General features: G+C 40.5%; 4 protein-coding genes across 7 annotated transcripts; 3 read left to right on the top strand and 1 right to left on the bottom strand.

Annotated features, from left to right (window-relative positions):
• The first annotated feature begins 4,812 nt into the window (after positions 1-4,812).
• On the top strand, positions 4,813-7,416 carry ier5l (immediate early response 5-like). The gene has a single exon (XM_051413552.1). The coding sequence runs from the start codon at positions 4,990-4,992 to the stop codon at positions 5,872-5,874; it is 885 nt and encodes a 294-aa protein (XP_051269512.1). The 5' UTR covers positions 4,813-4,989; the 3' UTR covers positions 5,875-7,416.
• Positions 7,417-16,357: 8,941 nt separating this feature from the next.
• Positions 16,358-42,999, bottom strand: ptpa (protein phosphatase 2 phosphatase activator). Its single transcript, XM_051413548.1, has 10 exons — positions 42,872-42,999; positions 41,671-41,780; positions 39,379-39,465; positions 38,049-38,174; positions 36,933-37,050; positions 33,932-34,031; positions 33,388-33,512; positions 29,923-30,023; positions 22,625-22,732; positions 16,358-17,568 (listed from the first exon to the last, which is right to left on the bottom strand). The coding sequence occupies exons 1-10, from the start codon at positions 42,894-42,896 to the stop codon at positions 17,494-17,496; spliced, it is 975 nt and encodes a 324-aa protein (XP_051269508.1). The 5' UTR covers positions 42,897-42,999; the 3' UTR covers positions 16,358-17,493.
• A 528-nt stretch (positions 43,000-43,527) lies between these two features.
• Positions 43,528-54,548, top strand: crata (carnitine O-acetyltransferase a). 2 transcript variants are annotated; one of them, XM_051413519.1, is made up of 14 exons: positions 43,528-43,726; positions 45,018-45,314; positions 45,488-45,606; positions 45,757-45,810; positions 45,937-46,102; positions 46,972-47,146; positions 47,336-47,514; positions 48,525-48,625; positions 48,839-48,958; positions 49,071-49,193; positions 51,066-51,201; positions 51,922-51,984; positions 52,612-52,749; positions 52,931-53,248. In XM_051413519.1, the coding sequence occupies exons 1-14, from the start codon at positions 43,700-43,702 to the stop codon at positions 52,937-52,939; spliced, it is 1,707 nt and encodes a 568-aa protein (XP_051269479.1). In that variant the 5' UTR covers positions 43,528-43,699; the 3' UTR covers positions 52,940-53,248. The 2 variants fall into 2 exon arrangements, with proteins under 2 accessions (XP_051269479.1, XP_051269478.1); XM_051413518.1 differs by having other exon boundaries at positions 43,529-43,726; positions 53,175-54,548.
• A 373-nt stretch (positions 54,549-54,921) lies between these two features.
• Positions 54,922-68,749, top strand: LOC127370969 (leukemia inhibitory factor receptor). 3 transcript variants are annotated; one of them, XR_007886324.1, is made up of 19 exons: positions 57,937-58,150; positions 58,256-58,459; positions 59,297-59,442; positions 59,551-59,713; positions 59,845-60,114; positions 60,238-60,364; positions 61,135-61,271; positions 61,362-61,507; positions 61,593-61,752; positions 61,865-61,926; positions 62,787-63,003; positions 63,539-63,715; positions 63,812-63,913; positions 64,003-64,161; positions 64,562-64,690; positions 65,783-65,876; positions 66,009-66,078; positions 67,186-68,184; positions 68,261-68,749. XR_007886324.1 is itself a non-coding variant. In XM_051413512.1 (18 exons), exons 2-18 carry the CDS (start codon positions 58,390-58,392, stop codon positions 67,624-67,626), a joined length of 2,670 nt encoding a protein of 889 aa, XP_051269472.1. In that variant the 5' UTR covers positions 54,922-55,985; positions 58,256-58,389; the 3' UTR covers positions 67,627-68,749. The 3 variants fall into 3 exon arrangements, 2 of the variants coding, with proteins under 2 accessions (XP_051269472.1, XP_051269471.1); XM_051413512.1 differs by lacking the exon at positions 57,937-58,150 and adding an exon at positions 54,922-55,985 and having other exon boundaries at positions 67,186-68,749; XM_051413511.1 differs by having other exon boundaries at positions 67,186-68,749.
• Positions 68,750-72,089: the final 3,340 nt, after the last annotated feature.

Genomic DNA, 72,089 nt, shown 5'->3' with positions numbered 1-72,089 from the left:
TATACTAAACTTAATGCTAAGCTAGGCTAAACACATCCTGACTCCAGCTCTGTACTGAACATGAGCTCTTCTCACCTCACTCGAGGAAAGAAAGCATATAAGCGAATTTCTCAAAATGTTTAACTATTGCTTGTAATATTGTACATGTGTTTGATTCAAAAGACAATGTATACATGTATTTAAAATGATTATTAACATACAGAGAGTGACAAAAAAACACCTTTTCTCAATTACAGATAACTAAGTTGCCTGAACAGATACAGATAATGGTGAACTCACTCATCTGTTGTATCTGTAGCTCAGTCATTCTGCCATGCAGATAGTTTGGGTTTTATTTATGTTATCTACAGAGGGAGTGGGTCCTCTTCTGGCGGAGTCCGCCATGTTGAACCACAATGTTTCTAAAGTAGGTCAGAATGGACAAACCAAACACTGGCCCTTGATAGGGCTATTCACATTTTTTGCACATTTCCTGGCCACCGTAGTTTCTCCCTCGTGCTTTGAAGGGGAGGGTGAGTGTGAGTTGTGACCTGCGACTACACTATTACATACCACACAATCCCACACACTGGTCCTTTAAGCCTGAAATTGAACAGTTCTGAGCTTCAGAGCAATGTTTTTGATCACAAGACTACAATAACTATTTACAGAACAATCTTTTTAACATAAATTTCTATATTTATTGTTCATTAGAAGAACACATATTGAGATATTTTACTCTGATGATAAAAGTACATCTGTACTGGGTGCTTGTTTCAGCTGAGTACTCGCTCAACCCTAGTTTAGATTTGGATTATCCAGAGTAACAGGGACACTGTATCTGGAATGACATGTTTTCAGTTGATTTATTTTTTACTTTGCCATGAGTAGCACACACCAAATTCCATTCATCTATATTGTACTGGGATGGAGGCAGACATCTCAGAGACCAAACCTCAAAACCTTAACAAATGAAACTGAAACTACCTTGTGCGTGGCTAGATAAGCACACTAGTGAGAAAGTGAGAAACTATGTTTGTTTGTCATTTGGGTGAGCAGACCAAGAGACCAGAGTCTCCACACAGAGAGATCCAGTTGTCATCTCTCACACTGCTGGTAGAGTCATTACTGTGGATTCTTATGGTACTCTTTGTCATAATGTGGACACACATGTATTATAACCATGCATTACTGTACTTTTGATACATCTTGTGTATTTGGTTTCTTTTGTCTGTAGCTGAATGTGTTGTCATGTGTTCTTTTTAATAAAACACTCACTGCAGCTGTCATTCAAAGGTTGAAGAAGATTCCTCACTGAAAGCTTTCCTCAATAAATCAATAAAGCACAGATTGCAGTGTGGGGATGCTCTTCTGTATATGTTGAATGTGAGCTCCAGCACCTCCAACAAGCTAGTGAACGGTGATCTTTCTATATTAAACCGAAGGAAACCTCTTCATTGCGGGGACCCTCCGGGGGCTGGCTCCCCTTTGCAAACAGCTACCTCCTCTGGAAGAAAAGATGAGTGTGTGTGTGTCCTGCTCTGTATCATGCATTCATCATTCATAGAGAACATTACAAGCAGGCGTCCTTCAGCCACCCCTCAGCGTGCTCTCATCCAGAGGGACTTCCACCTCTAGTTCATCCTGCATGAAAATAAATATCTTGTTGCACTCTGGAGGCTGTGGAAGCGCTGTCCCACCTCAGAAGGGGAATTTGGAAACAGTAACAAAGCACTACTAATCACACAGGGCAGAAAACTAGTGCTGCACTGGCCTCTACAGGTTCAACACAGGTTATTGCACTCAGATGGTGAGCATTTGAACCTGTGATTAAACCTGTAGAGGCCACTGCAATGCTGGCTTCCTGCAATGTGTGACTGTCAGTGGTGTTTTCTCTGATTCACACACAAAACTTGCTCATGTGTTTTCTTTCACATCCTATCATCTTTTATTCATCCCAGGTATTCAGCTTCTATTTATTGATGCTCCCAAGCGGCTCTTCCTTTAGTACCATTCCTGGCTTTTATAATGAGACAGATTTAGATCATTTGACCTATGATTTGTATGTGTGCACATATATCACCTAAATGCAATTTACTAAACCTTATCATCTCCAGCATACCATAACTTTACATGCTTGGTATAAAAATCTTAAATAATGTAAAAACATAATATGACATGTTATTTATATCGAACTATGTTTTGTGTGTTGGCGACCAGCACAACATCAAAGTCTATACACTAATGAAAATATACCTATATATATTTCTACCAATAGATCCTCCTAAATGTTACACATTGGACCTTTAATGCTATTACCAAAGTGAGAAATGTCTAGATTGTGACACATCAGTCTACTGTGATGATGTGATGTGAAAGTTGTCCTATTCATTTATGGAGGATACCCCACCATTTCCCTCAAGCTGCTGCCATACAGTCTGTAAAAAATCAACAAAAAACAGCAACAAAAAAGGAAACAGGGACATAGTGTCTATGATTTTACAAACAGGTTTGTGAACCCTAGCAACTTCTATAGACCTTTTTCACAGCAGCTATTTTGAGATGAAATAACAGGTATAACCAATAAAACTATTTAAGGCTGTGTTCCATTTAGGGTGCTGCTATTGTCCCTTTTGGATCACTGGCTACACTAAAGGTAACGGAGCCTTAATCAGTATCAGTGTCAACAACACCTGTGTTTACCCTACTATTTCATGTCAAAATGGCTGCTATTGAATCACAGAGAGTGTGGGTTTAATGAGCCCGAGCAAACAACCCCCACTGATTGAGACACGTGTCAATGTACCACACATACTTCTATTCAAAGCTGCATTAGACATTTTTTTGGCCACTTGGGGGCAGCACAACAAAGCTACAGACACAATATTTTCATTTTAGAGAGTTTATATGGCGATGTGTTGTCTATTTTTTTAACCAATATGTGTTGGAAAACCAATACACGAGTCAGAAGTTTCACTAGATCAATAAAAAAAACAACAGATATTAGTAAAAACAGATATTTCGAGGTAACTTTCTTTCTCTATGTCTCTATGCCTCTGGCGTGTGCAGCCCACTTATCTCCCCCTGGCTAACATTCCCCAGTCAGATACCTGCTTCACAACATTCCCACGTGTTAGCAGGTTAGCAGCTAATGTTAGTTCTAACTGCCCCCAGACTCCTCCCATTTACTGAAGACGTGTGCTGTTTTATTTCCATGGACGGACAGCCGGTTTGACATTGTTACTAAAATACCAAATTGAGAAGGATGACACTGTCTTCAGTCAGTCAGCAGCAGTTTGAGAAAACGTTACCCATGCAGATGTTGACTACTGTTTCTGATGAAGAGGACGGCATTTACTGGGGCATCTTATGATTCAGTATTTGAAATAAATAAATATCTGGATCGTTTTCGTATATGCTATTACCAAACCTAGCAGATACGCAGCAACATCAGCATTCATTCAAACAGTCAGACACTAAAACGCTCCGTAGAGCCGAGGAGAACGGCAGAGTCAGCTGATCAAACTGTCACCATGACGCAAAGAAGAACATAGAGCCACGGTAGAAAATCTAACTTCCTGTGGAAAATACACAATATATAGAGAAGTCGGAGCATTTTGAGTGGAATCCCGGGCAGTTGGAGAATTTTTGGAGCCGCCATCTAGTGGCCATCAGTGGCACTGTTTCAGCACTGTTTTGTCCAGGTAGAGGTGAATGGAATTTTGAAACAATTTCATGGAGACTATTTCTTTATTAGAAAGTAGTTCCAATGGAAACTGCTGAAAAACAGTGAGGCCTATTCCTATCCAGAGTAAACAGGACACTTAGACATTTCCAATACTATGAGCACCAAAAATAAAATTCCATTCACCTCCATTGTATTGGGATGGAGGCAGAAGCCTCAGTTTGTTTGTGTGTAAATATATATAATTTGGGTGAACTGACCCTTTAAAACATGTATTTTTCCCCCAGGTTAGATACTCCTTCTTTCCCTCTGAATATACAACAGTGTTGCAATGCTGTGGTGCTAATGCGCCAGACGACTGAGCATTTCCTCATCAGTGAAACCTGCACTGGAGGATCAATCACATTCCTCATTTTGACTGACAGCCTGCTCTCAACTGTTTGTACATGGCCCAATGTTTCCTTCACATTTCCCACAAGTTTTATTCTAAAACATGTAATGACCCCACAATGTCAGATGCAGGATATTGCTGTCTGACACTGTCTTTAAAGAATATGGTTGGGGTAATTGTGTATTTTCCTTATTGCCAACAAATGCCATGAAAAGAGGAAAGGTGTGACAGTTTTTATGTGCTGAACTGAACAAAACTAAGAACAATGAAATACTGGCACAAAAATAACACATTTTATTGCATTATCTCAAAACAAAATGATTTAAAGGACTATTGTTTTGTGTGGAAATCTTCCTTTTTGCCTAATGAGACTGATTTCTTTGTTTCTTCTGTCTGTCTGTCTTTGTTAAAGGCTACAGGTCAGCGACAAACCTAAGTTATGCTTCAGCTATCTTTGTCAAAAATGTAAAATCAAACTTTAGAATAATTTAACTGGCTGAACTAAAGAACATGTAGGCTATACCGGGAACACTGACTGCTTTTCTGGAAGTCTCAGCTATGGTGAAGCTGAAATGAGGACATTCCTGTTAGACAGCCTGGGTGGAATTTGAATAGTACAGAGGAACCGCCTGACGCTGATTGGTCGAGAGCCACATATTTCTAGAGCGCCACTCTGTCACTCAACAGATCCCAGGCAGCTGATTGGCTCTCCCTGAAGAGGGCGGATCCTTCGTCTTAGCTATATATATTCTGCTTTCAGGCCATCTGCAAATGATTGCTGACTCTGTGCGGGAGGCGGATCGTTGTGTCCGATGTTTCTCCACAGAGCTCACTTGAACCTTTCTCCTCGAACAAAACGATCCCCATTGAGATAGCCGACAGTCGGTTTTCCTCTCCCGGAGAGGAGCTGGAGGTGGACCGGGGGTACATAACAATGATCAACACCATGGAATGCGCAGTGGACGCGCAAAGCCTGATCTCCATTTCCTTAATGAAGATCCATAACTCCAGGACGCAGAGAGGGGGGATCAAGCTGCACAAAAACCTGCTGGTCTCGTATGTACTGAGGAACGCCAGACAGGTCTACATCAAGGAGAAATACGCGGAGATCTACAGGATGCAGCAGTACGAGGAGGTGATGACGGTCTGCAACGAGATCCAGGAGCTCAACCCGCTGGATCTGGACGCGGAGGACGCCGACGATGAGGAGCAGGCGCGGGCTGCTTGCTGCGGCGAAGAGGCGAGTCTGTGCGGCTCTGCGTGCCACCGAGACGCAGCGCAGCCAGCGGCGCACGCCCGGACGGCCAGCGCTCTCCCCGGCTGTGAGGAAGACTGCAAAGAGCCGGAGCCCTCGTACTACCGGAGCTGCTGCATGGAGGCTTCCCCTGTGTCACACTGCGACCAGTTCCCCGCGAACAGCAGCGCGCACTGCAACAAAACCACAGTGCTGGACTTGGACACGCATGTGGTGACCACGGTGGAGAACGGCTACCTCCACCAGGACTGCTGCTGTGACGCGCTCCAGTGCGGCCAGGGCGCGCAGTCCCCGGCCAAGAAACGCAAGGTTGAGTTCGGTTGTTGTGTCTCCGACGTTGAAGAAGTGTCAGATTTTACAGCGGCTCGCAAAAGGGCCAAACGGGAGGACTGTTCGTACTCCCACCCGGACTACACGGACACTTCCAACATCTCCAACCTGATCTCCATCTTCGGTTCGGGGTTTTCAGGGCTGCTGAGCAGACAGGCGGACTTGGAACAGATCTGTAGCAAGCAGGTTCTGGCCAGTCTGGGAGCATGGACTCGGGCAATTGTGGCATTTTGAATCAAACACTTTATTTTAGGGGGGACCGGGGTCGGTTGTAACATGTTTTTTCACAAAGTGTTGGTAAACAAAACCCAGTGGAGGACTTTCTTCTACTGCCAGCTTGTTTGGGAACATTTTCCTAAGCTCCCGTTCCCTTATGGTTCCCAGAGGAAAGTTTACATATCCACAGTGTTTTATGTAAGAAAAAGATGGACTTTGTGGGACATTTGGCAGAGTAACCTTTACGGGAATGTTCTGAGAGACATTTTTAAATTATTACACAATAATTAGTGAACAAATTTGTCACAAGTTTATAAATTAACTTATCCCATATAAAGTGTGCTGCTTCCCTCACCTTCATTTCTGAACATTACATATGTTCATTTTCCAATAAACATTGACAAATAACTTTTAGCTAAATGAGGTTTAGCTTGCGTTACAGTTGACCCCACAGTGTCAGCCATAGTAAAAATACCATGTGATAAACTCACAACTTTGACATCAGCTAGCATACTTGTAACCAAAACTTCAATTCAGACTGTACAGAAGATAAGTGTCAAGGACTATACCTCAGAGCTTTTGTCTAATGAACATTTGTGAGTCACCGGTGTGCACTGGGTGAAATCACCTTCACTTGTTTCTGATTGGAGGGAAACGAGGTGGTACAACCAAACCCGGTCTCCCCTACAACGTCTAAATCAACTTTATTTTTGCAAGAAAAAGCTATTTAAATGAGCATTTTAATGAGAATAGTGTTTGGCAGGGAGGGGAAAGAGTGTGTGCCATATGTATCATGTACAGGCTCTCCTGTTTACACAGTGGGAGATGCAGAATACACTTTTGAGACTGATGAAATGGATTTTCTTCTGTTGCCTTAAATCCACTGCACACTACTGCTAGCTATTGTCATGGATCGAAAGTGACTGAATGTCCCTCCTGTCCCGGGCCGAGCAGCCCTGTGGAAAAACACCCCCGTCTCCAGTCTGAAATGGACCTTGCACATTCGGAGCAGCTTGTTGTCACGTTCAAGACTCCCTCCTAAAAACACTTCCGAGGTACATGGACTCAACTGGCTTATATCACTTAATGGAGTGCCAACACTTAAATTCTGTAACACTTTTGGGCTATTAACATGGCCATCACTTCACCTCCACTCCCAGTGTGTGGTAGCAAACAGTACCGGCTTCATTTTGGCCGTTTGACATCCTCTCTTAATCATGGTTGTTGCTCAAAGCCTCCACAGCGATTCATAATTCCAACATGTCTTGGTTTTGTGAGTGTTTTTTTTTTTTTTTTTTTAACTTTGTTTTGTAAGAGAATGATCTTAGTCCTTTTGTTTTAAAAAGGCAAACTCATGATTTTAGCCATAACCTGAGAATCCACGCATTAGCTTTATGAGCACTATGTGTACCAAAATAAAGAGAGTATTCAGCCATTCTCTACATATTTTGTTGTTATTCTTGTATTTTTGTGCTTACTAAATTGTATATCACCGGGTAAAACTGTTGCAGAAAGTATTTGTTAAAAATTTATAATCTTAATAAAAAATGAACATCTTAACTGTTGTGTTTGACTGCGGTTACGAAGCTGTTTAAAGACTGATGGGGTTCCGGGCCTGCAGTGGCTGACTGAGATGGTACCAGTATGAAAAACACTCATATATATATTTGTAATAAACCTAAGAAAGACAACCTTTATCTAGGGTTTATAGGTTTTGGCTTTATATTTATTAATGAATAATAATATTTATTAATGTAAAGTATGTGATTTTGTTCACATAATGAAAAAATCCTATTAATGTAGCTACACATGTTAATAAGACAGTAATAAAGAGTTTATGACTCAATGATTATTGTTAAGGTTAAATGAATAGTTTGACATTTGGGTAATACTCTTATTCCCTCTACGTAGAGTTCGATGTGAACATCAACACCACTCTCAAATAATTACAAAAACGCTACAACAAGCTAGCCAGTTAGCTTAGCACAAAGACTGGACAGCTAGCCTGGGTCTGTCCACAGGTTTCCTCTAAAGATCAATTTTGCTAATTGCTAATTGTATTAGTCTATTTCTTAGCTGAGACTAGTAACTTCCTGGAGTCTCTGCTGGTTGCCTGGCAACTGCTCAGAGTCTAACAATAGTTCCGCAGCTAATCCCCGTAAAATGGAAAATTCGAATTTTCATTCTTTGGTTTTTGTAAAAAAGTAAACATATGTTAAACACATCGCATGTTGATTATTGGACAGATCCAGGCTAGTGGTTTCCCCCTGTTTCTTGTCTTTGTGCTAAGCTAAGCGAACCAGCTGCTAGCTGTAGCTCTATATTAAATGGACAGATACGAGATGACCATGACAGTATTATTAATGACCTGTAACGGAATTATAAATGATTACATAATTATTGAACATTAATAAAGCAATTAGTAAAAACATCTAAACCTGTGGAAACATAATATTATAACAGTAATACTATATAATACCACTATCCAAAACAACACTACCTGTTTATATTATTCTTTATTCTAGTTTGATCAAATAAAAAAAATAAAAACTTGACTCTAGGTCCTATTATGACATTTTTCTGGGCTTTCAGCTGCATGTCATGGTCTTCCTCTGTGGATATAATCCATTCATTATATGATGCTTGGTCAACGGATGTGTTTCAATGAGCAAACCTCTTTGTTAGTGCAGTTGAAAGCTCCAGAAGAGTTAGTAAGTGGACCTTGAGTTAATCACTACTCTTTTTCTGTCAAACACAAACTACATCCTCTTAAAATCACCAGCTCAACCAACTCCTCTCTGACATAAATTGAACATTACCACTAATCACGTTAGTTACATAAAGATGCAGCGCTGTTGGAGTGTATATAGGCTCTGCAGGGAGAGTGCTGCAGATAATCAATCATCAATTACTCAATGATCTAAAATAGGTAAGGTTTGTCATATCTATGCTAAACGTCACCAAAAGGCCTCCACTACCGGTACGTCATGTGGCTACGTTCTCATTCCCGCTTGGAATTTTTCCCCCTTTGCAAAAACTCTGAGTCCTGTTATCTCTGCTCTGTGCCACTTGGTGGTGTTCTTTAAAATCAATGAATGAAGATATCAGTGGGGCTGTGTATGCAGAGCAGAGCCACCTCAGCCTGACCCTCCCTCAAACTCACCAGCCCCCTTCCCTCCTCCTCCTCCTCCTCCTCCTCCTCCTCCTCTTCCCGGCTGGCTCGTTTTTCAGCCGCTCTCTTAGAGTGAGGCATCGCTCTGCCCCAACACATCACATCCATCGCTGCTGCTCCTCCAGCTCTGCAGGCTTTTTCCAGCTGCCGCTACCCATAATAATTTGCAGTTGGTAGGTTGTAATGGAAGTGATGAGGCAATGTGAACAATGCATTGTGTAATTACAGCAGGAATGGACTGCAGGGGGGATTCAATATCGGATTATTTACAGAGAGCATCTGCCTGCGCATTAATACACACATTCTTTGCTTTAACAGAAGGATTCCAACAAAAGAAAAACGTGAAATGATAGCAGAAACAAACGCTCCAGCCCTCTCTGCTGCTCACAAATGGTGTGGACAATGGGTTGTGTCTGTGTGTATGCACAGCTCCTCCATCTGGATTGGGAAAGACTGACACCCATGAACACACACAATAAAAATCTCTGATTTCCTTTTTGGCTTCAGTGATTTTGTCATTGATTTAATTTCCCCATTTTTTATTTCCAAATGCATTTAGGTTCTTCCCTCAGTATTTTGATATGTGTGTGTGTAAAATAAAAAATACAGACCAAGCAACAAACTCAGGTATCTGAAACACAGTAACCCAACTGAACAATGTAGAAGATATTTATTTGAAGACAAATAAATAAAAATAAATAGAACCTATAAATTGAAAGCATGACATAGGATACAAATACTGCTACTTAACTTTTTTCTTATTCATTTGGCCGATCAGCCACTCTGATCACCGCATCCACATTAAAGGACAATACCAGGTGGTGGGGGTGACATGGGGGGGGGTGTGGCGACTAGTGTTAGTGTATGGGGGTGCTGGGAGGAGGAGGGGTAGACAACAGAGGGAGGGGGGGAGAGAATTGAGGGGGGTTAGCGGGGGGGGGGACTGCTTTGTCAGGAAAGGGGGTTGACATGTTGAGGGGGGATTTGTGGAGTGGGGGGAGGAGGCCACATGTGACAGCAGAAGGGGGGGGGTCTGGTGGATGGGGTGGGGGGTGGACTGTAGGGAATAGGTGTGCTGGCAGGGGGAGGCAGACTGTGGCAGCAGAGATCGTACAGGTCAGCCAGGTTGCACAGAGGTCTGTGGGGGGGGGAGCAGGGGGAGGGGAGGGAATAGGTCAGGGAGGGGGTGGGCAGGGGTCCAGGCTGTGAGGCACAGCAGAAAAACCTTTAAAAAATTCCCCTTTTAAACCAGCTTTGGTCTGCCATGTAAACTAGCTGTTTTTTAAAATGACTTTGATATTTTCACACTTTCCTCCAGATTAGATAATGATGTCACAATGGAGTAAACCGCCTTCTGATAATGTGAAGCTATGATGGTCCAGCTGTCACAGATGTGCTGAATCAACCCTCAATGAATCAACGTTAAAGAAAGGGTCAATTTAAAAAGGGTAAATTCCAAACAAACAAACAAAACTTATTTTCATTTACGTTTAGTTGTATCTAAAAATACAGATTTAATTAATCCAGGTTTTGAATATCTTCTACCCCAACACAATGCAGGTGAAAGTCAGAAATGAGTGAACACAGGAGACTACAGCCATGCTCGCAGCTCTGTGAGGCTAAATCTAAATTTCATCTATTTGCTCCAATAACATTTTAAAGTCTACAACGGTTATCTCCGTTCCAGTTAGTGGAGGGCTAAACCGGAAGCTCGGCCGGTGGAAGTCTCGGTGCGCTCCATGGCTCGCTGGATGTGAAGCGTATATGGAAGATACGGGAAATTGGTCAAAGTTGTTTGGCTGAGCAGCTTCCATAGGAATGAACTGAGCCCCCCCTCCAACGCTGTATCCAGGTCTGCTTTGTGCTGAATGCTATCATCACCATGCTAACGTTCTCAATAGAAATGAATAGAATCTGGTTTATGGGGTTTACAGCATTGAAAAATGACATTTACACAAGAAGCCATGCTAGCAGCTCTGTGAGGCTGTGCTTAGGGGCAGTGCTGCTAACATGCTAGTTTAGCAAGTTATCTTCTTAGGTTAGAATTTTAGCATGCTAATGTTTGGTAATTATTACTTAAAAGACCAGTGTGTAGGATTTTGTGGCTACCTGAATGTTGTTCGCCTCCCAAACCTTTAGGAGGCGCACCGAAAGAGCCAGTGTTTGGTTTGTCCATTCTGGGCTACTGTAAATACACGTCGGTTAAACATGGCAGACCCCCTCGAAGAGGACCCGCTCCCTCTGTTGATAAAAGCGGCTCAGGCTAAGGTAACAAAAACACTACGATTCTTATATTCAGCTGATTATACACTAATGAAAACATACCTAGGAATATTATATTCCACTTCTGCCAATAGATCCTCCTCAATGTTACACACTGGACCTTTAACCACCAGAGGTCAGCAAAAACAAGATACTCAGGGGCTATAAAGTTCCTCTTTAATTGAGTTTTTTGTAATGTGGTCTCAGTAGTTATCTCATTACCATAATTATCATCATCAAGAAAACAAGGTTTTCCTGAAACAAATGTAGCTACAGCTTTCAGACTGGGAGATGAAAGAATTTTCATTCTGTGTTTGCAAACATCCCAAACTATTCTTGCTGCTAGAAGATGACACTGTTTACAGCATGAAAGGTCCTCTTAGTCCTGGAAATAAAATGTGTTGATGAAAACACACAAATAAGATGCAGATTACTGGCATATTAAAGTAAAATACAGCAAGAGTCCTATTCAAATATGCCATATCGAAACACATACTTTCTGCAAGATGACTTAGATTAAGTTACACCCAAAGAGGGTTGCACTCTAATTTGCATTTAGGCCACGCCTATATATAGATATCTGCCACTCCCTTATTTACATAATACAGGCCAGATCACTCTTTTTTACATTCTGCATATCAACCACACCTCCATTTTCATAAATTAAAAGTAAAAAATAGAGCACGCCTCTTCCTCTTATTCTAATTGGCAGAATCAGTGATACATACTGATGAAGAAGACAAACCGCACCCACATTTTAACACTGAAAGAACCAGGCCACGCCTCCATCTGAATATTAAATAGCCCATTGGACCCTATTGCATATTGGAAACTAGGTTATGCCCATATTTGCATATTGAGGGCAAAATATGCTGTATCTTATTTACATATCATAATAAACACAAATTAGGTCACAGTTTGCACGCACCCATGAGGAAATTCTCCTGGAAGAAAATAAATTACATTTACATGTAATTTAAGAAATGATAATAACTTTAGTTAATAAAAACATTTAAGATAATTAAAATATATTATAATATTATTATTACCCAGACTGGATGTTCATGTGGTGCATTTGCTGCTACTCTCCAACGGTGCTGTACTCAAATCCTATTTATTAAAGCAGCTAAGGAACATTCATTTTGTGTTGATTCTGTGTTTGATTCCTGCCTTTCAGATCTTAATATTATCAGCTAAATCTACTAAAACCTTTATGATCAAAGTAAAAGTGCATGGGAAAAAATGTGATTAGTGTATTATTACTGATACATAAATGTGTACAGTTAGTGGTATTTTATTGTTGTAGTTTGGTGAGGTGAGACTAGTTTTGACCACTTTGCATAGACCGTCCAGTCGTTCCCAACTCAAGAGTTGGACCCCTCCAAAGGGCCACAAGATAAATCTGAGGGGTCGTGAAATTTTAATATAGTAGGAAAGAAGTTTTGCTGCGCAAGTTTATATTCTTTTTTTTTTTCCTCCAATCTTTGTTTTTTTTGTTAAAGATTGTATAATTGTACCTCTTTCAGCCTTAAACAGTTCTGTAATAAGTGAAAAGTTAGAGGACAAAATCACCCTTTGGTGGAAATGCAGCAACTCATAGACCTCCTCACTCATAGGCCAAAAAAAGTTGGGAACAACTTTATTAGCTATATTTGTAAAATCTTAACCTGGAAAGCAGCCTTCTGATAAATGCTGTGGAGTTTAAAGTTTCCACCTGAGTTATAGCGCATAAAGTATAAAGTAGCATCAAATGGAACTACTCAAGTAAAGCACCTGTAATTGTACTTAAGTACAATTTGTGAGTACTTAACTACTTTCCACCACTGCTCTCCATCGTCCTAAGTCTGCAGCTGCATCCCATTTCAGAAACTGCCTCCATGGAAGTCCACATTTCAAGCCCAGACATGTCAGAACGGGTCGACGCAGCTGTCCCATTCCAAACATTCCTCTGAATGAGGCCAAGAAATTCTGCCTTTTTCTCCCTCAGATTTGCACCCGAATACATCATCCACACTCACTAGTGAATTCAGTCGTCATCGACTAATAAAGTCGTCCATTTCCTTGTTCCTTGCTGACACCTGAGCGGTAAATCCCAGGGGTAGACCGGTCCCCAGATACCTTAAACTGATGCGGTGATGCTTTACCTCAACACAATGGACAGCAATACTTTTAAACTGCCAATATCACTTCAAATTCTCAGTAACACGTTGTGTTAAGCTACACATACTCATCATTATCTGGCTGCTTGTTAGCATGCATCTTTGTAGCATATTAGCTGTTTGTTAGTCATTATAAAGCACTGACTGTGTGGTATTCACCATAAACTACAGCTACGAGGCCATTAATTAAGAGTTTTCCCTCAACAACCTCCTAATTTCTGCTTATTGATAGTAAGTAAGGAAGTACATGCTGTACATGACTTATTAGTATGGGCCTTATAAGGTGGTTTTAGCAGAAGGATTTTCACAAGGACATTCTGCTTAATGCCACTAATAAATAACAATCTTATGTAACAAGACACACAGTTACAAGTGTTCATAATGTCCCAGTAATTCTAAAGTGAGCTCTTGGTCATAACTGATGTGCTTTGTTCAGTATGGGCAAAAGTCACAATACTTTGAACTATTAAACTCGTTTTCGACTTTAATTGAAATCTTTTACTTTTAATTTAAAACAGGGTTTTAAGTTTTGTTACATAAGAGTAGACCATATTTATAAATTGTTATTACGGGAGAATGAGTATTCTTGTGGTTCTACTACCATATAAGGCTGATACTGAGCAAAGCACATTAAGATCATAATTCACCTCAAAATGATCCAATTTGTGGAACTCTATATTTAACTCTGTCCAATATCCAGGGACATGAGGTGGAACCTGACCCGGTGTTGGCTGTATTTGGGGTGCTGGGGAAGGACAGCCTTCTCAGAGGACACCTTTATTAAACTGGAAACAGGCACAACCTCCCACTTTCACATTGTTGATCAAAACCCTTACGCAACACCTTAAACTGGAAACACTCACATTTATTTGACCAAATTTAAATAAATATCCTCTTTACTATAATAATGATGTCACTCACCATGTAAAGCAGCTCTGCACCTGGATTAATGTTTATACTGTATCTGTACTGTACAGGTTCTAATGTTTTTTTATGTGTATGTACATTCTGTACTGTTTTGACTGACTGAAAAGATTTGGGCTCCCCCTTGTCCTCTTGCTCAAAATGAATCAGAAAATCAAAATAAGACCTGCATGCTGGAGAGCTAGACAGCTTTTCCAAATCAAGCCATGTGAGGATATTCCTAATTATCCCAATAAGGAAAATTCTCAACACACTATATTTGTTTTTATTGCAATAATATTGTATATCGGCCCATCCCTACTTACTCAATAATCAGATATAAGGAGGTTATTGAGGGCAAACTCAAGTAGTTGTAGAATATGGTAGGGTAAATTTGGGCATTAATAAGTGCTTTTTAACAACTAATAAAGATCCAATATGCTACTACTATGCATGCTAATAAGCAACTACTTAATGTAACCTTAATGTAAAGTGTTACCAAATGCTCTATCTGCTAGGGTTGTATGGCTGACAGCATCAGTTATTACTTTGTGTGCAACTTCACCAGTTTGCTTGTGAGAACATGTGATGCAGAGTTTCTGAGTGGCAGACTGCTGGTTTAACATTGTTGAGCAACATGTTGAGGCTGTTGACAAGAACGAACACTGGAGTTTGTGCCTGGCTTTCAGTGGGCCCGTTCATGTGATACATTTACTGACTGAACACAAAGAACTGCTAAATACGACCTGATGTCTGTCAGACTTTGTGAGCTGACGCTTTTTTTCACTCTGCATCAAGGGCCAGAGCTTCGTTGATTCAGCTGGGGAGGCTTCACTCTTCTAAAGGCCACACCTTCACAGGCTAGTCCCTCAGTTGTCTCTGGACTGCCGTGCTTCATTCTACCTCTGTCTGTGCTGCAGTCCAACATCCTGTGTGTGAGGGGAATTCCACCTCGGCCCTTTCATGAGGACTTGTAGTAAGTACAAAAAAAAACCAAAAAAAAAAACCGAAGGACTGTTGCATGTTGTTGTGGAGTTCCCCTACTCCTGGTAACCGCAACTGTTGAAAAAAAAATCATCCTTCACACAGAGGAGTTGTTCCTGACTCATGCAATATTCAACACTTTCTCCCCTCATTTCAGAATCCATCTGCCTCACTGCTTGGTTCATCTCTGGGTCACACAGGCAGCCCAGTCCCTTCACAGTAAAACAATGGACCTCACGCAAGAACACTCGTACAAGCAAATTAACTCTTAAAGGTCCAGTGTGTAATATTTATGAGGATCTATAGTGAGAAATGGAATATAAAATTCATAGGTATGTTTTCATTAGTGTATAATCACCTGAATGAATGAACCCAAGCATCGCCCTCCATGGCAAAAGACAAAAACTGCACTTCCTCTAACAACCACCTGAGGCTGGCTCCAACAGTGAGTCAATCTCCATAAGGCCCCATATTAAAAAGTCCAACTGTACAGCAGAAAAACACGTTTACAGTCTTGTGCATTCGTAGCATTGCAACTTCCTCTGATGACTCGTTGCTGACAGTTGTACTTTTCATATTTTCTGATTGTTCCGGGTCAAAGAACAGGCAGCCATATATGGCAAAGTTGAGCCGCTGATTATGCTACTGATGAAAAAAAAATCACAAACTCATACCTCCTGATGAACAGGTGGTATTCATCAGGCTGAAACTAATTTACCACTAGTAAATGTAGTTCTAAATACAACTTGGAAAACTTGAAAACGATCAAACCTTGTAGGAAAATGTACACAAAGTATGGAAATGTTCTTGAATCAAGTAAGATTTCTCAGGATTCAAACAGGAATGTTAATGTTCACTGCGAAATTAAGCCTGTTACACGTGATGAAAAGACAAAAACAATTTCTCACTTATATTTGTGATTATAAAATCGTTCAAATTAGTGGTGAGCCAAAGTGGGAACATATTTGTCTTTAGTGGAACTTAGAAACTGAGAACAAAATTGCGTGGTAGGGTCACCAGATAAAAGATGAGAAAAGGGAGAAATTTATTAAATCAGGTTGGACAGGTCAGTGTAATAACAAAAAATAACTTTTCTTTAATTAAAAAAAACACATGCCAAGATGTTTAAAAATCCGCCAATTGAACCTATGCAGGATTGAACACATTTATATCTTGGGTCAAATCCGAGGTAAAAAAAACAAAAAACAACTACAATATTTCACCTGGGTTGAGAAATTTGAGGAAAAAGTTGCACAGAACAACCACAAAGTACTCAGGTATGCTTTTATCAATTCACACTGCCTACCATAACTCAACCTATGAAAAAGAAATCCATTTTACTTAAGATGGGGGTGAGCTGGGACCATGGTGAAGCCATGGGTGCAGACTACTGGTAGTGACTTCTAAGGGGCAGACTGAGGGAAAAATAAAACTACATTTCATGCAGAACTTCTTTCCTGAACTGACTTTCTAAAGAAATGATGGTGAAAGAAATATTCTGTACATTCTATTTTGGATGAGCTGTTGTGGAAGCTTTAAAGATCTGATCCCTAACATTGAAAGGCTGAGAGATTTTCTTCAGGAAAAAACACTCAAACACGTAATTTCTTAGCAAATTATTAATGTGACTGGCATGTTTGGAGGAAGTGGGCAATGAAATACAGATACATTTGCAACAAAATTAAAACATTTGGCCTTAAAAGCAAAATCAAGAAAATAGCTCAAATTGAAAAAGAAACTATGACAAAAGATTCTGTGGAAGTCACACAGTCATATTTGTATCACCCCACACTGAATGAGCCTACTGCTCATAACTCTGAGGTAAATTCAAGCGTTAAACTTCAAATAGCACACTTCTAAAAAAAAAAATCCCCCCCATCCCTCAAAAAGGAGCAAATCCAAACTCAATCCATTATATAAATAAAATGACAAAAATATAAAGATGCTCCAGAATCACAGAAGGTCATCCACAACACGCTCTGCATTAAAGTTACGGATGGCCTACAAGCTTCCATTCCCACATGCGTGTACATGTGGGAATGCGTGTGTCAGACTACATGTGGTTGATTTTTTGCTACTGCATTTGCACGTGAGGATGCCAGAGGGAGGGAAAACTGTTGGGATTTTGGTCTTTCCATTGTGCACACTGCATGATCGTCAAGGCTTTATTGGCTGGATGGACAGCAGGCTGCCGAATTTGAAGTGCTGGATCACGGGGAACTTCTCCAAACACTGGAAATGGGAGGAGGAAAAAGAGAAACATGAGGAAAAATTAGAAAAAAATAGGGCATTTAAAGTGAAGATGGTTAAAGCCTTAGTATGTTTCAAACAAAGTGCTTGATGGATCCTCTTAACAGCGCAACATCTTTTCAGAAAAGACTGTCCTTAAATGTACAGTATGTAATTTCTACCACTACGGCACCGGTTCTCAAACTATGTGAGTTGGTAAGTTGGTGATTGACGGAACAGTTGAAAGACTAACAAAAGGTGAGTTTTATTTTGTTTCTGTCCACACTTTGTGGTAAAAAAAGGGTATCTCTGTAGGGATCCTTTCCATAATGCTGTCAGACACTTGAGACACTGAGCCTGTCAGTGGCAACAACAACTGTTAGTGGATGTACTTTGACGGGTGCATTTGTCCCCAAGGATTAGCTAATGTTGCGTCCGCCACTGCAACCCTTTTCACAAATATTTATTAAACTTGGTGAATTAAGTTTTTTGACCAAACCAGAGTTGGTGACTGTTGGAAAGACTGTGTAAAGCCTAAAATGTGTTTTACGAATATCCGTAATGTAAAGTTACAGGTTTTGGTCTCAGATGCTGGTGGCTCTAGTGTGGCATCTAGTGGCAGTGAATTTTGTGTATATAACCTTTAGCTTAATGTATATTGTAATGTACATTTTTGTGTTATGTATTTCAGAAACATTGGTTACCTACAATCACTTTAAGTGGACCAAATATAAACATTTTGTCATTCCTCACACAAGTCTGTCCGTAAGAATGAGGTGATATGAATCTGTGAAAGTTGCAGCAGCATCTGGTAATGTACAGGGACCTTTCATTGCTTGAGGTTTAGTAACAGGAGGACATGTCCTTGTCTTTTCCAAGAGACATTGAGAGAAGCCCTAACCCCGAGAGTCAACCTTGACCTGAGGTGTGGCTGTTAGCTCTTCCCACTGGCCTTTCACTTCTGAACATGTTCAAAATGGCTGTAGAGCAGCCCAGAGGAGGCCCTTTGTGCGTATGGACTTGGACCCAGTTTTGGGGCGGGGGGCGGGGGGCAGGGGTGGGGGTTTTGGGTGTCTGCTATTGGGGGTTGGGAGGCTGTGCTGGGGGAACACAGTGGAACTGAACTCTCGGTCTGTGCGGTGACACTATCAGTGGCGATCATTGGGCAGAACTGGGGTGGAAAAGCATGCCTCAGAGAACTCTGGTCCAAACAGATATATAATCAATGAACATCTGTAAAATCATGTAAGGGTCATTGATCACAGATAAACCTTTCATACAAAACATTTAAAAGGCCTTCATTAGGTAGGTTATATGTCATATTCCTGGGCTTCACCTATGTTTTAGCCTCGTTAACTACTGACTTTATGTCTATATTTTATTTATTCAACAAATCGCAGACCAAAACCAACAATGAATGCATCTAGTAACAAGTACTGTGTGTATAAGCCTGATATATCTTCTTCCTCTGTGCCATTGAGCTCCAATGTTGTCCATAAACTATTAAAAACACATCAATGAGCCACACTGTTGCACTGGGTGACATGCTCCTTCACTACCATGACAACACACTCTGTAGTTTATTTTCACTCAGTCACACATACACCGTCCATCTTCTGTAGAAACCAATGGGTTTGGAGCTGAGAGCCAGACACGGGGAGGTCAGGCGAGTATTGAGACTAACACGTGTGTCTTTTTGGTCTTTTCATGAGATTTAACAATGAGAACAAATATAGAATTACACAAGCCTTAACTGGTAAGTGTTTTTGATGTGTTCCTTCTGGGCAGTCTGGGTTTCATTCAATCCCTCCAGTATGTAAATTAACCTGTTGAGACTTACAACTAGCTTGCCTTTGACAACAGTAACTCAGACGTGATGTTCACTGTGATGAATTATCCCTCTCAAGCAAGTTTCAAGTCTGTGCAAGTTGATTTTTTATAGTGCATTTAAATGAAGTGAACTCGATAGCTCGCTGAAGAGGAGGACAAAACCCCAACTTATACATGGCTGGTAGTAAACGGGGTACAATGTGCCGAAACGCTAGTAGGGGCCTTTAATAGGTGAAAGCTGGGTGGATGGACAAGACATAGTGTGTAATTCTGTCCATTCAAGTCAAGCTAACAAGGCCAAGTCCATCTACCATTGTGTCTCTGAGCACGTGTCATTTAACACATTCAGTTTATGTCCCAAACAGGCGTCAAAGCTTCAGAATCGCCTCCTCTCTCAGACAGAAAATGGTGGTTTCGGCTCTTTCTAGTTCTAGCGCAGCTCTCTGCCCGAAACCCTGTGTGGGGCCAGGAAAAGGGAGAGAGGAATGCAAGTCTGCTGATGGCTGCTCCAGGCTTGGAGGAAGGTCGGGACAGAGGGAGGGGAGGATTTAATGAAGGGAACGGGGGTGGGGTGGGGGTGGGGGTGGGGGAGGCAGACAGCCTGGCCCCTCAGCTCTTTGGGAAGACTCACAGGCTGCTCTGGAAAACACAGGATGTGGGCATGCAGGCGGGGAGAACGGGTTTAGACATCCCCCCCAACCCCACCCCCAACCGCCCACACACACACACACACACACACACACACACACACACACACACACAATTCCATTCTCTCCATTCCTCTCTTAACCCTTTCCTGCCTCTCTCCTCCACTACTGTTAGGGCGTTCTGCTTATAAGGAACCTGTGTCACAGTCGGCTTTCAGCAGTAACCTGATTTCTTGAATGTCAAGTAAACAAGAAAACACAGTTTCGGTAATCAGGGTAAAGCATTTACGAGAAATCCAGTTTACACAGATACATTTCTGTTTGCAGTTTCTTGCCCATGTACTGCTTAACCGGGTTTCTAACGGGGCTCTTATTTGAATATGTGCATTTCAAAGCCTTCATAGGGAAAATATGACTGGGACAGCAGTGCTGAGTGAGCTATGCCTCTTTGTATACCAAATAGTTGAGCAGTTTTAACTTAAAACTAAAATAAAGTCCAATCCGTCCAAAGGCTCTAACTAGGACAAAAAGAAAGACCTTACAGCCTCAGCGACACAGAATATTATGTTATTCTTTACTTTAGATATTTCTATGGTGTAAACTAGACTTAAGGCCAATTTATACTGTCTGCCTCCGCATGTGTGCGAGGTTCCACTTAACGTAACGTAAAGTAACGTAAATGTCGTCATCCGCCCATGTCGCATGGAACGTTCGCATGCAGCCAAAATTTGTGATATCAAAAACTAACTGCGCATGCTCCCCAGCTGAACGGAGGCCAGCAGTGGCAACAAGCTAGAGAGTGAATGGAGAGAGGGAGCGCCGAGAACTAAGCAGTGAATCAGAGAAATAAAACATTATTTTCTGATTATTATGTTCGAAAGGACACAACAACACAACCACAACCCTGCAGAAGGTGCACATTCCTGGATTTTGAGCGAATACAGCTGAAGCTTCCGTGTCTGTTGTGTCTCTGTGCTGTAGGTAGCACAGCCCCACCCTCAGTAACAGAGACAGACCTGCACATCCATAACATCTCGCATTGCACTGTGCGCATACCTGCAATGCCAGATCAACATGCTGGTCTAGCCGAGCCTGAAGAGTCCACAGCCACCCTAGCTTCTTCACAGGACTGCTTTGAGCTAAATGGTCACATCAGCATGCTAACATGTTGATGTTTAGCAGATAATAGTTTACCATGGTTGCCATCTTGTTTAGTTGGTTTGCATGATAATATTTTCTAATTAGCACAAAACACAAAGTACAGCTGAGGCTGATGGGAATGTCATTAGTTCTGCAGGTGTTTGGCCATAAACTAAAGTAAAAGCTAAAGGGTACATTTATCTTGAGGTGGTGCTGAAGGAAATGTAAGAGGATCCCCAAAGTTAGTCATTATTTAGGTAAATCTTCTTGGTGAAATGAATAGCTGTACCCAATTCCAATTCCATCCAAAAGTAGACATTTAGACAATTTACCCAAAAATTCCAACATTACTGCGGCATTAGAGGAAAAGTTAGTAGTATTCATGAATGAATTGTTGAGATATTTCAAAGTTGTGGACTGACCGACTCACCGAGAAACTGCAACCCCTAGACCTAGAGTTTTGTTCAGCCATTCATGGCGCCAAGAGTATGAATTCTAAGTGACTTTGTTGATCCTCTGACTTTGCCTCTACCACCACCATAAGGTTGACATTTATGTTTTTTAGTGAAATGACTCAACAGCTATTGGTGCCGTCTTTCATGCCCCCTATAGGAGGAACTGTAAATAATCTGGTGATCCTCTAACTTTTCATGTAGCGCCACCATCAGGTCAGTATTGTAATTTGTTCAATACTTGTGGTTAGTGCTAATAGCAAATGTTAGTATGCTAACACACCAAGTAAAACAGTAAGCATGGTAAACATGATATATCTTCTAAACATCACCTTCTCTTTGCATTGTTACTGCGAGCTAGTTAGCATGCTGACATTAGCATTAAGCTCAAAGCACGTGGTCATTCCCATGTTCCCAGGCTCCTATGTTTCCCAGAATTATATGTCACGATCAGTGTTTATTTGAAGTAAACTTCAGTACTTTAGCGTGAATTTCAACTTTGGTGACCATTAGCACGAAAGTTCACCCAACAAAACATATCTACAGTGCTGACCTTAGAGGGAACCAAGAGCACTGGAGAGTCCAAACTAGATGAATTATACATGTATCACACCACAGACCCTGCTCTGCTGGAGAATCCACAAAGAAATACAGCATGGTTTGCAGTCTTACAAAGAGTAAGGGTAAGGGTAGATAGTACAACTACATTCCCTTGAATTAACTGTGGTAACGTACTATCTCATTAGCAAAGCAGACCTCAAACTTTCACAAAGACTTCTACCATTGATTTTGTTTTTACGCAGTTCAGATTTTGCGGTTTTCGATGAAAGTTGTAATTTATGTTCCTTCAAGTTTTTAGTTTTGGGTCAGCCGAGATTACAAGAAATAATGATGCATGGACTCATTCTGCACCAAACTATGTATCAATCTGATGAATCACTGAAGAACTGGACCAATCAGCGACAGTGAGAGAGAATGAAGCAGGCGTACCTCGGCCTTGTACATTCTGATCAGGCCCTGGTTGACTTTGGACCAGGAAGGAACGGCGCTGATGTTCCACAGCTGGTTGGAGTGTTCAGCAAACGGGCCCGTCTTCATCTACAGAGCAGGGAAGGAGTGACACAGTTAGAAACGTCGGGTATAACTGTAAACTGTAAAGTATAAGACTTGAACTTAATGACAAAGTTACAAAGGAAAACTCAAATTAGTACTACTGCATCACAATCTTTTAGTCCTCCTGAAATCATAAGTAAAGTGATACATCCAAAATCAGTGTTTAGAGAATCAAAGACTCCCTCTGTAGGCTGGAAAAATGGCTTTACAAAGTTTCAGGTTTCTTCAGGGATGAAGTTTTGGTCAGCCTGAGTTGAGTCAGTTAGAATGGATTCCAATGACGACCCATTTTCAAGGCAGAAAAGCCATATTTTGGCAAAACTATGAGTTTTTGGAACACAGAGAGCTTATTCATAGACAGTGGAGAGGTTTTACACTGTGGAAAATGGGTCACCCGTAGAATCTATTGTAAATAACTGCACTCACGCTGACAGAAGCTGCTTTTCTCAATCAACAAACTTTTTAAGACAAACTTCTTCTATCATCTTTAAAATCACATTTTTATAACATTTGGGTTTTTGTAGATTAAAAAAAAAGAACTACTGGTTCAGAAAGGGAATGTGAGAAATGCAGTGATAGTGATAATAAAGGGAGTGTTCAGTTAATGTGTCCTGCACAGGAACAGATCCTACTATGAATAAAGGGTTAGGGTTAGAACATGCAGAACAGTAAGATCTTAAGCTAATAGCAGTAATGAATCCAAAGATAATATTATATAATCAATATTTTTTTAGTAATGGATCACATGACTACTTGTAATTAAAAGTGGTCACTTGTAAACCAAATAAAAATTATCACTTAACTCTGCAGTTCCCCTCAGCTCTACGGAGCTTTATAGCATCGCTCAGCTCATAGGTTTGGTTTTTTGGTTCGCAACTTTGTGTTGATCAATTCTCACCGCTTCTGTCATTTGCAGCCACAGCAGGCAGTGGTTTTTGGCAAAAAACTAAGAAAAGAACTTTAAGGGTGATAATGTGTTGTGGTCATGGCTCAATCCCACTGCATGAAAGTGGACAAAAAAAAAAGTGTGTAGGATTTGGTGGCATCTAGTGGTGTAGTTGCTTACTGCAACACCCTCACCCTCACCCTCACCCTCACCTCACCTCACCTCACCCTCCCGTTCCAAGCATATAGGAGGAACTACAATAGCCGCAAAAAACATTAAGGCCCTATCTAGAACCAGTGTTTGGTTTGTCTGTTCTGGGCTACTGTAGAAACATGGCAGTTCAACTCTCTGTTGAAGAGGACCCTCTCCCTCTGTAGATCAAAGCTCATCGTAAGGTAATGAAAACACAATGTTTCTTATATTCAGGTGATTATACACTAATGAAACCATACCTATGAATATTATATTCCATTTCTGACAATAGATCCCCCTCAATGTTACACACTGGACCTTTACTGCAACTATTATTTTTTTGGCCATGTTGAGGCAACAGAAAAAGCTGTAAATGTAACATTGTGGGTGAAGTCACAGACCTTAAAACCAAAACAATGAGCTGAAGGAAGCTAAACATCTCTGCTGGCAGGAACTGTTTTAACCTTTATTCAGGGAAGGTTCACTGACAGGTGAAAACCTGGAAGCTGCCTAGTACAAGCACAATCTGATCTGCTGGCCACTGAGCAGCTTCACTGCAGCAGTTGCTCAAGGGCAACTCAATGGTGGTAATGAGGGAGGGGCAAGTGCTGCCTCTTTACTTTCCCCACCCAGACTTATCCTGCCGGTTCCGAGGGGTTGAACTGATGATGTTCCGGTTACAAGCTCGCTTCTCTAACCTTAACTGCCTGTGTGGTGGAAAAATAAATTAGGGTCACCATGGACAGTAAATGAATCACAGGATAGGGCCAGGTTTACATTAATGCGTTATTTATGTGTACCGGCTGAGACTAATGTGACCCCCTCTGTCCACCGTACCCATCGTGATGTGAGTCAATTAAATCAAAGCAGCTATTTGTGGCTTTCCATTCAATGCAGAACATAAGAAATGTGTAATTAACATCTATGTTACATATTAGAGATATGGTGACACATTCCTGGTGTTAAGTCACAAAAAAAAAACATGAAGACAAAAGGAAAATTCACAAGGGTTGGCTTTTTTTGTGAGCGGTGGCATCTGAACAATGCAGGACCCCTGAGATCCTGGCTAAAATATTAAACTCAAAAAGATTCAGAATGACTCAAAGCTTGAGGTCATGATGCAGTTTTATGGCTGGTAAAAATATTTTTTTACCATATTTTATATTTTTGACTTTATTTCGATCCAGGTATTGAAAGCCAGGTGTAGGAAATGTTTTGGAAGGACGATATTAATGCCAGGAAAATAGAGTAGAAATTGGCTCACAAACTTAACCAACCAAACCATTGGTTCTAGATTTGAGACAGAATTTGTAAAAAAGATATAATGTATGTAATCGGACTGTGGAGTTTATTGATGCTGCTGGCTGGCTAATCGATGGCTGTAACTTAAAAACTGCACTCACCAGCACCCAGCAGTGCCATCAGTGTTGATGCATGGAAATGCCACTGAACTGTGGAAATGATCCTATGAGCAACCTGGATATGTAGCCTCTAATGCTGTGGCGGTATGGCTGTTTCTGCTTTTAAAGTTTGTTGTAGCTCTTTTTTTAAAAACATTTTTTGAGTGGTTCTAAAGTTCAGTGTTTCCCAAACTCCCACGAGGGACCCCTTTTCTATCATTAACTGATGACATATTTTATACAACAGTACAGAACAAACCCAACCCAAATAGAGAATGCAATAACTGAGTAAAACGAGTGATTTGGATGAATTTTGAGCAGATTATTTCCTGTGTGCATCAGAGATGAGCTTTGCTGATATTTTTAACAACTTTTTACACAATTGTCTGTCTGTATTGTGTTTTTTAAATTGTTTTATTAACAATCACATCTTCTTCTTTGTTGGCAAATTCAGTGTTTTCTTCTTATTTAAGCCTTGGTCATTGGTCTATTAGCTGTATGGACGAGGCTGTTAAGTAAAAGTTCAAAGTTTAGATCTTAAATAATAATCGAAACTTCAAAAATAACAGCTTCATTTAGTTTTCTTCACAGAAATAAACAAAATCCTAAAGGCCCACAGTGTCTATTAAGTTTTCTTACACAACTTAAAATTAAGATGGCCTTGTGACCCCCTGTAAAGCTTTGGCGACCCCCAGGTTGGACCACTGCTGAAGACAATATGCATAAAATGAGGGTGAAAGAAAAATTCTGAAGATTGAGCGCCAAATGACTATTTTTCCCAATCACCCATGAAAATGTGCCAAAAAAAGCGACTGATTACATTGCTTTCTTATTACATTGATTACTCTGCTCTCAGCAATATAATCAATGTAGTAATAAGAACATGCAGAACAAAAGGCTGATTGTTGTTCCAGCAATCACCCAAATAACATTAATAAATTCTGGAATCAGCAATGAGTGTGCTCGCTTACAGGCAGACAACAAATAGTAAGAACACACAGAAGAACAATGGGCAGACAGTCACTGCAATAACTAAGACTGACAAAAACAAATGTATGAATTCATAAATGTATGAATGAAGTGAGGACTGTGGACTGTTTTCCCACCATTTTGTCCCAAGAGGGAGAGGAACCCGAACCCAGACCCTGGGGCATCAATCTAACAACCCCCTCCTTTTTCCATCCCCCCGCTCACCCCCTCCTCACATTGCTCTAGACACTTTCCAGGGCCTCGCATGAGAACACATGGGGGAAGGGCATGGAAGAGGGAGGAAAGGGGGGGGGGATGGAGACAGCCCGTATTCCCTGGAGGAAGGAGTGATTCACAGCAGCATGTGGGGAAGGAAGTGACTCATGTTTAGGACGACGCACACACACACACACGGGCGCACGCACGCGCACACACACACACACACACACACACACACACACACAGACACAGACACACACACGAGCCTTGTGTGTGAATTAAAAAAAGAACATGAGTTTGATGTGTCCACATGTGTGTGAATAGGAGGGAAATACTTGGGTATACATATGGAGCGTTGCATGCTTACAGGCCCGTCTGAGCGACAGTAAACAAAAGAGGGAAAACAAGCCAGCAGTCAGGACTGAATGAAGCGGGTAATAGATCCAACAACACCTCAGTGTGTTATCAACTTTAATCTGTATCACTTACCCTCAGTTCAAGCCACAGTTGGGTTGATTTTACCAGTGAGAGTTAACCGGTTAATTATTAAGCTTCAGTATTGTTGCTATGGTTACAGGTAAATAAACCTTGAGTTATTTACTTAAGTTAGAAGGTTACCATGTTGACTCCAACTACCTTTAATAAGTTCCCATTTTTTAATGGACACCTAGCCAAAAATAAATATACCTGAATATGCAATACTTGTTCTATGATAAAGTAATTTGTTTAGATTATTTTCAATCTAATGGGATATTTTTCAAATGGGATTTTGCTTCATTTTGGTGAACTTTGACCTGCAAATTTAAGGTCGTTGACAGATAGCGAGCAGTCCTGACAGCGCTGACCTTTGAGATAACCAGTCTAAAATGGAGGAAGCAACTGTAGCGCATTAGCTGTGTTCTACCATCCACTTTTATCTATCATCCTCTTTAAGAGTATAAACTGCTCCACACAACAGGAATGGTTTGCAGACAGCTATGAGAGAGGAGTTGAAGTTATTGTCCTGTTAATGACCAAGCTAACGAGTTTGCTAACGGTTCAGAGAAACCGAAAAGTACAGAGAAAATAGCGAGTTAGCAGTTAGCTTGCTAGCTACAGGAGTTCACCAACTAGCCCTGTGAGTATAGTCAAGGCATCAAAAAGCTTCTAGAACCAAGACGTGCTTACATCAATTACTATTTCTGGCTGCAGCTTCTCCAATTAGAGGATGTGCTGCTTTTGTCTGTTTTATACCTTTGGGTTTGCAGTTGGTCTCTCAAAACAAGACATTTGAAGAGGTCACCTCTGGCTCTGAAAAACTAAACAACAAATCAAGAAAGTAATCGAATAAAGATCAATCGTTAGTTGTAGCCCTTCTGTTTTCTGTCCGGCTTTCTCTCCATCTTGTTTCTGTAAACTTAAAAGGTCCTGTGTGAAGGATTTAGTGGCATCTAGTGGTGTAGTTGCAGACTGCAACTCCCTCGAATTACTCTCGCGTTCCAAGCTTGTAGGAGAAACTACGCTGGCTGCGAAACATGCAAATAAAAAAAAACAACTATTCTTATATTCAGGTGGTTATACACAAATGAAAACATACCTATGGATATTATCTTCCATTTCTGACAATAGATCCTCTATAAACGTTACATACTGGACCTTTAAATGAAATGTAGGTTTGCGTGTTCTTGCGAGAAGTATTGTGGCCTTTCCATCCTGAAGAAGTCTAAGGGCCTGTCCACACGAATACGTTTTTTTCGAATCCGGATAAATACTTTATCGTATCGGCCTTGCGTCCAGACGGATACGCCGTTCTCGGGGTGTGAAAACGGTATTTTTTTGGAAACGGGTCCCAGAGTGGGAAAATCCAAAAACGCCAAATTGCCCGGAGTTGTCTGGACGGCGAAAACGTATTAGCCCCGCCTCTCTAGCCTTTAACCTCAGCCTCCGCCATAACAACAACAACGGCGGACTACTACTACTTGTTTCTAAACAGCGCATGCTCCATGGCTTCTCTTCTGGTTTTAGTGTATTGGTGTGGCGGCGTCACAGTGCCACATACAGGCCTGGCATATGTACTACAGCGTTTTGGGTCGTTTCAGTGAATCCGTGTGGACGCAGATATTTCTGGAAACGACGCTGTGTTTACGGAGAATTTTTTCGAAACGACATCGTATTGGGTGAGGCCGCGTATTCATGAGGACAGGCCCTTAGACAGCAGCAGGGCACACAGGCCCAGCCAGGAAATTGTCCCCTGAAACTGGTCAATAGACTGGTGTTGGACCATAGATTTGATTCACAAACACCTTTAACTTGTGTGGACACTATAAGAGAACAAAGTCACTAAAAAAGGAGGAACGGACGATAGAGGAACGGACGATAGAGGCCCTTCTTGACACAACAGCATCATCCTTTCATGACCGTGAGGAGGAGGGAGAGGTCAAGCAGCAGGAGGAGGAGGAAAAAGAGGGAAGGAGGTGGTGCTTCTGAGTGGGAAGGAGGAAAAGGATGTAGCTGCTCCACCAACGCCCTCCTCTACTTCCCTCCCCTCCTTTTCCTCCAAAAACCAAAAACAAAGCTCACGGTTCCTGCTCTGGCGCTCTACCAACAGAATCCATCTGCCCCCCCCCGTCTTCCTTTTCCTGGACAAAACCCCTTTCAGCTGTGGTCCAGTTTAATTCCAACAGCTAAATCAGTACAACGTCTATACAAGTACACATTGTACTGTATATACAGATTGAATATATATTAATATGTACTTATTTCAAACATCCTATGGGCAAGTAAAGGGACGTTTTGATTGGTTGCAACAAATGGTCCATTTAACTACTTTACGTTATAGACAGCAGAAGCTATGTGAAGCATTCAAACTTTGAAACCAAAAAAGTGAAAACCATAAACATACAAATAAACTGTTTGAACTCATAAGATTAAAAGTTGATATTAGGAAACATCTAAACGTAGATTTTGCAAATTAGAGTAATTGGACATTTTATATACTTCATATACTTTATATACTGATCATTCAAAACAGTTCTGTCTATTTTTATTTACAGACAAAGGAAAATATTAGTTTTCAATTTGGTTTTTATGTCTGTAGGGCTATAAAAGGTCCAGTGTGGAACACTGAGGAGGATCTATTGTCAGAAATGGAATATAATATTCAGAGGTAAGTTTTCATCAGTGTATAATCACCTGAATATAGGAATTGTTGTGTTTTTGTTACCTTACAAGTTTCACACATTTCATTGTTTCGGTTATGCGGGCCACAACTTTACTGTTTTGGTTCTTTCTGGTCTTTCTGCTCTCATAGTATGGTTTCCTCCTGATGGATCCTCCTAAATGTTACACACTGGACCTTTAAAGTACTCTACTTTAAGGTGTTTGTTATTTTGTCCATATAATGCCACTATAGTATGGACTCAAACTCACCATAAAGAAAAAAAAAAGATTGCACAATTAAAGTAAATTTTTGAGCAAACAACAAACTTTAAAAATAAACAAACTGTGAGGAGTGTGTTTCTCTCTCCCACCTCATTTATGAACTTGATGCAATCCAGGAACATGTAGTCTTGGTGATGCTCGTTCACCACCCTCTCATCGATAAAGTGCCGGGGCTCCAGTGTTGGGTGATCTGAAGGGAGAATGAGCTGTAAGTGCACACTTTCACCACCAGGTGTCACCATTTACCTTTACATTAAGCTCCGAGCTCTGAAGAGGCACAGGGATGTGTACATTTATCAATGTCATGTGGGCTCCCTCTCAAATGTGAACTTTTCCCCTCTAACAGGATGAACACAACTACAGCACTGACCTTTAATTAGCATATAGAGGCGTCTTTTAGTTCTCAATGAGTTGTCTTTCTTACAAGTGACAGTAGGAAAAGCACAGGTGTAAATAATAAAATGAATAATGGCTGAAATTAATTTAGCTGCTTCAGTTTCAGGGTCCTGGTGTTGCTCATGCTGACTGACTGTCAAGGCTTACTGGGACACTTGTTAAAAAGGTGCAATAAGAGATTCTGGGAGTCTCTCGTCACAGATTTTCTACAACCTGCAAACAGAGCCAAGAGGAGGTGCAGAAGTTTACTTTTCTCTAACTAGAATTACAATATGCCGTAGGGTTTTGTCGTAATGATGCAAAAAATAAACTGCCTCCCACAGCTTTAAGGTTATGACCAGGCCCAAATGGGCCTCTTTTTTGGGGGTGATCCAGAATTAAACTGCAGTAGGTAACGTTTACCAAAAAAATTCATAATTTGTGATAGTGAAAGTTTAAGAATATATGACAAAATTTATTTTTAAAAAAATTACCAACTGCAGCTTTAAAATCAGCAGATTTTGGCAGAATGTTTTTGTACTTGTGATGTGATAGCCATGAATGTGAATGAGAATGTGACGCTAATGTAGTCCAACTCTGTGGTGCTTTCATGCCTAACCTGTTTGGTGGAGTTAACCTGAACTCATCATCAATCATTCAGGTTGGCGTGAGAGCTGTCAATCAAACTCTGGTGCAGACCAACCACAGGATTTTATGAGGTTTGTGATTTTAGCATAAATTCAAAAGCTAAATTACTATAAAATCCACCTGTGAACGACTGAGGAGGCCGTATCCTGATGTGTAAGCTGTAAGTAATGTATAGCCTATATTTATGCAAGATCATTTGGTAACCATGGTAACACATCTGTGCGTCACCACATGTGTGGGTGCGGTGATTTTCCCTGATCAGAAAGTGAGTTAAATCAGAAGTGCACTGTGCTTGCATCTGTTAAAAAGTGATCGAGTGTCTATCCCTGTAATATTATGGTACAAAATGCTTCTTTCTTGTCCCGTTTCTGCCTGCTGGTTACTATTTATATATGATAATGATACATGGTCTCCAGTTGCAGTCTGGATTACTAATGCTCCTAATCATGATGAGTTATTCCTTTGTGACAGCAGAGAAGATAAGCAAACACATCAGGCTCAGTAATGTGCTGCATGATCAGATTTTCCCCTTGTGTGCTGATGATGCAGGATGACATCACCAAAAACAGCCTAATCAATGAGATAACTGTTAGTCCATATGACTTCATATTTACTCCCTGGTTTGCTTGTAAGAAGTTAGTGTGAATGCAAAATGGACCAGAAATAAAATGGAAACAATACATATTTTTTTATTGGTCCAAATGAACCGGACTACAGGTGTGAAACTGACCGTAGAGAGTCATCATAGTAGCAATAGTTTTGCATTTGTTCAAACTTGACTTTCTGAAAATGGGACTGGCTAAATCGTTTCAGTAGAAAAAGATTATCCACCCTTGCCGGCCTTAACTGTCACCTGTTGTAGCTTGTTAAAACACTGTTAATTATGTCAGTTATAATTAAAACCGTGGCTCTTGTGGTTAGAAGATTGCACTCTTACAAATCAAGGTATAAAATAGATATAAAAACAATGAATCATTCTGTCCTTAAACGTGGACACAGAGAAGTCTTTGATTGGACTGGTTTCCACCAACATGTTGCACACAGCTGCTCACCATTTTGTTCCCCATTCTGACAGAGTAACATGAACATCACTACATGTCCCAATGATCAGCACGGTCATGCTTGTTACCTTCACCAAGGTAAGGTAAGGTATGTTTTCTATGCCATTTGTTTATATGTCTGTTAGGGATGCACCGATCCACATTTTTTCACTTCCGATCCGATCCCGATACCTGAATTTGGATATCGGCCGATACCGATACTATTCCGATACCAGAGCTGTGTTTGCTTTAATATTATTATTATCATTATTGTTGATTTTATATGAGGCTGAAATAAACTCCTCTCAACAGGCAAGTATGATATGTACGTATGTATGCATGTATGTCCCAGAAGGCAACTTGAGGTAAGTATAAGGTCAGAAAAGGAAGTCAGAAAAACAGGAAATCCTGTTAACAGGAAAAATCCCATCCTGAAAACAAATATGCAACTGTAAGGGTTTCAAATTTATTGTCATGTCAATATTTATTAAATTCTCAAAATGTCAAATAATTGAAATATAAGAAAAGTGCAATAAGTGTAAACATCTTACACACACACACACACACACACACTAAAATCCCTTTAGCTTTCACGTTGTCTGCCTGGAGTTTTCCTTGTTTTTGGAATGACCATAGAAGTGATTCCTGACAGCTCCTTTTGTCTTTCTGCCCCCTGCTCTTCTTCTTCTTCATATGGATTTCTGGCAGTTTAAATGCTTCTAGGCGTATTACTGCCCTCCTCAGGAAGTCACTCTAAGGATAATGTTACTGCTTCAAATGTTCATATATAGCCCTGTATCGTGTAAGAACTGTAATACCACTTTAACAATCAAGTGGTGGTTCTCATTTAGACCCAATAATCCTCGTGCTCTTTGGTGTGGTGCTTTTTTAAATGTTTGATTGTGTTCGTAGTGTTGTACGACGCGAGGGAGCTTCCATCTCTCTGAATCACTTTGCTAGCTGGCTGCAAACTGCGGAATGGATTTCCTGAGCGGGGGCGTGTCTCATAACTCTGTGTCTTATTGAGCCGCGCCTCCGTTCAGGAAATACATTCCGCAGTTTGCAGCCAGCTAGCAGACTGGCCGGCAGGAATCACTTGTGGAGTCATTTCAGCAGACAACGTTAAAGCGCAGACATGGCTCATGGATATCGGATATATCGGCAGGTTGGATCGGAAACATCCGATACGTGAATTACGCTGGTATCGGTCTCGATACCGATACTGGATCGGATCGGCCACATCCCTGATGTCTGTCATGAAACATGGTGGAAAGGTGTAGCACAGGCTATGAGCGGATCCAAATCACACGGCGAATTCACTAATTATTTTTTACTTTCACTAACACTGTGAGTCAGTTGTTATACAGAGTTAAATAGTGGTGGCTGTCTTTGTATATGACTGTACTGCTGGCCTTGGTGGAGGTCTGTGCTCTCAGGGTGGCCTTCTAGTTCTTTACAGTTTTTACAAAAGTGCTGTACCCGGGTTCTTACCTACAAACTGGGAGCTTCCCCAGATGAAGGGCAGAAACTGGAAGTCATCCAGTCCCCACACACCTTGGCTTCCAGCTGGCTCCATTCTGTAGGTCCTCTGCAGCTTCCGCATCACTGAGAGATACCTACAAAACACACACACACACACACACACACACACACACACAAGAAATTACATTGTCTGTAAAATGTGCAAAAAACGCCCCTATCTAGAACCACTGTTTTGGATTGTCTGTTCAGGGCTACTGTAGAACATGGGGGATCAGTTTGAAGCACTGTGCAAACTATGCCATATTCGGGGGAGCGCACCTTTTCTACTGTCCTGGGGGGATATTTTTGGGGGATTTTCTGATCTGAAGTTAATGATATTGGGCTATCATGCTTCAGTGGTGATGGCAATAATAGCAGTATGTTTTTTAAATTGAATTAGTGATGAGTCATCCTCATGCACAAATCATACATCAACAGTAGCCTTAATGCATAATGCATGATTGATCCAGTACTGCTTAATATGAAGCAGACCACAGCAGCAGAAACAGCTCACCTGTTAAAAACCTTAAAGACGATAGCCAGCTGATCGTCTACCCTGAGAGCTCCAACCTTACAGAGACAGCAGAGGAACACAGCAAAAGCAGCTTCGTGACCTGAGGAGATATAACACACACAGGTTAAAGGTCTTCATCAACATGTGCAGACCTTTAATCTCCACTTCAATTCATCACCGAGTGCTCCTTTCTGGACTTCTACTTCTGCTTTTAATTATTACTTTTAAACTTACTACTGCTACTGTGTTACATTTAGTTTATACAGTACTGATACTATTACTACTTTAACTTGTGCTTTATTCAGTGCTTTGTTAACAGGATGTTTGGCCTCCTCTGTTAAAGCTCCAGCAAATTGGTTTTGATACCTTGACTCCTTGCAATGACTTCTGCCACACATCATTACAACCTAGTGTATTTACAAGACATACGCATATACATATTGTAAAACATTACATTTTAAAACATTTTTAATCTGTCTTTAAAGCTGAGCGTTCAATGTCTTCTTACTTGTTTTATGTCATTCTATGTAGCTTTCTGGGAAATGAGTCTTATTTTTTGTCCAAAAAGAAAAAATATTTTATCCCAGCAAGAGAACTTTCCTTATGTTAAGAGTAACTTCTCAAATTAAGGATCGTTCTTCTGTTTGTAGCTGAAGAGTAAAAACCAAGCCAGAAACCTCTGTTATCTTGGATTCTGACCTAAATTTTAGCAGTCACATTAAACTAAGATTAAAATCACTAACAAAAATCAGCTTTCTACCACCTTGACAAGGATCAGAGACTTGATGTCACAGTGTGATCTGGAGAAATTAGTACATGCATTTATCTCTAGTGTGCTGAACTCTTCACAGGTCTGTCTAAGACAGCAATCAGACAGCTGCAGCGGATGCAGAATGCTGCTGCCAGGGTTGTGACAGCGCATCATATAACTCCAGTTCTCAGATCGCTACACTGCCTGTCCATAAGTGTCTGTATGGTGTAGGTCCAAGATATTTATCAGATCTCCTCTCCTGACCCAGTACGAACCTTGCAGACCTCTGAGGTCGGCTGGTTCTGGATCACTGGCTGTTTCCAGAGTTCAAACTAAGTGGGGAGAAGCTGCCTTCAGTGCCAGAAGAACTAAGACTTGTAACAATGCTGACTACTCTCAAATCCAAGCTAAAGACCTATCTGTTTACTGTAGCTTCTAATTAATGGCATATTTGTTGTTGTTTCACCGTTTGTCTGCCTGTTTTTATCATTTGTTTTGTTTGTGCTTTTGCTTGTGACCTCTGTAAAGCACTTTGGGTTGCCTTGGGTTTGAAATGCTATATAAATACATTTGCCTTGCCTTGCTTTGCCGACCTTAATTTAAGACAAAGTCACTTATTTTTATTATGCTGTTTGAAGAAATTGTTAGATTTTTAATCTAAGAAAATAAAAAATAAAAAACATTCTTAAATCCAACCGAGAGAAGAATATTTGGCTTTTTTCTAGAAAGGCTGTTTCTGCATTGTGTAGGACCAAAGCTCTGAATCAAGCATATGTTTTTCACAGTAATAGAGTTGCAGTGCATCACAGCGCCTCTCAGTGGCCAAAGATATGCTATTGTCTGTGCTTTGTATATCTGCAGTCTGATTGGCCTGCAGAACGGAGATTGGGGTTAGGCAATATATCAAAAATGTTTTTTTATGTTTAGACAAATCCTGAAATGTTTAGTTTAAAGGGTTGTTCGACCAAAATTACCAACATTGTCTCACTCATCTCCAGAGGTTATGTGGCCTATAAGTTTCTGGTGCTCAAAGCATTGAATTTATTTTTTATTTTTTTAAATTCAACAGCAAAGTCTTTCCAGTGGGATGGAGGCAGAAATCTCAGGGTAAGAAAGAAAGAAAAGCTAGGTAACACCTATGCTAACTGAGACAATTTAACATTAAATCATAATCATCATCATCATCATCATCATCATCATCATCAGGCAGTTTGTTCCAGAGGGTGGGGCCCATAATGATTGAATAGACCTTTAGCAGATTTACTTCTGATCCTGGGCTCGGTTAGGAGACGCAGTGAACAGGTCAAATATGCATTTAGGAGCTCCACCTTTAAGTGATTTGTAAATCATGAGCAGTATTTTAAATCTAATTTTGTATTTTATTGTTTCATAGACAGCTAGATCAGTCTGGAGTGGGTCTCCTGTTTCTGACCTCCACCGCCTACCACAAGAATCTCAGTCCTGTTTTGGGCCATCCAGTGTCTAAAGGTATGATGTAGTTTAAAGTTAGGATGAGAATGTGGCAGGCTCCTCCAATGTAACAGTTAAATTCAACACAATATGCTAATTTTTTGCTTTCTTTTTTAAAACATTTTTAAGGATTGCCTCCAGATATGTATTAAGACATAAATAAAGTCTGCTTGGAACAATAATGTGTCCACAAATAAAGTATAACTTCCACAATAAAGCTGCAGTAGGTAACTTTTATAAAAATAACTTTTTGTCATATTCACTGAAACTTTCTCTATACCCTGACAGTAGAACATGAGACAGATAATCTGTGAAACAATCAGGTTCCTCTGGCTCCTCCTAGTGCTCCTAATGGCATTTACAAGAATCAACCGGGCATGAACGAAAACAACCAATCAGAGTGGAGAAAAATAGAAAGACGCTTTGCGTTGGTGAATTGCAGATAGTTGATTGCAGGGTCTCATTCCAAGTGTTGGAATTTGACAACCTGGGAATGAGACTCAACACAACCATCTTTCTCGGCTTAAAATCAGATGTTCAATGAGCACAGAGAAACTTTCCACTTTCAGCAGATGAATGTGAAAACATCCTTCTAGTGTCACACTCTGCTCAAACAGCATTCAAACAGCACACTGTAGGGACAAGAAGAAACACTGATTTTTCATTATGGAGGAATGACAGGAAACAAAGAGGACCAGAGGCAGGGAAGATCGCCTTGGTCACCAAGACTTATAGTGTTTGTCCACAGCAAAAAAACAAAAAAACACACAGCACTACTACCTGTTCCATAGTCTATCCTGGTGGAATTCCCCACAGACTCTTTCAGATAGACAGCTATCTCTGGAGCAGCAGCACATTTGTCAGCAGGGAGCACTGCTAACACCAAGGCCTCTGCTTCCTACACACACACACACACACACACACACACACACACACACACACACACACACACACACACACACACACACACACACACACACACACACACACACACAGAAATGGAATATAATCTTCATAGGTATGTTTTCATCAGTGTATAATCACCTGAATATATAATAACTTGTGTTTTCGTTACCCTAGAATGAGCAGTTTTTATCTTCAGACAGGGCGAGTCACCTTCTGTAAAGGCCGCCATGTTTCTACTGTAGACAAACCAAACACTGGCTCTAGATAGGGGCATTTCACAGCCACTGTAGTTTCTCCCTCACGTTTGGGGGGACGGTGAAGCAAGTGAGCTGCAATCTGCAACTATTGATAGATCCTACACACTGGACCTTGCAGATGATGGGTAAAGCTACTGCTGACACTAGCTACAGAGCTATGTTGTTTGGCAGGCTGGTTTTGTTTTGAGAGACAAAAAAACAGAGCCACACACAGGTGAAGTGGTTGGGTTAGAAACGTGAAATTACATTCAGCCATTTCCATCTGCCGTGTGGACACACGGAGATTGGTTTGGGTATTGTTTAAACTATCATTTTAAAATGGTACCAATGCCAAAATTGTGCCTGAACTGATACTTTACTACATCACAAACTGTAGGAAAGGCTGCTGCTGTCGTCATCAATGGTCTCCACATTGCCAGGGCCAGTGTGTTTGTCATGGGGTCACGCAATCAGCCGAACACTATGCATCTGTCTGCTTTCAACTGTACATTGTACAACTGTACCACTGCTTTAAGGTTGATACATTACAACATGAATACATTTACCTAAAAACTTTATAAAAACCAGGATCATCTTTATCAGTACCACACAGAGAGGTTTACAGATTTTACGTTTTGGAACATGTACAAACACTGGTATCAGATTATCTGTCTGAGCTCTTGGATGTGTGTGTGTGTGTGTGTGTGTGTGTGTGTGTGTGTGTGTGTGTGTGTGTGTGTGTGTACGCACTAACCTGGTCTAGTTTGCTGTACCAGGTCCTGTAGGCCTTATTACCAAAGCGTGACGGCTGGTCAGCCGGAGGGGTCTCATTTATCCATCGGTCCAGAGTCCCCAGAAGATCTAGTAACTTCTCCACCGTCTGTCACACAACAAGACAACAGTGACTTTAGCAACACTGTAACGGATATTTATCACATCACATAATGGGTTTAATGAACATAAAGACAATTAAAGAGCCAAACAATAAACTAGCATATTTAGCTCAGGGGAGGCTCACTCTGCTGAGCCTCATCTGGTTAAACCTCATCACTTTGCCTTTCAATTCAGCAGAATTTGGTGTATATTCCTATCTTCTATGGTATACACACTGTGTGATCAGCCATGATTATATTGTATGTGAGTGCTTGCAGAATAACCCTGCAGGCGACACGACCCCTGACCATGTCTGAGCTGGCTTACAGTACGTCACCAGTTTTCCCCGTCCACACTACAACATCAGAGCTGCAATTCGCTCTGCTGCTCTCTCTTTCTTAAGACACACCTTCAAGCAGGTAGTCCTGTTATAATGGAGATTAGGGGTGTCACAAGGTACCGGGTCAATGCCAAAATCCTGACAACGTGACGGTACTTGTTTTTCTATAGTAGTGTAGCTACCAGTGACACAGTTCTTCCGGACCTGATGGGGGCAGTGTATACGCCATACACAGAGGACTCATCTGTAATGAGAACTGTTTTTGTGTTGATATCAAATCAAACTGAGTCTCAAAATGACCACAAAACTATAACTGTAACAGAAATGGAGGGCAGTGCGAGTCCAGTCTGCCTGCCCGGCAGGAGAGGGGCTTTGTGGTATGCTGGGATTTTATAACCGCACTATGAGCAGGATGCACAGACTGTCTGGAGATCTGATGTTTTCTCATCACAGATGACGAAGAGAGGCATTTCATTTTTTCCCCTAATTTCTTACTTGAAGGCTACATGGCACTGTTGTTGTTATATGTTGAAGTACATGTTATTAATGTTTTGTTTTTGGTTTTGACTGTGGTATCAAATTGGGTACAGAGATTTCAAATCCATGCTGATGTGCACAGTCAAACTGAGTTAAGCTAAGCCAGCACATATCAATGGGAAAGCCCTAATAGTCTGTTGGACTTCAATATTATATGGTTGATCTTGAGTAAAAATGTCTGTGCCCCTTAAAGCATGATGCCTCTGACTCTTTGAATAAAAACTGGAGTACTGTTGTCCTAGTCTCTCCTTTACCTCCAACAATAACAGTCCTTAGGATTGTAAGAAAACATCAGTACCACCTTTTAGAAGCCACTGACAATAAGACAACATACCTCTGACACTTTATATTCACATGTGAGCTTCTTTCCCTTCACGCCTTCATTCAGCGTCAGAATGAAGCCCATGTAGTCAGCATACGCCTGGAAGAAGGAGAGCTGTGTTGAAAGCTGGAATGTGTAGTCAGACAACCTGCTACAAATACTAAAAATCAATAATAGATATTAATAGGAATATTCATACAAAACTGATATTGATCACAATAAGGTAAATGTTACATTGTGATGGACTACAGACAGAACACTTTCACACATGCACTTCAAGAAAAACGTAATAACTTCAATCATTTTCCTGGCTTTTACTAAGACTTAGCTTGGAATAAATCTGAACAACCAGGGCTCGAAATTCTAATTTTCCTTCATTTCTCACAAAAGTCCTGCATTCTATTTTCATCTGTCCCTTTTTTTTTTAATTCTACATAATGAATACTGTTTAATAAATTTGTTTAAGCCACCATGGAAGTTTTGCTACTTGTTCCCTGCACTTCTATCTGAATAGATAATTGAAATCACCCTCTGTGTTTGGACCATCAACATATAAAAGATGGACGTTGCATCTCCACTTCCTCCCACTGTACAATGAAGACAAAATATCCCGGATATATGGCCCCTGCCTTCTTTCTCCAGAGTGTGCCCAGTAGTGATCATGGTTGGTGCCACAGTATCGAGGTCCCGCCCATACACCCTGCCAACTCAATCACCAGCACAGCTCAGCTGTCAATCATGACGTGAAACCCCCTTTTTATAGCTTCAAATGACTCATTAAAACCAAACTGATCAAAAAAATGAATTGAACATTGGCTTTAACAAACATCAGCGTGATAAGAACTACCTAAAATGACAGAAACCATCGTTGGGAAAAATTTATTTGACGTCTTCTTTTTTTAGTTTGTCGCATCTGCTAACATGGAGACAGAGGGCTTTATGACCTGTACTGCAGTCAGCCACCAGGGGGAGATCAAGATGTTTTGGCTTCACTTTTGGAGAGCTGTCATGTCGTCCATCTTTATTTATGTTAATGGTTTGGACTCGGTTTTCCTTTTTGTTTTATTCATTGGTTGAGTCGCTGTTTGTTTGTATCCAACTGTTCTGCAAACCGCAGAGCAAATGTAAACCTGTTCCTGACAGCAATGGAAATTTCCATGCACACACTTTGAACATTATTATTATTTAGACAAATAATTACACACTCACTACAGGGATGTCACATATATTAAGGAAAAAGGGAGGAAGATGATCAAACAAACTATTTAAATATCTACAAGCTCAAACTATCTATTTACACATAAGATAAGATACACGAACACCCTAATCCAAAGATCCGGAAAGAAAGAGTGAGAGAGAAGGTCAAACAAACTATTTACACATTTACAAGCTACAGGAAGACCATCACAGCTACTGACTGCCTGGGCACAGCACAAGAGGAGAGGGAGAGACCCTGGCGCTGTTGGCAGAACAGCCGTGCAGCATGCACAAATTACAATATAATATATTTAAATATATTTATTTTTCCTGACTGTCTGAATCAGTCGCTGAATTTGTCGCTTTTTAGGAATAAAGTCGTTAAGAGGGTCTATAGCTACCTAACCATTACTGCGGTGGGGAGTGGTAGTTGTGGCTAGTTGGATTGATGACGTTAGGCAGGGAAGAAGGTCTTAGAACGATCTTAGCGTTATTTAAATTTGACATATTTATTACAATAGCCAGAAATAGAATATAAAAAAACAGACCACTTGGTCATCCACCACATACCAAGGAATTTTTTATTAATTTATTCTTGAACTTGTTTTTTATTAGGTATTTAACGTTATTCCATTAATCGCCTGACATGTGAACATCTTGGTCCTCTGCACGTCCAGGGAACCTATGTAAAGTGTACGCTCTTCCTAAAGGCTTGCACACTCAGTTTTCAAGTTTGCCACTACGGTTGGAGCAGCTGATAGTGGCACGGGTTCTTCCCGATTTCCTAGGCATCGTTGTAAAAGTAACGTTTTTTTAATGGGAAAAGTAGAAAATTGTACACTTCTTAGGACAGCTTGCATTCGAACGCATGCATATTGTAGGAAGAGGCAACCGCAGTAATGTTGAGACTTTTTTACTTTCAGTACTTCCCCAAATGTATGTATGTATAACAAACCCTTTATAGAAATACTAGAACCAAACTATATGCCTGAACAAAGCCTAACCATGTTCTTAGTGTGGTTTGGTACTTTTAGTACAGAAAAATGAAGGTCAGACAAAAACAGGAGATTTGGAAACATGTTCAGACAGCCACAGGCGGCAACCTACTTGGGAGCGCTTCCACTTGCCCATGTCAGGCACCATGCTGATTTCTTTCTTGGGTACCATGAAGGTGCTGCCGGCTGTGCCTTCAGGTGCTTCATCCTCAGGAGTGGATCCTAAATATGTTAGAGACAGTCTTCATCTTAACATCAATGCCGGTTAATTCAAAAACATATTTCAGAGATAAATCCAGTGTAAATATGCAGAACATATCTTCTGGGTTTTAGCAGCTAACATTAGTTTTTAAATAAGTAAATTCAGTATCCACTGAATATGATCATCTTCATTTTATGCTATTTACTAGAGATTTATCACAGAAAGCTTGTTATTTAAACTGGTATTTAAAACATGTGCAAGGTATTTTTGTAGCCTAACACACAGGGACTAACATACTGAATATCTCGGCCTCGGCTGCTTCAATTTTGACAATTCGTGTTTAAACCTGCCTCTTGTGACTGAAGCACTGATATGAAAGTGAAATACTAAATTGCTGCAGTGGCACTTTTAATCAGAATTTAGCTCCATATGTCATATCAGTCTGCTTTGCATTGTTGCTTTGCACTGTGGAGTAAGTGAACCCTCCGACTTTTAAATAAGAGTCTATACTGATGGTGTTATTAATGAATGAGTAAAAGGCTTTGGAGTCTATACTGATGGTGTTATTAATGAATGAGTAAAAGGCTTTGGAGTCTATACTGATGGTGTTATTAATGAATGAGTAAAAGGCTTTGGAGTCTATACTGATGGTGTTATTAATGAATGAGTAAAAGGCTTTGGAGTCTATACTGATGGTGTTATTAATGAATGAGTAAAAGGCTTTGGCGCAACATTGAAAACTCAAAATTCACTCTACGTGCTAGCTAACAGCTCACTGACAGTAAAGCAAGTGACCGAGGGCTTTATTTTAGAGTTGGACAACAACTGCTTACACACAACACAGAGTACGACTTCAAGTTGGTATTAAAGTGTGAAACAAGCCCAAATGGCAGCTTATGTTGTTGACAATGTTCATGGATAGCTTTGCCCGAGGACAGCGGTGTTACACCTTCTGAGTTTATCCAATAAACGTAAAGTTCATTTCTTAAATGTGCCATGTTTCTGTCAGTGTAGCACGCATGCTAACGTCATTAGCTTTTAACACAAGAGAGCAAAAGCGACACAGAAGTTGGTCAAACCCGAGCAGGAGCATTCAGCGGTGCTGCTTTACCTGACTGCTGCTCTGTTTCCGCCATGGCGCCGCTTATACTCTTCTTCGTGGGTTGTTGAAGGCAGATTTAAAACAGCCATAGCTCCTCACTGCCCCCCGCCGGTTGGAATCGAGATGACATTGTGCTATGAAGCCTCCTGCTCCGACTATTTTCACTTTCTAAAACTTTTTTGTAAACATTTTTTTTTAAAAGTACTGAAAGTATCAAATATAAACGTTCGCATTGCACAGAATGCATTTAGTGCAGTTTATCCCCTATTTCAAAATCATATTATATAGGTATTATAGATTCTAAGGTTGTTTCCATCAGTGTTTTTTTTATTGAAAAGTATAAGTCAAAAACTATAGAACATTAATGCATCATAATGAAAATAAATAGTATAACAGAACATTAAACAGGACTACACATTCAACGTAGCAGCAGGACAACATACACAAAGACAAAAACAGCATTCAAAATAATAATAATATGGACTATATTATAGACTTAAGTACTTTCTAAAAGGTTCAGATGATTACCAGGACCTCGAGGCGTTATGGACGTGATATTTCCCCAATCCATCAGTATTGATCTATTGATGATCGTAAACACTGCCTATCAATAAGAAGTCACACCCACCGGTCCTGTGCGGCGGCAGACAGACAGACAGACAGACAGACAGACAGACACTGCGGGAGGAGTCAGAGGCAGCCGGTCTCCGCGGGGGTCTGCTGGGGGAAAAAGCTCAAAGCGAACAGTGTGTGCTGGACTTTGAGCACTGACGGACCTCGGACTGCGGGGTGTGCGGGGTGTGCGGGGTGTGCGGTGGGCGGCTCTTTGGAGGCACAATGTGGGGCATTTGCAGCAGAACGATGGTAAGTTAGAGACCCTCTCAGTTAGCGGACCTTAACGCTGGTCCAAAGCCAACTTTAGCTCTAAAATGGATTCCTTTGATATTGTTGACTGTGGCCGGAGACGTGACAAAGCGTTTCAGACAGTTTGTAGTGATTTATCACTTACCAATAGCGAGTTAGCGAGTTAGCTATCTGTTAGCTAGGTGGTGAAGTGTTGCTGTTAGCAAAGTTAGCTGATCTACGTTAGTTCGTTAGGGACTGAAGTAGCTAACTAGCGGTTAGCTAGCTCACTGGGTCAAAGGTGATTTTGTGGTCAGTTGAGATTGAAGTTAGCTACAAAGCACAGACAGACAGACTGACACTGCTAATGACGGTAAGACTTCCGCTAAGTGACGGTGTCTTACAGTTAACGTTAGATAGATATACAGACAATATAACATTAAAGTTACTCATCATCAAACTCACTTTAGAATTTGACAAAGGCCCCTGCTTGGAGGAACATGTCTGAAGATGTCATTTGACATAAAGACAAACAATGTCACCATGGTTACAGTTATATCTTCAGCCTGTGACAACAGTAACATTAACAGACTGTCAGATTGTTAAGTAGAGAATGACTCCTCAGTAGAAGTCACACATGCATTGGGAAGCAAATATTGTTGATGTTTGTTTCACCAACGCTATTTACCTCTTAGTACTGTTGTTGACATATTTCTCTATTTGTCCTTGCTGTAGTCCAGTTGGAAATGAGTACAGACTGCCCTCTACCGGCGATGTGTGTTAGTGAACTGCTACCAAACACTGCACCTCAGTTGGATTTAGACAGTCTGTTTATTATAGCTGCATGTTAACCAGAAACCACTGGCAACTGATTCTGGTGTACAGCCAAGGTTGGGATACAATTACAGTTACTGAATAATAACTAAATAAGTTTCAATAATAATTAAATGTTTAAAAAATGTAGTCATTAACCCAATCCAAGTATCACAACATTAAAGTAACGTAACTTGATTACGTTCAGTTATTTTGGGATTGTCTCAATAGCAAATAAAAACGAGAAAAGAAATGTCAAAAAGGAGTATTAGTGCAAGTTTATTCTTTGAGTCAACAGAGGCATCAAAAACACGTCCTCTGCTCAGTGTATTTATAAAGAAAAACTGATGTATTTTATAATTGTCTGATTTAAGATTTAGAAGAGTAATGCTATTAAAGGGCAGACTCAGCCAGAGTTATTGTCCACAGTTGACTGGGCAGATAACAACAACTCTATTTGAACGATCATGTGTTTAATGGACACTCCTTTGTCTCTCAGGTGAAGGTGGGGATGGTGAAACCCTGCGGCTTAATGAAACCCTGTCACTTGGTGAAGCCTGTATCAGCAACTCGGGTCTCCGGGAGATATCTGACCCACCAGAGGGGACTGCCCGGTCTGCCCGTCCCCCCTCTGCAGCAGACATGTGAGCGCTATATTGGCGCCCTGGAGCCCATTGTGGAGGTGGACGAGCTGAAGCACACCAACGAGCTGGTGGACGAGTTTCAGAAGGCAGGGGGGATCGGGGAGAGACTGCAGAGAGGACTGGAAAAGAGAGCGAGTAACACCGAGAACTGGGTGAGCTCAACAGCTGGGCCGGCAGATGTTCACACGTTGACTTAAAAAGTATTGTGACGTGGGACTTGTGTAAGACGATGCTCGTCTGACACATACTGTTTGTTTTCATTCTGTACACCTTCTAATTCATCTGGCCACTGTGTTGATGTGTTATTGACTGTGTGTCTGTGCAGCTGTCAGAGTGGTGGGTGCAGGTTGCTTACCTCGAGTACCGGCTGCCTGTGGTGGTTCATTCAAGTCCTGGGCTGGTCTTGCCCCGCATGAACTTCAGGGATAAGCAGGGACAAATAAGGTGACCCCCCCCCTCCACACACACACACAAATTCTGACAACTTTAAGATGTCATAACTTTCACTAACAGTGGAAATAAATGTATCCCAGCCAACATAAGGACATGTTCATACACATTAACATGAATATCAATCATGTTCTCTCTGTTTAGGTTTGCTGCCAAACTGATAGCGGGTGTTTTGGACTTTAAGACAATGATTGACAAGTGAGTGCTGAGCATAAAACATTCCCGGTTTTGTCCTTTAACTTCAACACTGAGTAAATGTCAACATATTGTAAAGGACATTGTGGCTAGGTTAGTGTTTAATGGCGGAGCTTGTATGTTTTGCAGTGAGACACTACCAGTTGAATATCTGGGAGGGAAGCCCCTGTGTATGAATCAGTACTATGAAGTGCTGTCGTCCTGCCGGATACCCGGTCTGAAGAGAGACTCTATTGTGAACCACGCCAAGAGCTCCAGGCCCTGCAAACACATCACAGTAGTCCACAACTTTCAGGTGAGGAGCACTGGTCCAAGTCCCACATCTGTGTCTGAGCTCCTCTGGGACCGAGGACCTGTATCACGAAGCAAGCTAGTCTGGCTCTCCTGGCTTCACTGGGTTAGCATTCCAGGATAGCTGCTAATCGTAGCAAAATGTTACGTAGTTAACTAGCTAAGAATCAACGCGAATTGGCTAGCAATTTAGCTAGCATTTGGCTAACTTTAGCTCTCAGATGTAACTGCCTAGCTAATGATTGACCATGCTATCACGGTAAGCAAAGTTACTCTTCTAATATGTACTCTTTTTTATTTTACTTTGATTCACCTTGATTTTGATATTCCAAAATCACAAATCACAATTTAAGAAAAGACTCTCCAAGAAATCCCTTTAATGATGGAAAATAATTTGTGTCCCTCTCAGGAGGCTGTAGGAACAATGACTCCATTTCTCCACTGATCTGATCAGGAGGCTCGTACGTTTCTATCCCATCCTCTGATCTGTACCTGCTATGGGCAGGTTAGCCATGCAGCAGCATAGGTTGCCATGGTGATCTACACTTGCTAAAAGTGTGCCAGTTTACTAGAAAGCCAGAGCTGAACCAAAGATAGCTGGAAAAGCCACTAATCTTGCTTTGTGATGCAGGCCTCAGGTCTTCAGATCTTCATCCTTTGTTGGGTCTGTATTGGGGTTTTTTAAGGCTTTGCCAGGAGACCATTCAAGACCTCTTCTTAAAGTTAACCTTCAGGTCATTTCCAGTGTAGAACCATACAATAACATTTGCCAAAAGCTTACGGTTGTCATTACATCTGGCAAACCGACAGTTTTCCACTAAAAGTGAAAAACCTGACTGAGCCTTTTCTCGTCTTTCCTCCTCTCGGAATCAGTTCTTTGTGTTGGACGTGTACAACAGTGATGGAACTCCACTGACATCCGATCAGCTCTGCGTTCAGCTGGAGAGGATCTGCAGCTCCTCACCGCAGGCCGACGTGGAGCCTGTGGGCATCCTTACCACCCACCATCGCGACTCCTGGGGCAAGGCCTACGTCAACCTCATCAAGGGTGAGCTCAAAGACGACCAACACCGATCTGAAAAGCAGTAAAAAATAAAACTGCACACAGGAATTAATCGTGAATTATAGTTAGTAATGTCGATACAGTATGTAAAAATGTTCAATTAGTTCAACTTTTACAGCCGGATTACATAATAACACCATGACTGCTTTGTGTGCGCGTACTTGGTGTGTCCAGATAAGACCAACAAAGAATCCGTGTCAGCTATCCAAAGGAGCATCTTCACCCTGTGTTTGGACGGAGCCATGCCTCGAGTGTCTGATGACACCTACCGTAGCTCTGCCGCCGTCCAGATGCTGCACGGAGGAGGCAGCCAGTGGAACAGTGGCAACCGCTGGTTTGACAAGACGCTGCAGGTCAGCCACACAAGCTTTGTATACACACACTCATTTCCCTTATCAGCAATAGCTCAACTAATGTTTCAGCATCTAGCATTTAACACATACCACTTTCTCTGTATCAGCTCAGGCTTCAGCTCTGTGCTCTATCAGGGATCCCACACATCCTGGAAAATCTGGAAAACCTGGAAATTTGAGACTAGATTTCTGTCATGAAAACACCTGGAAATTGATTAAAATGACCAAATATCATTGACCAAATATCTTTGCTCTGGAAAAGTCAGAGTGAGTTGTGAGACAAGTGTTGTCCTGGATTGTAAGAAAAAACTCCTGGAAAGGTCCTGGAAAATGTCCTGGAAAGGTCCTGTTTTCGACTTGTTTTAGCCCAATAGAAAGGCTTTATGCTCACTGGTAATTCTGGTTTAGTACACACATTACACGAGGGGTGTTTCATAAAGCTAGATTACCAGTGAAACCAGGCTTACTTCTGTAAGTCAGGCCTATTTAAATCTATTAAAACACATATTATTAAACCATTTATCAAACGAGTAACTAACAGCAGTCAATGTCGTACCTTAACAGTAACCTTGTGTTTGTGTAGTGTTGAAAAAATGTAAATAAAATTATACAAATTATCAGTTTGAATTATACTAAAAGCTCCCTGCACCAAACTTCCTTTAAGAAATATTATCATTTGAACAATTCCTAACCTGTCCGTAAAAACACAAGCTAAAGGCTTTTATTTTTGAAAGTCTTAATCCATAAAGATAAACTGTATTCTGTACAGAGTTTACATTTTGTCACCTCAGCACGTTCAGCCTCCGTTGTAGCTGCGCTCTTTCAGTGGAAGAACAGTGTGTGAATGAGTGGCGGACTGTTTTAGAAATTAAGATTTCTCACTAAAATAAGTGCTGGTAGGTGGATCAGATAGAATAGTGTACTGTTGGTCACATTCAACAAATTCCTCAGGCTGTAATACATTCTTGTTTTATGTTTTGTTCTCAACAATTGTGTGATCTTTGTGTCAGTTTATTATCGGAGAGGACGGGACGTGCGGTGCGAACTACGAGCATGCCCCAGCTGAGGGCCCACCCATAGTGGCCTTGATCGACCACGTTGTAGAATACACGTAAGTAGGTCGCAGATTGCTTTGGCTCAGTAGGTGTCTGTTTGGAGTTTTTCTGGTTACAACATCTTCGAAAGTTCAGCAACAAGACACATAGCACAACAAAATCACAGAACTCTGCTACTGGCATGGACAGGCAGTTTATGAGGTATGACTTCGGTTTGTTTTTGTTCCCTCTCATGTATCGTTTCTTCTCTTTCTTGTTAACAATAACAGGAGGAAGCCAGAGATGGTTCGGTCTCCCATGGTCCCTTTGCACATGCCCAGGAAACTGCACTTCAACATCACGCCTGAGATTAAGAAGGACATTGAGGAAGCCAAGCACCACATGAACACGTGAGATTTTTATAACTACACCAGCACAATAGGTATACACATATTTATACTTCATTTCATTAAGTACCAAGATAGACCTGGTCTCATTGTCCTGACATTCCTCCCTCCACAGACTGGCCCAAGACCTGGATATGAGAGTCATAGTATTTGGCCACTTTGGGAAAAATGTCCCGAAGGCCCACAAGATGAGCCCTGATGCTTTTATACAGGTAGCCCTACAGCTGGCTTACTACAGGTGAGTTTCTGGAGGTGGACTGTCTTTGTATGCAGACTTTTTAATCTTTAAATTCCAAACTGGTGCTACCTAGAGAGCTTCATGTTGATCACACTTTTAGGCTGCAACAGAGATTCTTATATCCATAATTGAGCTGGATTCCCCCATTTTTCAGGTACTTACAATTATCTGGGCTGATATGTACAGTATAAAGTTCTATGTAATGATCTAAATAATGGTACTAAATAGGGTTGGGCTGGCTTTTACCACTAGATGTTGCACATGACTCAGCCACTCCCAGGTGGAACATAATGAGAGCCCTTGAATGAGAGAAAAGCTGCCAGTTAATTGAGTTTTGAGTTTTTCACAACACGTTTATGATAAAAGCCTGGTTAAGAAATGAAGGCCCACTGTACTACTAGAGAGCTTTTAATTTGAAATAGATACAGGAATAAGGCTTCTTATTTTTCTGTCTGCTACGCTACTGACAAACTATAGTTTGCTAGCTACCTCGCTAACATAGGTAACAGATGTGATAAGCATGAGTGACATAATGGTTGTCAGGGACAGGGTTACATTGGGCTATATGCACACTTGAGTGACCCAAATCTTGATTATTTTGCTCACATGTGACTCATATAGAATCTGATCTTTTCAAGTCTGTTGTGGTCCAGGATTTTTTGCAATGCAACCTCAGTATGAACTGTCATATCAGAATGCATGGGACCTTTACTATTCTCCCTTTAATATGGCTTATAGCGGTGGCATGAGCCTAAAATAAACAGGTTTTTACTGTGATTTAATGTCAATAAACGGTTCAAAAGGATGCCGAAAAGAAGAGAGTGAAGACGAATCCACTTTTAAAGAAAAAGTTTAAAGAATAAACTGGTAAACGTCTGCAGATCAGAGCAGAATCCAGTGGGACTGTGGGTGTTTATTCCTCCAGGAGCTCCTGCTCTGCCCCAGGCTCTCTTCTGTAGAGCACCCCTGGCTCAAGCTCTGTCCCTCTGCTCCTTCCCATATTTTGTATTTCACACTCACACAAAATTACATTTTGCTCTATTCACATCTTGGCATTGAATTTTGAACTGAACTGAAACTGATTTCTGTTTGGTGGGATTGCAGTATTAGAGTTATATTTAAGTGTGATACTTCTAAGTGTGATACTTCTTTGCTGACTGCAGTGACTCCCAGGTGCCGTAAAATAAGGACTACAATTTGCCTTTTGTGACTCCAGACAGAGCTGTGTGAAGTCTGATAAATGTCCTCAAGTGATGTCACTTGAGGCAGCGTGAATTGGGTCTGAAGACTACAGGTTTGAAAATAAATACAAACTCTGTCGGTGTAGATTTAGGAAGAAGTGAGCTCATCAGACCTCTGTAGCCCACTCCCCATCTCTGCTAGAGGCTCCAGGCTACATTACATTACACATTCTCTGACTAAAATGTCAGTGGTTGAGTTGCATTATGGGCAATGTAGGTGCTAGGTTTTGACAAGGAAGAATAATGTGTGGAATAAAGAAGACACTTGAGTTATTTGATGTGGTGTTGGTATGATGGGTGTTGTGACAGACCAACTTACTGTATCATCACACATTTCCCAAATCTCTTCTCAGTGTGGTGTGTGTGCCTCTGTGTTGCAACACTGCCATCTGCTGTTCACTCCTGAGCCCTCTGAAATCATTTGAGAGCTGAGACCAAGACTGAATACTCAAAATAGTTTATGCATTATAAGTATTCTTATTCTAATGAAATCACTTAATTCTGAGAATTGTTTTACACACGTCAGCAAGTATTTTTCTCTGAGCGGCTTTATACACAAAGGCCATGATGACTCCGCAACAGCAAGCATGTTAGAGTTGTTCTCACACCCTCTCTCCTCTTGTGTCGGCAGGATGTACAAGTGCTGCTGTGCCACATATGAGAGCGCCTCCCTGCGTATGTTCAGACTGGGCCGTACCGACACAATCCGATCAGCCTCAAGCGCCTCGGCCTCCTTCGTCAAGGCCTTCGACGAGCCCGGCAAACAGGTCAGACGAGAGTGGATATTTTAATGGAATGTGTTTGTATTTACAGCAGCTGTTCTGGCAGTGAATCAATCACTCCGATTAAAACCAGAACTCTCTGACATGGTAATACCAGGCTTTTTCAATCACAGGCCTGGAATTAAGTCACTTTTGGTCTTTGATAAATACAAATTTATTGGGTTAAATACATTAGGTCATTCTCACACATGTACTGAAGTAAAATGAATGCAGCAGTAATATTAAATCCAAAAACATCACATACAATAGTAAAACACTGCTTCTTGCTGCCATGCTTACATACATTTACCTTTAGTAAGGTTTAGAATACAGAACTTCTAGTAGTTCTAGTTCTTGTAGTGACACATTTTTTGCCTGACTAATGAAACTAAATGAAGAAAAAGGAATTATAGAAATGTTGCGCTACTGTTGATATCCAGTGTTCTGACAGCTGTGTGGCCTTGGTATAATGACACTAAGTGATACAGCAGTCAGGTTCTGATAGCACTTGGAGTCACACTGCAGCACACTACAGAAACGTCACTGGAAAGCAGCGATACGGGTGTGATGGTGCATAATGATTAACCTTTATTCTTTCACTGTTGAGGAATTTCAGTGTTACACGTACATCCTCAAGTTTTTAAGTAAACACATTTGACCGTTGTTATACTATAAGCTACTGTAAAGTGTGTCTTAACATTCCTTTCTTATTCCTGTTTTCCTCAGAACACAGAGAAGGTTGATCTATTGGTGAACGCCGTGAAAGCACACAGGTCATACACTAACATTGTGAGTATTCACAGCACCGGGATTGGCAGAATGCTGCTGAAAATAGTCCCCTACAAATGCACTATTTCCTCCTGTTTGATAAAGACTACAGTGACCAGCTGTTTTAGAGAATTACTGTATTAAGTAATAATGCTATTTGTTTGCAATAGGAAAAATCTAGAATGTTTAGCCTTATTTTTTATTAGTTAAAGGCATACTGTTCAGATTTTTCTGTTGCTCTTTGTAAACGTGCCACTCAAAGTTGGCCCCTCCTCCCCAGCTCAACTGAAAGCTGCGATGGTGGAACAAGGGTCCAAACATTATTTTCTGATTGTTTCACAGCGGTTACGGTCTAAAGCACAAATAACCACAGCCACACCACCGCACAACGGGAAAAAAAGGTGCACTTTGCAGAATTTTGTACCGAAGCTGCTTTGTAGCTCAGCCCTGGACTCGGTCAATCAGACACACAGAACGCAGCTCTTTATACATTCCTAGTCTCCCACAGACCTGTCCCTACAGTGTGTACCACAGCTGGAGATCAGAAGAAAGGGAGAGAGACAGAGCCAGCGACCCCTTTTTAAAAAAAATGAGTCTATGCATTGTTTTGATGACTAACTAACTGATGAATTCTCTCTGCCCCTGCAGGCTATCAGTGGCCAGGCCATAGACAGACACCTTCTGGGCCTTAAGATGGTGGCTATTGAGGAAAAACTACCCATACCTGCAATCTTCACAGACACTGCCTACGCCAAAGCCTTACACTATCGGCTATCTACAAGTCAGGTACGAACCAGAGTTGAAACTGAAATAGAAAAATGGTGTTTTTGAGAATCGGTACAATATCATGAAACAAAATATCACAATAGGATATTTTTGGATATTTTCTTATAATATGGGTTATTTTGTCAGGATAATGATGACTAAAATGTGCCTTACACTTCCTGCTTGCCTCATTGTCGCCCAGGCTTGTTGAAAAAGGGGGTGTGGCTCTACTGTTGGATGATATGGGACACTGTGATTGGCTTATAGACATCCAGTCAGATAAGTTTGCACATTTGTCAGTCATAGATGTAGACATCCTAGAAAGTCATGTCCGTTGGAATGGACGGGGGATCTGAACAGGCTAAAGTAGTAGAAGATGCTAGTAGATGGATGTGTTTGACCCTATAACCCAAAACTAACCACCACATTCTCACTCCTTACCAAAGGTACCGTCCAAGACTGACTGCGTCATGTGCTTCGGCCCCGTCGTGTCCGATGGATACGGCGTGTGCTACAATCCCATGAACGATCACATCAACTTCGCGGTGTCGTCTTTCAACACCTGCGAAGAAACCAGCGCAGCGCGTCTGGCCCGGGCCGTGGAGGGGGCGCTGCTGGACATGAGGACACTGCTGGAACAAACCCCGAGAGCCAAACTGTGAAGCTCCAGAGTATACTGAACGTCTTCATGGATGAAATGGACGATACGGTGCTGCCTCCTAATGAGTCACACTCGATAGGAAGACCGTTCTTTGTGTGATTGAGTGACACTTGACCCTACCGCTGCAGCTGGTAGTCTGAACTAGTATTCTGTTTTTCCCAGCATGTTATTGATCAGCATTGTGCACTTTAAATCATGCTGTGTAATGTGGTACAATCCACACACACTTTAAATTAATATTGATGCACTCTTCTCTGCTTCAAAGAGTAACTGAAATATCAACAGAAATGATCTACTTGATGGATATTTTCTGATTTTATCACCCACGAGTCAGCCCTGTTTTGTCTGGTTTATGCCTCTGTGCCTTCGACCTCCATTGTTGCCTAAAAACTACTAAAGTCACTGGGCTGCACTGCTGCATTAGGTGACATTTTGTTTCATTCATAGGTGGCAATAGTACTCACATTGTTTACTCCAGTAGAAGTAGTAGTAAACTCAGGTAAAATTAGAAGTACTGAATCAACTTTGTTACTCAAGTAAAAGTGAGTAAGTACAGGCGCTGAAATGTAATCAAATACTCTGAGTGGCTGATGGTGAAACTATTGTATGCAGCATAATAAGTGGATATTACAGCATCCTGCTTTAGCTTTCATTTAGTGGGTACAAAGATTACATAACAGACCCTATCTTGTATCCATCCTCTTTTATTCTGAAGGTCCGGTTCGGAAGTCTTATCACTTCCTTTGAACGGTTCCGTTCTGTAGATTTTTTTTTTGTTTTGTTTTTATACCTCACAGAGCGTGCAGTATATTGATTTATGGGCATTTCTACCATATGACTCCCAGCAGGCTCTGTGTGGTTTACATATTTTAATTTCAAATCATTTGTAAACTGCAAAATCACTGGATCTTCCTCAGATGGAAATGTCAGATGAGACTTTTGTTGGCCAGTTAGCATTTCATCCATGTTTGTTGTGTAAGGAAATATAATTAATCTGAATGTAGAAATGAGGCTGATGACACCGGGAGAACAATCGAGCAGAAACATTGCATAATAATGGGGAGTGTGTGATGGGGGAGGGAGAGGGGAGGAGGTTATTGATGGTTGTTGCTCAAATTGTTCAACACTTCCCAAATGAAATGCTTATTTTCTGAAAGCACTTCCTGTTTATGTCCTTTCTTAAGTGTTACTTTAACACCATCTCCTCTTCAGCACCGTCTCAGTACCCTGCTGTAAAGCTGGTTCAGTGGTGAAGGCAGACAGGATGGGACCTTTTAAACTGTCCAAGTTCTTTATTTTTGCTATTTTGTACAGCAGTGGATCAGTGCAGCATTACAGTGTACATCAGCTTGGTCCAAACTAAAAAAAAAAAAAGAAAAATTAATAAAATTTAAAGCTGCAAGCTGTTTTACGTCGGTGGCATGTTCAGGATGGGAAGGTTTGGTGGAGATTGTACACACAGTTGCAGTTAGCACTTGGAGGAGCCAGAAGAACCTGTTTTTTTCACAGATTATCTGTGTCATGTACTACTGTCAGGATATAATGAAAGTTTCAGCAAATATGACAAAAAGCAGCTTTAATCTCAAACTGTTCAGAGTCAGCATATCCTCCAAACATTTCCACCAGAAACCTTAAAAGGAGTCCAAATCCAGAGAATAACTCTGGGAATTCCAACCCTGGGAATGAGACTCGGTAATCAACTATCTTTAAACCTCCAACCCAAAGTGTATTTCTATCTTTCTGGGCTCTGATTGGTTGCTTTTGTTCGGCCCGATGGATTCTTGCAAATGCCATTAAGAGCACTAGGAGGAGCCAGAGAACCCTGATTTTTTCACAGATTATCTGTCTCATGTACTACTGTCAGGACATAGTGAAAGTTTCAGCAAATATGACAAAAAGTTGTTTTTATAAGAGTTACCTACTGCAGCTCTAAATAAATAGATAAATAAGACTATACATTATTATATGAATAAACATAAAACTTGGTAAAACTTGAAATTATAAAACAATCCAACATTTTTCATCATTTTGGAAATGCGGAAATTTAGTCTGTTTTTATTTCGCAATGCCATTTCCCAAGTGACTGTCTGGTTCTATAATGCTAAGAATTGCTCCTGAAGGCTGTGTCATTGGTCTGCAAATGTGTGAGCAATAGTTTCTGTTTCTGGTGAGCAGCCTCTGCCATCAGTATGAACATGTGTGTGAATGTTGATGTGTAAAGCACTTTGACTGGTTGGAAGACTAGATAGGCCCTCCAGACAGTAAATGCTGTACATGTGGTGATTGTTTGAAGAGGCAGAGAGCCCTGTCGCCACAGAAGGACTCGTCGCAGTGCTCTGACACTTAATTCACCCTTTCACTTCTCTGTCTGCCAGCTGCCAGCCTGACTCACCCTGAACTCAACTCTGTGTGAATTCCCGGCCCACCCACGAACAGTCACTGACCTCTTAACACACACTCCCTCACATCCACGTACTCTCCAGCATCTCCTCTACTCACCGACAGCTCGGGAAAAACAATGGCACTCTTAGATCCCTTCCCAGGTACTTCACATGGACTATGATGATTAACACGTGACACGCTGGACAATACCAAGGTATGGACAACAAAGGGGTCTTGGCTTTGTGGAGAGACTTCTTTTTAAGACTAAAACAGATGTAACAAATGTATTTAACCCTGAATTGCAAGTGAGATCAAACTATTACCACCTTGTGGTTATACTGTGTGAACCATATGTCATTGGTGTGATCACATAGCTTTCACTTTAACTAAGAGACTACCAGAGTTTGTATTCTATATATACTGTATATTGAGGTCAGTTATGTTCTTGTTTGAACATACAACAAGGAGTTTTTAACTGGTTATGAAACAGTTTCAGTTTATTTCTGAAGCTCTATATGACCTGCATGTGGTAAACAAACAAGACATCAGCAAGAAGACACTTCTTAAAGGCCCAGTGTGTAGGATTTAGTGGCTTATAATGGTGTAGAGGCAGATTGCAGCTCACTCGCTTGACCCTCCCTTTCCAACTGCAAGGGAGAAACTGAGGTGGCAGCAAAACACACGAAAAACGTGAAAGGCACAATCTAGAGCCGGTGTAAAAATGTTGGATTGTTTCACAATTTAAAGTTCTATCACATATTTTGTATTTATTTACATAATCATGTATTTCATAATGTCTTATTTACGATGTTTATTATACAAACAACCGCAAAGAAAGGAGTGGAGTAAATACAATAAAAAAAGACAAAACTAAATGAGTTAAATAGTTCAATAGATATTTATCTATCAGTACATTTAGTGAACTGAAATATGATTTATTTAGAGCTGTATATAGTCCCACTACTGAGCATTTTTTCACTTGTGTTGTGCTGTAATAATAGTAGTTAAAATAATAGTTTGTAGTAATTATTCTTTCCAAAAGATATTGGCTTTGCAATGTATTGAAAAAAAAAACAACTTAAATTCAAATGAGTTCTTGATTGAGCTTTAGATATAAATAATTAACCTAACAGATTATTTATATTAATTATCTGAAGACATGTCATCCAGTACCCAACATATTATTCACATATTTTTCTACCGTAGTTTTAGATAGGGCCTTTGAATGTTTTTTGTGCATTACACAGCCACCATAGTTTCTCCTACACACTTGGAAGGGGAGGATGAAGCGAGGGAGATGCCGCTAGATGCCACTAAATCCTACACACTGGACCTTTGGTATTGACCACTTTGGTTTCCATAGTATGAGTCTTGTTATTACTATCCTGCTTGATATCGTTCTAATAACTTGAGACCCTTGAGATGCAAACTCTCTGTAACTCAGTGACTTCAGCTTCCCCTTCTATTTTTACTTTCTTCCTGTAACCTTCCCGCTGAAGGGGCTGTTTCGAGGAACTCAAAATGTGGACACATAAAGGATTTGAGAACTTATATTTTCAAGAAGTTGTCCTGATTTCTCTCAGCACACTCTGTGACCCATGAGAAATAATTAGAATAAATTAATAGAATTGTCTTACTGTCTTGATGAAGGCCTATACCACATACTGAAACTAATAACTGAGTTATTTACAAGGAATCAAAACATTTTCAGTGCAAGTTAGGCATTCATACACATTTGTACAGAAGCCCTTAAAGTGAAAAATGTTCTTGTGATCTGAATCAGTGCAGCGGTGGTTAAGACTTTTATTGCCACTATTTATACTTTCTTCTGATAAACCGCCTACTGATGAGTCTATTTCGAGGAACTCAGAGCGTGGACACACATTTGGTTTATATCTGATAACAGAACCTCTTTGTCCCTATTATAAAGTGTGGTGGATTTTCAAGAAGTTGTCCTGATTTCTCTCTGTAGCACAGTTAGCACTCTGACCCATGAGAAATAATCAGAATAAACAATTTTCTTACTGCCTTCATGAAAGCTCACCACACTGGGATAGTAAAACATGTGTATGTGACGTCACTTCCAAGGAATCAAAACATTCTGAGAGCAACTAAGGCATGTCCGATCTGGCCACTGTGACTCACAATTACCAGCAGCAGCTGCTCCCTTTCCTGCTCTGAACTCCAAATGGATTTCATAATTGTTATGCACTCCAACAGCAAATGGGCTTTCTAAGCATAGGCTTCTTTTGAAGGGGGAGTTTCTTCAGGGAGTAACTTGATGCTGGGAGTCTTTTCTGTTTCATTATAAGTCCTCATAGCCTTCAAGTTAAATAAATTCCCTTTTTAAGATCCGTAACAACCAGTCGACCTCCTCGTGTAAGTATTATTCATCTACATAAAAATAACATGGGAATATCCTGCTCTTCAGTGAGATGTTTACTTTTTTGACAGCTAACAAACTGAGGGTATTTATTTCCACAGGTATCAAGTGTGATTAGTGGATGCTTTGGATGCTTTTTCCATGATAAAAGTGCTAAATCCAAGACTTGAGGGCAGGTTGACCTTAAAGGAATAACGACAGTTGACCACAAACAGCCATTGTAAGGAGGAATATAATGATCACATGGTTATTACTGTTTGCACTGTTCTGCAAGAGCACTCAATATGGAAATGGACAAAACAATGGTGAGTATGTCATCCTTTCACTTAATATCAGTATATCTGATACTGTATAAGAATGTTATAGAATTTCCAAGTGAATTTATAATTGATGTTGAAAGACATTGCCAGACTTTACATTCACTGTAGATGATTTACTGTAATGATAATTAGACTTTTAACAAACATTTTGGTTGTAACTGCTTTTTGAGTTTTGTCTCATAACTTCTCCTGACATGCTATTGGCAATATGAGTAGATACAGTATATTTAATATGGGTGTAAGAAAATATTGATACCCTCATGATATTTTGTTTTGTGATATTGTATATCGATTCTCAAAAACACTGTATTGTAATAAGTAATTTCCCCCCCGGGATTATTAAAGTATTTCTGATTCTGATAGATTTTTGTGTTTAAACCCCAATCGCTAGATAGCAGTGTTGTAAACATAAACTGAGGGCCATGATGTTGGATGATACATGGACTGTGATAAATACAAGCATACTGTAGCAACTTTCCTACAGATCTGCAATATATTGAATGGTAACCCCTGTATCATATTGCCAGATTCTTGCCAATACTAATACTTAATATTTAAATGTATACATACATTTCAGGAGGCATTTCAGGAGGCAATAAGGCATCAAATCACAACAAAGTGATATATAATTAAAAGACCCATATCAGTAAAATTCAGTAACAACAGTAAAGCAGATAAAACATATTGAAAACCTAACTGCACTGAGAAAGTTAGTTTTAAACAATTAAAAGAAAAGAAAATAACTTTGTAGGTGGGTTTGCTCCTCAGGATAATGTTGTGCTCAGGATGTCCTTTAAAATGTACTGTGATCATTTTCATCAGGTGTTTCGCACTGTGGACCTCAGTTTCTTACAGCAGAAAGCACTGACCATATGATCTGGTTAACATGGGAGGACGACAGTGCGTGCCCTAAAGTAGATCTGATCTACGAGCTGGTGGTTCTGATCATGGGCAAGCAAGTATTAAATGTAAGAGTTCACTAGTATTACACCAAAGTTGCTGACTTTCAGAACAGTAACCTCAGCTTCAGCCAAGCAAACAGGCCTACCTCTAATTTGATTATGAAAATGTTTCAGGCGACAGTTGAGGTGATGCGTGACCAGATAGGATCTACTCATTACTGGAACGGGACATCTGATCTGGAATTGGAGTGTGCTTCTGTCAGGCTCAGGTCCCGATACAAAAACCACACAAGCCCATGGATAGAAGTACAGACTAGTCCTAAGGACGCCCTGAGAAGCAAGTGAATCGTGATCGTTTCTCAAAGTTTTAGAAAATTATTTTTTCACTTTCCTTTCAGGGCCTCCATACATTTGACATCCATGATGCTCGTCCAGATGCTTATATGTGTTATTATTGTGCTTTTGCAGACATAAAAAATAATAGTCCAGCGGTTTTTCCACGGGACAGACTGGTTGAGGTTGGCAGAAATGTCACCTTCTGCTGCATTCTGCCAGTGGGGCAAAAATTCAAAAAAATGTATCTGGAATGGAATGGTTATAATATGGACCCTGCCTACAGCATCACAAATCAGATATATGCCTTGACTTTCCACCTGAACCAAGCATCAGGTGACAGTGGCATTGATATAAAATGTGAAACAGACAAAGCTACAGATGGGGCTTCTGTTTATATTGGCTGTGAGTATGACTCAGTATTATTGTACAACATTTTATTTTGGAGTCTTAAATATGTCTCATTAACAAATACTGCCTGTTTTTTTTTTTAAATATATATATATATATATATTTGCCACAACTAAGACCCACCTGGTGACAAGGATCTTCAGTGTGAAACCCGAGACTTGGAATCAGTCGAATGTCACTGGAATGTAGGAAGAAAAACACAGTTATCGGTCAGGAATGCAACAGTTTATCAGCTACTTGGAAGGTAAAAAAAAACTATACCTGCTCACCGACTGTATAATTAGAAATGGACGTAGTCTGTGTGACGTCCTCCACAGGTTTCTGTGTGGTTCTGTGGTCAGCTCTTACTATCTATTGCCAGTTAGCTATTGGCAGTCCTGACTCTGGGTATTTATCATCTTCATCATCTTTATCTTAGAATGGGCCGTTTTTATCAACAGAGGGAACATGTCTTCTTCTGGTGGAGTCCGCCATGTTGAACTGCCATGTTTCTACAGTAACCCAGGACAGACAAACCAAACACTGACGCTAACCAGGGCCTAGTTAATTTTTTTGTGCGTTTCTGGGCCACCATAGTTTCTCCTTGGAAGGGAAGGGTGAAGCAAAGGTATTGCAATATGAAACTGCAGCACTAGATGGCACTGAATCCTACGCACTATTCTTTTAAGTAAAAACAAGTTTCCGAACTTGGATCAGTGAATTTTGGAGCAAAAATCAGGATAAAAAATTAAGCTTGCCGAATTGATCAGTCACATGATACAAGACAGATAAGCTGTGAGGAGTGACAACAGTAACAGCTTCAATCTACCGTCTGGAAATGTTAAAGAGAGGAATTAAAATCAGACAGATGTTTTCTAGTCAAGTAAAATATTCCAATAGTATACATTTAAATAATGAAGCATTTTTTAAATTTGTAATTTTAAATTCATGGCATTTCTTTCGTTGTTATTTGAGGTAAAGAATTAAGTATATAGCTCTGTATTGAAGTAAAAGTTACATTCTCTTGTATTTCAGCCCATGTCTAGATGGGTCTAAGGCGACATGCTCTCAAAAAGTACAAGTGGATGTTGGTGAGAGAAACTGGACGCTGACAGCAAAAAATAAGCTTGGGAGGGTTGAGCTCTCAGACAGCGCAGATCTGACCAAAAGAGGTATGTATTTATAAAGATTAACATTTTCTTGTGTCAAAATTTGCTATTGATACTTATTATCTGATTTTATGTTTGTTTCTTTTGTTTCAGTGCACATGCACGCTCCAGTGAGAATGAAGGCTTCAACCGTGAACGCCAGAAATGTCACCCTGGAATGGGAGTGGACGGTGCACCAGTACAATAATCTCAATATAACATGCCAAGTTAACATTAGCCATAGTGGCACAAATACCCCAGTGAGTTGACAATAGAAGGAGGGTGAGACACAAGCAAGGATTTTAAAGTAAGATCTTTCTCTGATCATTGTTTTTGTCCATATAGTGGTTCCAGATGAAGAACTTTGGAGTTGGCCTTGATTTTGCAGTTTTAAATGACTTGATACCAGATTGGAATTATAATGCAAGGGTACGATGTGGTACAACACAACATTTCTGGAAATGGAGTGAATGGACCAGTATCAGCTTCCACACAAAGGGTGATGGTAAGTATTGAAAAAAAAAAAACAATTTTAAACAATAGAAAACAATATTTAACTGATATTGCAAAGGCAATAGATACTCTTCACATTTTCTGGTCACTTATTTGTCCCACAGTTCCAGATGCTCTTGATGTGTGGATGCAGGTGAAGCATAACCAAACTATAATCACTTGGAAAGTAAGTCAGATGAGTGGGAACTACTTTCTTATATGTTGCTTTTCATAAATCCTTTTAAAATTGTAATTAATGGTGAATTCCTCATTCCCTAATACTTTGTAGATCAGTTATAACCTGTTAATAAGAACACAAATTGGGTTGCCAAGTTGTGAAAAATGGCTCTGACTCTCTTAATACATCAAGTCGACCTCTCCAATTGACCATAAACCTCTGACTCTGAGTGCTGTGGACAAAAATCATCACAAGGTATTGTTATTTGCAAGCTGAAGTGACTGTTTGTCATAGTTGCTGAAATCTTCACTGTGTCATGACAGTAGTACATGAGACTGGAAAAATCAGGTTCCTCTAGCTTGATCTAGTGCTCGTAATGGCAACAATAAACCGGCCTGTACTAAAAACAACAAACATAGGGGATGGGGATTTTCTCATTTTGTACATTGCTGCATCTAATTTAGAAGCTGATTTGTCATATTGTTTTGGGTGAACATCAAAGTACGAGTCGCAACACTCTCGTCTGTTTAAACAGTTTTATCTGATTTTGTCAAGTTGAGTCTAAAGTGATCAGATTTGTCCAAGTCATATGATGCCTCTGCTTACTAACATTGAAAACTGCAGACTTGATGGCTTGTTAGGAAGGATGACATGTTACTCTTAGTTAATGACTCACTAGCCCGAGGAATTTTTCACATTGTGGCAACCCAAAAGTTGTTCTAATGAATTTCTCAAATACAAACTTCAAATGATTAGAACATGATTTATTAACCATAAAAGCTATTGGTTACAATTTATAAACTCTTAAAGGAAGTGGTGTTGATGAAGGCATGATCTCCTGCTAAAGTCCTGATGTTACCTCCCTGCAGAAACCACTGGCCAACCAGAGTCATGGACACATCAGAGACTATGTAGTGACCTGGGCAAAGACCACAGAGATACCACAAAATAGAACTGTGCCTTACTACAAGCACAGACTTGAACTAAATCTGGACACCACTGAAGAGTACATCGTCACTGTTACAGCTAGGAATATAAATGGCAGCTCATCCCCGTCAACCATCACAATCCCCAGCCTAAATCTAGGTATGAAACTACGCATATGACAGTGAGAAGAATGCCTGCATTAATAACAATGTTAACAAAAGGCCAGCTAACTAACTCACAACACAATAATAGGTTAATCCTATTACACCAACATGCAAAACACAGTTCAATATAAATAAAATGTTCAACATACTTAAGTAATGGTGTGTGATCAGTGTGTTTTTGAGTGTTTTCACATTATTCATTTATTATCTAGTGGAAGAAGCTTCAAAGGACATGCCAAGAATGTCTTTAAATGCTTTAAAGAGACATACAAGAAAGTTTGTAACAAAAGATTTATGAAATTAGGATGCTTTTGAAGGAAGCGGGTCCTCTTCTACGGAGTCCGCCATGTTGAGCCCCCATGTTTCTACAGTAACCCAGAACGGACAACCCAAGGGGACAACCAAGGGGTTTCAGTTAGTTGCAGGCTGCAATCTCAGCTCTAGATGCTACTAAATCCTACACACTGGTCCTTTAAGATATTATTATGAATAATTACCACATTACCTGCAGCTATGTGTCTGTTCTCCAGACAAAACAGAAAGTGTGAAGACGATCAATGGCAGCAATGGTGGCTTCAGCCTATCCTGGTCTGCCAGTCCTATGGCCAGCTGTGGCTATATATTGGACTGGTGTCCTACCATAGGGGATTGCAGTGTGGAATGGCTGAAAGTGCCTCCTACTGAAACCAGTGGCAGTATATTTTCAAGTAAGTCTTATTCTTTGTCCACAAAACTGTTGCAAATATACAATGTTACATTTCCTTTTGTTACAGTACATCTCTTTTGTTATTTCTCCTTCCCAGAAACGTTCACTGATGGAGTGAGATACTCATTGTCTGTATATGCCTGCACCCAGGGAGCTCCAGTGCTTCTTGAAAGAAGAGAGGGCTATGTCAGGGAGAAAAGTAAGATTGAATTGTTTGACTTTCCTGTGGTGCACTGTTTTCTTAATACATTTGTTCAACAGTGTTTCACCCATGTTACGCTTTGCCAGGAATACCAGACGGCCTGTTTAAATCACTGAAAACAAAACAATGGGATTCAGATGTCGAGATATTCTGGGACCCTATAAATCTAGCAGCGCAGTCTGCTTTTATCCGAGGCTATGTTCTGTATTATGATGACAACAATACAGGACTCACTGTCAGCACAGGTATTGTCACACACCTTATTATTCTGATGTTGCTATGAAAGATACATGCTCTTTCTCACCTTCTGAATCTGCCAACACTCAAAATCAGGACTTTAAAAAGCAAGAATGTTTAATTTGTTTTCATTGACCTCTGGCGGAACCTAGGGTACCGCAGGGTGTATTACTACACTGTAATGTTACTGTAGGGTGTGGTTCCATGGTGCAACAGAGCACCCAACCACACCAATCAGTGATGGTAATCAAAGGTGCAACAGACGGGACATTTTCAACCACATAGACAAATGTGAACTGAGGTCTGTGAATGTGTTTCCACATGATGTCATTCACAATATGCAGAGCTGTGATCCTGAGGGTTCCTTAGAATGTTTATTAGTAACACAATCTCTTGCTTTTGTTTTAGATGATCCTAAAGCCACCAGCCTGAGAGCAAGAAACCTCAATATTAGTTCCTACAAGTTCACAGTGAAGGCAAAGACAGCAGTCGGAGAATGTGGTAGTGAAACTATTACGGTCACCTTAAATACACCAAGTATGTTGCTTCTTTTCCCTTTCAGACCACCGTTTATTTTTGTGTTTCTTGTGAAATAATGGAAACAAAATCAAGTAATGCATTTGTTAGTGTGTGATTGCTGCCAGCTTTTAGCCATAGAAACCATTCAAATGCCAAAATGTTCAGCACTTTAAGGACATGCATGCTTGTCAACTTTTTTCTACTTCTTATATTTTTTTTAATATTAAGCATTTTTTTAAACATAATTTTTACAATGAAAGGAAATGGGGCTACACGTAGCCGCATGGTTCAAATCTACTACTACTAATACTATCGCAGTCTTTACTCCTTCTGCTGCGACAACTGCTACAGATATTACTACTGTTAGTTCTGCTACTTTTACTGCTCATACTGCTACTGCTAGAACTGAACTATCAGTATTCAGTGAAGCTGTGCAGCACAACTAGTAATGGAGTAGTCCTATTTCGAAACCCTTAGCTAACTTTGATTCAGAGATTAATTACACCTGCAGCAGTTTATAATTGTAGTGTCAGTACTTTTCAACTGTAGAACATATTCTCAATGTGGCTTATTTTGTACAAAAAGCCACATTGCATGTGTGTAACATTTCATACAATTCTACCGACAATAGCTCCATGACAATACTAAGTTACAGAGGACAGGAGAGATACAGTACAGAGTTCAGTGCTGTATATAGATCAGTGCTGTTTATTTGATTCAAATAATAGTAATGATGGTAATGGTATTATTGTTATATAGGTCAGTGCTGTAGATACTGGTCAGAGGTCTGTACTGTCTGTTTGATCAATATAATGGGACAATAATAATATTATTAATATTGACTTTTAAGTCCAATAATGTGACACTAATTGTGTGATTGCTGTAAGCGATATTTCTTGAATACAGCATTCTATTATGACAATTATTGTCAGATTTGAATCACAAATACTTCTTGCTGGGACTCTTACAGAGGCTGTGAGTGTGAACAGCAGTAGTGATGGCAGGATTAAATGCAGCAATCAAACACATTTTCTTCAATAAATGCAAATATTCTGGTTTTATCTGATTTACTCTTGTTTCTCATCTGGGCTGTTTGTCTTAACTCACTAGCTGATAAATTGATCCAGCTTGTCATCATTTCCCTGGTCACTGTTTTTGGTCTCCTTTCCCTCATCACTATCATTTGCTATAGACACTGGGCATGGTAAGCAAGTCAACACAATTTTCTATACAATTTGCTCAATTATTGCATCTGATAGTGCCATTAGTGAGTGCACATTGGTGCCAAATGTTTGTTTGAGATGTATTTTCATGCATTCTTTTCTTCATCCAACAGTATTAAACACAAAGTCTATCCTCCAATCCCAAAGCCAGTGTTGTTGACAGACAAGTGGTTTACGTCACCGGTAGGTTCTCACGACCATGTCTTATGATCTGTTTACTTGTCAGTTGTATACAGACTAGAAACTAAAAGGAAGAGTATTTCTGCTTCTGATGCTTTGATTTTAAACATTCTTTTTAGCCATGCCAGTTGTGTGGCTTAATGGATGGCAATGCTAATCTGTTGGTTGACCACTTTGGCCCAGACTGAAATAACTCTACTGCTGCTGCATTGAGATTTAGTGAAAACATTCATAGAGGACGAACCTTAATGACTTTGATGGCTCCCTGTCTTTTTCTCCTTTGCCACCATGAGGTTGACGGTTATAAATGAACAACAACTAATTGGATTGCCATGAAATAATCTACACACATTCATGTCCCTCTCAGGGTGAATTGTAATATCTCTGGGGATTCCTTTAGCCCAGGGTTTTCAAAGTCAGAGACTGTGGGCCCCCTCACCCCCTAGTCTCCCTCAATTCCTCGATGCCTATTGGATCATGATTATGTTATTTGATCCCATCTACACTCAACAATTGTGCCAAGATAGCCTTATATTGCTATTTGACATAACTCCAGATTACACCACATAAAAAAGGTCTGTCTGCTAAGTGATCTCCTTTTGATAACTGAAGTAATATTTTTTCACTTCCATTCACTGAGTCTCCCCCCTTGGGGAGGCCCACCTCCCACTTTGAAAGCTTCTGCTAGCACCATCATGAGGTCATAATTTTAATTTGTCGAATACTTTGGTTTATAACCATATACTTCCTGATTTCCTTCCTCCAATTATATTCCCATCAACCCCAGTTGTGCTTATGCCTATCAAGACAGTGAACATGGTAAACATTACCTGTTAAACATCAGCATTGCCATTGTGAGCATGTTAACATGCTGACATTAGCATTTGGCTCAAAGCACAGCTGTGCCTCTGCAGTAGCTATAGACCCTTGCTATTATCTTACTATGTTTCTTGTTAGTCCCCCAACTTTATGAAAGTACAACATTAATTGGCGAAATACCTTTAAGATTTGGTGAAATAAGGTTTAGTTTTTCTACTATGGAGCCTCATTGCACACTGAGCTACCACCAATCTATTCTAAAAATGTGATGTGATTTTGTCTGTGTTTCAGGGTGAAAATAGTTTTCGTCCTCTCGTGAATGACTGTCACCACAGGGAAGCAAATAACACCGATGTTGCAGAGGTGCATTCTAACTCACACACACACTCAGCACAGAAAATGCCTTTTGTTTTTCTACAAACTCCTACTGGTTACTACAACCAACCTCTGAAAAACGGCAACCCACCATCACTCACTTTACCCACTACAACCTTCCCATCTCAGCCAGGGTTACCATCTTCTCCATTCAGAAGTACATTTCCTAACCCGTCATACAACCTGATAATGCAGAATGAGGATCATCAGTCAAACCCAAGACCTGAGCTTTTGGAAGATTCAGGAAAAAACTCCAGTGGATATGTGCCTCAGACTGAAGCAGTCACTGTAAATCCACAGAGTTATATGTCCTGTGACCCCACTTACATTTTGCTCCCACAGTCACATTCCAAATAGCAGCTGCATGCACAGCCTATATAATATGTTGTAAATGGGATGACAAATATGATAATGCTGCCAGAAAACGAATTTAAATTTAGTTGCCTTTTCTGTCCCTAGGACATTATATGCATAGCTATGCATGACAACTATCTGTACAATACTTTATACTATTAAGCAAAGTGTCCTGCACTTTGTTCTAATTGCAATTTGAAGAGACATCATATAAAACCTTAATAGAAACTACTTAGAACACTGAAAATATAGGATTTCAGCCCATCCCAACTCTCTAACACTACACTTCACTGGGAAATATTTAGTGATTAGAATCCTTCAGGTTTTTTTTGTGTGTGTGTGTGTCTCAATTTCCATGTGTGACAAATGATGCTACCTCAAAAAGAAGTAGCATCATTTGGGTCCTCTGAAGGCCATGAAGACCAAAAGTAACTTCTCTCACTCATCGGAAAGGATTTCTATGAAATTTGGAGCAGACAACGTAGTAATGGACACATTCTAATGACTTTGGTGATCCTCTGACTACTCATTTAGTAGTAGCAAAGTGTGACATTGGGTTGCGTTTCTCCAAAAGACAATTCTGTTTCCAGCCACCATTGCAGCCTCTCCAGTTCTCTCTGGCATTTAACCTCTGTAGGGTCATTTAAGGGGCCAGCTGACAGAAGTGAATGTTGGATGTTCAAATAGTTTCAGAAAGCCACTCCCCCTAAATATTTGCAACAGGAAACCAATTATCACTGTAAGTAGCTGATGTCATAGACCGCCTCCTTTGTTGAGTGATGTTATATATCATAGATGGCCTCCCTCACTCCTCTTTCAAACCATTGGTTTTTTGTCCAATATCTGACAATGATAACTGATAAAGCAACTTATACTGTGAGTTATGTTCAAAATACTGACTGTAGGGCGCCCGGTTAGCTCAGTGGGTAGAGCTGGCGACCCATGTACCGAGTCCTTGCTGCAGTGGTCCAATACTGACTGTAATGACTTTGCTGAAGCTTTGCCAATGCAGTTGGAATGTGAATATATGTGTGTGCGTGTGTGTAAATAAATTGCAGGAATGCAATTCATATGTGAACTATCTCAAAATAAAAGTTTGTATCTCAAAATAAAATTGTAAAAACTCTCCTGTCTTAATTTTCTCTCTCTCTCTTACAGTAAGAATAAAAACCAAAACCATAAATCAGTTCCACTTTCTAATAGCATACTTTGGAAATCCATTTCCAGCTTGAGCTTAGTAATAATTAAGTAATAAAGAGTTTCGCAAGTGCAGGAAATGCTTTCTGGCATGAGTCACAGTGGCCAGATCAGACATGAATAACTCATAGTAAAACTGAGATACTGAACTGACCCAAATCCACAATATCCTTATAACCATGTACATCTTACATACATAATAGTTAACATAGAAACTAGTTTCAAACAAAATTGGATATATTGTCATTTAAGCAGCACGGAAACAGGACAGTCCGAGGAAGAAGTCTGTGACCCACACAGGTATTGAATTACAAAGTCAAGGTTTAGAGGATACTGCCTCCTAGACATAAGTTCAGCGCTACCATCCGTCCTCAAAACATCTTTAATGCAAACTATAAAACAAACAGGAAATAACCAACAAAACCCCACGACCATAACAGCACGGGCATTTATACTACAGATACAGGGACATTTACACTACAGATACAGGGGCATTTACACTACAGATACAGGGCATTTATACTACAGATACAGGGGCATTTATACTACAGATACAGGGCATTTATACTACAGATACAGGGGCATTTATACTACAGATACAGGGCATTTATACTACAGATACAGGGGCATTTATACTACAGATACAGGGCATTTATAATACAGATACAGGAGCATTTATACTACAGATACAGGGGCATTTATAATACAGATACAGGGACATTTACACTACAGATACAGGGGCATTTATACTACAGATACAGGGGCATTTACACTACAGATACAGGGCATTTATACTACAGATACAGGGGCATTTATACTACAGATACAGGGCATTTATAATACAGATACAGGAGCATTTATACTACAGATACAGGGGCATTTATAATACAGATACAGGGGCATTTACACTACAGATACAGGGGCATTTTCACTACAGATACAGGGGCATTTACACTACATATACAGGGGCATTTTCACTACAGATACAGGGGTATTTACGCTACCGATACAGGGGCATTTACACTACAGATAAAGGGGCATTTATACTACAGATACAGGGGTATTTATACTACCGATACAGGGGCATTTATACTACAGATACAGGGGCATTTATACTACAGATACAGGGGCATTTATACTACAGATACAGGGACATTTACACTACAGATACAGGGACATTTACACTATAGATACAGGGACATTTATACTACAGATACAGGGACATTTACACTACAGATACAGGGGCATTTATAATACAGATACAGGGGCATTTACACTACAGATACAGGGGCATTTTCACTACAGATACAGGGGCATTTATACTGCAGATACAGGGGCATTTACACTACAGATACAGGGGCATTTACGCTACCGATACAGGGGCATTTACACTACAGATAAAGGGGCATTTATACTACAGATACAGGGGTATTTATACTACCGATACAGGGGCATTTATACTACAGATACAGGGACATTTATACTACAGATACAGGGGCATTTATACTACAGATACAGGGGCATTTATACTGCAGATACAGGGGCATTTACACTACAGATACAGGGGCATTTATACTACAGATACAGGGGCATTTATACTACAGATACAGGGACATTTATACTACAGATACAGGGCATTTATACTACAGATACAGGGGCATTTATACTACAGATACAGGGGCATTTACACCACAGATACAGGGGCATTTATACTACAGATACAGGGCATTTATAATACAGATACAGGGGCATTTTCACTACAGATACAGGGGCATTTACACTACATATACAGGGGCATTTTCACTACAGATACAGGGGCATTTACACTACAGATACAGGGGCATTTATACTACAGATACAGGGGCATTTTCACTACAGATACAGGGGCATTTACACTACAGATACAGGGGTATTTATACTACAGATAAAGGGGCATTTATACTACAGATACAGGGGTATTTATACTACCGATACAGGGGCATTTATACTACAGATACAGGGGCATTTACACTATAGATACAGGGGTATTTATACTACTATTTATTGAAATAATAATGTGACTTCTAAAACCAGTTGGTTGCATTAGTGCTGATTAAGGTGTGTCCTAATAAGTACTACTCCTACTATTAAATACTTGTCACCTGTATTTTGTATTTTTTCAGTGTTGTAAAACAATAAAACACAAAAACTTTTAATGGGGTGTGAATACTTGAGTATTGGATAAGTTGTGGGAACATCTGACTTCATTTATCCTTTTCCAAATAAGACATACCTTTGTTAATCTAGTATATTCCATTATTTCCCAATAATCCAATCCTGCTTGATGCAGCTTTCATTGATTCATTATTCATTTCCTCCAGTAAAGTCTCTGCTTCATTATTCACATTTGTTTCTCTTTGTCACTGAAACAGAACACAGAACCATCTCTCTATAAAGCAAGAAATCTTGTGTGTGTGTGTGTGTGTGTGTGTGTGTGTGTGTGTGTGTGTGTGTGGCTCAAATATCTCTGCAGATCAGGATCAGACTGACCTGAGAGTTTCAACATGGCTGCTGTGTGGTTTAAGGGTGTGCAACATCGGCTTTGTATGGACTACAAAGATAGCGTTAATAAATTATTTCATAAATTATTTAAAATTCCGCTAGCATTATCATAGCCACCATAGCCACGTGCGCACCAGAGCCAATCACTGCAGAGCCACAATGTGTAGTGATTGAGATCCTGACCCACCAAACATCCTGGAAAGTGACGAAGTTACGTTTTTCCCTCTAAATTACATAATTATACATAATCACCAGCAGACGGAGAATGTTTTCCGGTGGAAAGTAAACTGATGTCTCGGTCCGGAGGGCTGGCGGTCGCGGTGATTTTTGATTGCATACACTCCGTTTTTCGCCGGTGACAGACGCTGTTTTTCGGACAGAAATGTAACGGAAGAGTCGGTAGGACAGTCGGTAGGACAGACAGGAGGACAGACGCTTCTCCACGTACAGCTGTGGTATTTTTTTTCCTCATGTAAGTTTCCAAAGACAGTTACAGTTACTACGTTACTGTTGTTTGGTCCTGTAACGTTGCTTTGTGGGACATTTCTCTTTATTAAGTTGAGTGAGAGACCTGAGCAGTTATCAGACTGTCTGACCGACACGCCCTCGCTCCTGCGTCCCTGATACTATCTCCAGAGGAGGATCAGGGACGGAGCGAAATTTCCCCCCTCGCCGCATCTGAAACTTTCACACAGAGGAGGGTGCGGAGAATTGGCCTTGCTAAAAGC

Source organism: Dicentrarchus labrax, unplaced genomic scaffold, assembly GCF_905237075.1.
Source record: "Dicentrarchus labrax unplaced genomic scaffold, dlabrax2021, whole genome shotgun sequence".
Taxonomy (NCBI): domain Eukaryota; kingdom Metazoa; phylum Chordata; class Actinopteri; family Moronidae; genus Dicentrarchus; species Dicentrarchus labrax.
Note: the sequence above shows the minus strand (reverse complement) of the source record. Positions and strands in the feature narration are given on the sequence as shown.

Bases quoted from the DNA above. Each gene is read 5' to 3' on its own strand.
- LOC127370969 (XM_051413512.1), top strand. From the start codon at position 58,390: ATGATCACATGGTTATTACTGTTTGCACTGTTCTGCAAGAGCACTCAA. The intron at 60,115-60,237 runs GTGAGTATGACT...GCCACAACTAAG, and splicing joins GGCTTCTGTTTATATTGGCT to ACCCACCTGGTGACAAGGAT. The intron at 66,079-67,185 runs GTAGGTTCTCAC...TCTGTGTTTCAG, and splicing joins ACAAGTGGTTTACGTCACCG to GGTGAAAATAGTTTTCGTCC.
- crata (XM_051413518.1), top strand. From the start codon at position 43,700: ATGTGGGGCATTTGCAGCAGAACGATG. The intron at 45,315-45,487 runs GTGAGCTCAACA...GTGTCTGTGCAG, and splicing joins CGAGTAACACCGAGAACTGG to CTGTCAGAGTGGTGGGTGCA. The intron at 52,750-53,174 runs GTACGAACCAGA...TCCTTACCAAAG, and splicing joins ATCGGCTATCTACAAGTCAG to GTACCGTCCAAGACTGACTG.
- ptpa (XM_051413548.1), bottom strand. From the start codon at position 42,896: ATGGCGGAAACAGAGCAGCAGTCAG. The intron at 37,051-38,048 runs GTTAGTGCGTAC...GTGTGTGTGTAG, and splicing joins GGTACAGCAAACTAGACCAG to GAAGCAGAGGCCTTGGTGTT. The intron at 30,024-33,387 runs GTAAGAACCCGG...TTCTCCCTTCAG, and splicing joins GGGAAGCTCCCAGTTTGTAG to ATCACCCAACACTGGAGCCC.
- ier5l (XM_051413552.1), top strand. From the start codon at position 4,990: ATGATCAACACCATGGAATGCGCAGTGGACGCGCAAAGCCTGATCTCC.